Here is a 56,659-nt window from a genome sequence, read left to right on the forward strand (position 1 = left end):
TGTGTGTGTGTGTGTAATCATTATATGCACGGCAAATTTGACAACTTTTTGATGGTTTGTTAAACTTGAAGGATCATATTTTGCATTTTTAGAAAATAAAGTCATATGTAATTGCTTCATAAAATTTTTTCTTTAATGGGTTTTTGAATTTTCAAGCCTCAGGTAAATGAGCTCTTCTAACATGATGAAAAAAGCTATATAGGTTAGATATTATATATGTATATAAAAACCATTCCCAACGGGAAAAGGAAAGTGCTGGTATGATGTCTCCTTAAGTCTAGATTTAGACTTAAGTAGAAAAAATCTGGACCCTTAATTATTTTTTTCTTTTCTTTCACTTATAGCCTTGGAGGCAACTTATAATTTTTGCACAGAAGTGTTAAGAAAGTATTTGGCGATACAAGAGAGGAAAGTGAAACCAAGTAAAAAGTTAATCACAACCTGTGGGCTGTTGCTTTCTTTCAATTATTGCAAATTGTTCTAAAACGAGACTGGGATGAGTCATCTGCAGGCTCAGGCTCATGCTCAGATTGATTAGCAAAATCCTCATGGAATATCTCTTTTCCCGTATAATTATATAACACTACAAAATGTATATGGTCAAATTTCAAAACCCGTATGTATAAAATATTATGATATGTTTGACTAGTCTCTCTCTTTTTTATGTATATATGGTCTTCAAGAAACTGTTTGGCCTGGAATATTCTGCTATAAAAGAAAAGAGAAGGGCGGTACAAGATAAAATAATTGATGGAGGGAAGGACCAAGTTGTGGAATTACAGTTTTTTATTAGTACCTTTTGCTTTCATAAATAGTTTATAGGCATATATTCATTTTCATTTTCATATATATATATATATATGCCGACAAAAAATTAATCAAGAATAACAATTATTGTGATTACTTGTTTGTAAATTGTGATAGGTGGTACGACTGGTGAGATGGGATGAAATTAATTGGTGGGTTGATAGATATTGTGCGTCGCCTATTTCTTGTGAGTTGTTCACCAACTAATCTGATAATGAGATCTCACCCCTTCTGCTTCCACAAGAAAGCTTCAAGTTTATTAACCTCTATACTCTCAAAAAATATAATATATATATATATATATATTATATACTTTATTTTTATTATTATTTAAAAAAAAAAAAAAAACGATTAGAACGAAATTAATCACTTGAAGCATTTAAAAAATTTATACTAAAAGAATTCAGCCAACACTACAATTAATCACTTTCGATAATTAATTACAATTTAATCACTTCTGTTGGTATGTGTTAAGAGAGTCCTAAGTTGGGCCAACACAACTCAACTCCAGCTGGAGCTTCCTCATAAATAATTATTTTTTTAATATATATTAATTGTGAGGTAAAAAATTCATTTTGAAATATAAATAACACTGCTCGAAATTATTTATGGTAACTAAATTGTAATGAATGAGATTAAACTTTAAATTATTTTAAAATTTATGAAATTAAAAAGAAAATCTAACTCACTATACCAACTGACTAAACTGAAACTGAACCGACTGAAGAAATTTGTTGGAGTTAGTTTCAAATGGAAAAACCAAGCAGTCAATTCACATAAACCTAAACACTTGTTGTCTTCTTCACTCTCCTCCTGAAACAGATTAAGGAAGCTTAGTGCTTAAACAAAAAATTCCTGAGAGAAAAAAGAAAAAACACAATCACTTTCTTTAGATTCCGTGAAATAAAGCAAACCTATATTTGTTTTCGTGCAGGGAATCAATCTACACACACACACATATTTATAGTTTTGGTTGTAAGAATTATCCAGAAGCAAAGAATAACCCTACAAGTGGGGAGCAGAATCTAGACACCATTGCTTCGGGACTCAGGAGAGGTAGACAAGCATGGCGATTGTAGAGTAGACAACGGAAACCACGAACCGATGGCGGATGTGCAGGGAATGAATAGACGCATGGCTTGAGACAATGAGAAGCGGAGAGTCCAAAGGGAATTCGGGAGATCGAATTGAATGATTTCAGATAGATGTTAAAAACGTAAAACCCTAAATCTTATTGTAAATTAAATTACGCAAATTGGGGAGATCTTAAATCATTTACCCAACATTTGAAAGAAAAAACAATTAAATTACGCAAGAAATTGGCTGCTTTTTTGTGCGATTGGAAATTAAAAGTTTCTCCCTAAACAAATTGGGATTTTTCTTTTGTGGGATTGCATTTTATATTATTATAAAACGAAAAAAAAAAAAAAAGGTAAGATGAACATAAAAAAGAAAATTAGTGATTTATAATGTGTACAAAATTAGTGACATCACGTGCGCAACTTGATGCAAAGCGCAACGTTTGGATCTACAAAATTAGAGTCAACATTTCAGAGACTTTGACTACACCGGCACGAACGGCCGAATCAGCGGCACCGGCTCGTAGCAGAACGGCGCCGCCGGGTGCTGCCACTTCTTGAATACCGGCTTCTCATGCTGCTGCTCCTGCCTCGACTCCTCCCTAGGCTTCGCTTCCGTCTTCCGACAAATCCGGTCCTCCGACGACGGGGAGGAGGCGAGAGGCGATAGAAGGGGAATCGCGACGTTCCATGCGGCGGCAGGGCTGATTTTCAGAGATGCAGGAGCACGCCGTTGGAGACGGCTGGGCTGGCGTTGTGTCGTGGTGGCAGAGGTATTTGTGGAGTTGAATGACATGGATGCAGATGAAGATTGAAGAATTGAAGAAGAAGAAGAAGAAGGGTTAGGAAAAGGGGAGGTTATTTAGTGGGGGATATATACAAAAAGTGAGAAGGGGCACATGGTGGAGACGCTTAGATGGAGTCAAAGGAGGATTAGCTGTCCCACATGTGGCTCGGCTGAATTAGCCTCTCATTTTGGCTTCCTTTTTGACTCTCTTTTATTTTATTCTTTTAATTTTTAATATTTAATTTTTTTTTTTTTTAAAAAAAAAGAAGAAAACTTATTGATTACAATACAATTCCTTTCCCTAACCAAACCACAAACATAAAAGCCAACGTGATGTCTGTGTAATTTTAATTTTTAATTCTTATTAGACCAGTCTATCTAACAATCAACATTCGTCATTAGTTTGTAATAGTAAAAATTTTAATGCTCAAATGTAATATTTTATATATGATATTTCTAAATTTTTAAGTATTATTTTATTTTGTATTTTTATAATTAATTTGAACTTCATATTAGGTATTATTAGAGTAAGACCATCATCCAATTTCTATAATTACTTTTTCCACCTTCTTGTATGAAATAGATATTTGAATGGTTAATGAGCATAAAATAGTATAGAATAGTTTTGAGGTTTTTTTTTTTTTTTTTTTTTTTAAATAAAAAAAATAATATTAAGAATGAACTTAAATAAGTTCAATATTTTGGAAACCCTAATTTATCGAATTTTTTTTAAAATATAAAATAAATTAATTATATAAATAAATTATACCAATATTAACATTATCAAACTGCTAAAATCAATGAAATACCAGCACAAAGTACATCTATTTTTATTGATTTACAACAAACATTAGTATTAGATACCATTATTTTCTAGAGCCAAACTGTAACACCCCAACCCTTTTCTTTTTATTATTATTTTATTTTAATTTTTTGTAATTATTATATGAATGTAATGATTTATTATGTAATAATATATAGTTTTAATTTAATTTAATTTATTTAAATAGAAATAATAATAAAAAGGATAAAATTATTTAGAGATTTAATTGAAAATATTTTTTTTTAAAATGAGTGAAAATTTAGGTTATGGGGATATTTTTGAAAAAAAAAATTAAAAACTGGGGGGTCAAAACATAATTTAAAAATATTGCGCCACGTTAGCAGCTCCGGCCAACTAGGACACGCAGCGTGGCAGAGACGCTGACGCGAGAGGCCACACAGAATGGAGCCACGTGGGCGATCTGTGTGCGCGCGATCGAACGGCTGAGATCTGTTCCCGCGCGCACAGACGACCTAGATTGAATCGCGCACGGATGGCTCAGATTGCATCGCGATGAACGGCACAGATTCATTTTCTATTTAATCGCGATTGGACGGTACAGATTGAATCGCGATGAACGGCTCAGATTAAAAGTGGATGGTTATAAATAATTTCATCTGCACCCAAACCCTAACCCTAGCTGCCAGAGCCTCTCGTTGGAGAAGACAGCTTAGCTGTCGGGGAGCCGACTGCCACCACCCGTTGCCGCACTGGAGTAATTTTCGGCTGCCAAACGAGGTAAAAATTCTCCCATTGGCTCAGAATTCGATGCTGAACCTACCTATGGCCAAATCAGAGCAAAAATACCGGCCAATTGGCCGAAAAATGCCGCCGAAGTCCAGCGGCGCCGCAGCAGGTTTTCTCGATTTTTGCCTTCAATGAAACCTTTCTCGATTCCCATTTGATGTAATATTTCCACCATTGTGACCACCGTTCCCTCCTCTACAGGTTGACTGGAGCAAAACACCAAATCGCAACTCGAGTCGGAGGAGCTGCCGCACTAAAGAGTCCCGCTGCCAGTAAGTTTCGGTTTTCGGTATTTTTTGGGCTCACCGAGGGCCATAAGGGTGTTTTCTCATAGGAACCAATGCAAGTTTGGCTGAATTCGGCCGAAAACAGCCGGAAGCAGCCAACCCGAGGCAAATCGCCGCCAGCCATCGCTAAAGCATGGCGGAGCCGCTGTGCCGGAATTTTGAAATTGGCCGAATAGGTATTGAGTCTGATTTTTGAGTTATTTGAGACATGTATAGGTACCGTAAGTGTGTTTCAGTTCCCGAAAAAAAATTTAGGGAATGCAGGGACTGCCCGTAAGCACAGTGAAAATGCAGTTTTCGACGTCGAATTAGGTAAGGACCCCTCACCCTATTCTTATCACGGGATTAAAGCCTAATAAATAATAAAACTGTATTTGTATAAATTAAATATATAAGCATAATTTATTACGATTGCTAATGGAGCCCGAACCGGACATATTTCTTTATTAATTTCTGTTTGATTTATTTTACAGTCTAAATACAGTATGGTATCTGGTTTATTTATTCTATGATTTTGAATGCATGAATCAATGCTTACTTCATTTCGGGCTGATTTTGTGAATCTAATGATATATTTGCCTTGTTGGATGCTCATTAATTGCTTTAGTATTTATATTTATGTGGGAAACAGAAAACTAAATAATAATAGGAAAGGGGTGTGAATTGATAAATGGATAAGTTGACAGCCTCACTAAATATCTTGGGAGATGGTGGACAGACTGAGTCTATAGGAAACCCTATCGGGAATGTTGTCTCATACCGGATAGAGTATGAAGACTTTAAATATTTTGGCACTCATACCGGACGAGGTATGGGGACGACCCGTTTCACCCTCATACCGGACGGGGTATTGAGGTTTATTATTTGACACCCATACCGGACAGGGTATGGGGACGACCCCGGAAATTAAGTTTGTTAAGGGAATAGTTCAAGTATAGCGAGCACCCCTATGGATCCCCATGGATACTCGTAGGCTGATAAAAAGGAGGTAACTGTTGTTTGATGATTGAAATATAAAAGTATGACATGTGCTATGCTACAGATTATATATGAATTCATGATATCTATGATGTTGTTATTTCCATGGGTTATTTTTATAAATCCCACTGAGGTAAGTGGACGGTAAATGATTTGATTATTAATAAATGAATTTATTCAAAATTTTGCTCCATTGGTTATTTTTTGTTCTCTATCAACCTTTACTTCTGTGACAGTGATATAGTGTGATGTCTTTATTAGGTTAGTGTAGCTCATTCCTTACTTAATCATTTCAGATCAGGAGGATTTGGTTCCCGAACCCGATCTACAAGAAGACGGCGAGTAGATGCCTAGATGTTTATTAGTTTCCTTATAGTTTTTCATTTCTAGTATTTCCTTTAGATGACTTATTTTCTGATATTGTTAGTACGTTTAAGTTATTGTGTAAGGGATATTAATCAGAATCTTTTATTTCGTTTCCGCACTCATATTCTTTATATATACTTCTTTTTAAATTTTTGGGACCGTTACTCAAACACATAGTTTAGAGAGTGTGCAACAATATGTTACCTATAAAGGTTGGATTAATTAAAAAATTAGTGACTCTTGACACTACTTATTTAATATATAGTGAGAAGAATGAAATAATTGAACACTTGTTTAAAGAGTATGTATATACCGAGACCATCTAAGGAGGATTTCACTTTACCTTTATAATTATGTGAGTATCTCTTTTTACTCATTGCTACATAATAGACTTACAGTTGACACGTTCGTATGAAACTTAGTTTATATTTATCCTTTGAGGTATCTAATAGAGAATAAATATATGAATTCATGATCATAAGTAGATAAATTCACTTTTTTTACTGTCTCATAGTCATTATTATTTTTATAAAATTAAAGGTTTCATCCTAAAAGAATGACATTGATGATGATGTTGTACATGTTGAGGCTCACTCTTCTTTTGATGTCGTGGGGTGGTCTCCTCCACGAGTGGGAATTTATGAATTAAATAAAGATACATCACTTGCAGTTAATGAACAAATTGGTTTAGAGACAATTTGTTGTGATTGAAATGAGAACATGATATTTACAACCTAAAAAAGAGTTCTATGGGATATAACTATTGACATGGTTAAGATTATGACACTTTTATTTGGTTTGGAATTGCAAAAAAAAAAAAGAGTATTGTACATATCATAGTAGAAGAGGATTCTCAATCAGTTATCTCTTTATTGTTTGCTCGAGACCCAAATATCATAAAGTTTGGTTTATTGATAAGTGACGTTATTACTTAATTTTTTTTTTTTGTAAATTTTGTTCCTATTTAGTTTCCTGAAAATTATAATTAGGTTAAATATGTTTTAGTTAAGGAGTCAAACTCTCGCTTTGATATCGTCTTGTTTTTCAAAGAATAGACATCTTTGTTAGCTCTTTTTTCTTGAGCTTGATGTTTCTCATTATGCTTAATTTTAATGTTATTATTTTTCTAAAAAGAAAAAGCATTATTATATTAAATGTTGCACTAAATTAAAATTGTCATTGTTGGTTTATAACAATAAAAATAACTTGTAACATGGGTAAGAGCAAAAAACAAAAAAAATTAAAATCAAAACAAGAAGCAAATGGTGGAAATTCAATCGACTTACCAACAATATGATGTCTATAAATAATTTTCTCACATTACTTGAGATTTAATTTCACATTAGAATTATTGATTTTGGAATTATATTAAATGTTGGCACTTATGGTAAGTTTCACATAGAGAGAGAGAGAGAGAGAGAATGAAAACTTTAAGTGGTCAATGATTCTCGAGACTATTTATTAATGGAATAAAATGAAAATGGGAGTGAATAAATTGTAACATTCTCTCCTCAAATGTCCAAAAAGTTTTAAAATTTTCAAAAAAAGAAAGAACAATGAAATATAATTTGGTTAATGGATTATAATACTCGTCAGTTTTTAGTATTGTCTTTTACACATTAATCATTACTCTCTTTTCTACCTCCTCTAATCATTTCATTCCATTACCATCTTATCTAAATAAGGTAATCTGTTTCAGTCAATTAACTATTGATTTCTTCCAAAATAATGTCTTAGTTATTTTAATATTTTATGCAAATTATGTTGCATTTAATTTTATATAAATATATTCATAAAATTGGTGGGGGAAAAGCGATTAAGTGTATATAAACAAATATTTATTATAAATTTCTGTTAGATGCAAAAGGAATAGAAGATTGAATCGTGACAAGGTAATTGGAAATGAAATTAAAATTTTTCAAGGGGGGCGGAGCCGACTTTTTTGTTCGAGTGAGAGCTGATGGTCAAATACAAAGACTGGAGTTGGATTATTATTTTAGTTAATTTTACTTTTCATCCGACCCCACTTCACACGGATTTTGACCCAACAACATCTAAACAAGCAACACAAATCCAACGGCTCTCCCTCCGCTTACGTGGCTTATTCTAGACCTTGACCTGGAACGTCTGATCTCCGACACGTGTTTGGTTCCCATTCATTTTTATCCAAATCGTCGTCTTATATATAATATATATATATTTGATGAGCTGAAATTGTCGTTTTATATTATTGAACCCCAACGCCAACGCCAACACCAAGTTTTGGCACAGTCACGGAATCTCTACACTTTTCAATTGAATTTTTTAGTCAAAAAAGATAAGAGTGAGTTTGATGAAGATTGTTAATAGGGACAAGAGAAGAAGAAGCTTCCATTGGGTCATTGCCTAAATGCCAGATTTACAAACTTAGGCTTCATAACAACTCTACATGAAGCAATTAGCAGGCCACCTGCTGGCCTCTCTATCCTATATAACAATATATATTCATATATATAATTTACCCATTTGTGTAAAATACAAAAAACTATTATCCTTGAATGAGAAATTATCTAAACAGCATCTTCAGTTCTTCAATTCTTGCTGATCGGACCTCTTCGTCGGTCAGAGCACCCGCAATCATCCGCTGCTTCCTTGCCTGAACTTGTTGCATCCTTTCCTCGATAGTCCCCTGCATCACACCCACAGTTCATCATGAACACTAAACTTCAACCACAAGCTACAAAAACAAAATCAACCCACCTGAACAATGAATCTCCTCACACAAACTTTTCACTTTTGCCCTATTTGGTGAATTCGCATGATTGCTTGCTCTTCAACTGCTGGGTTCCACCATGGATCCTAATTACCAAACAACATTTTCTTTAAAAAACGCTCCTTCTTTCTAATCTAACCTTCAAATCAGAAATACTCAACATTACCATTAGATACACGATGGACGCTGCGGTTAAATTCAGACCTACTCCACCAGCCTTTAGGGACATCAACAATACCTGAAATATGTCATATGAAATCACCCATTATCGCAACTAATGTTTCATCTTACAATTGAAAAGTTAGAAAGCTCTTGTAAATGCTTACTGTCTTCTCTTTGGTCTCATTGAACTCCTTCAAAATATTCTCCCTCTGTTTCTGCACCACGCTTCCATCAAACCTTAAGGACCCAATTCTTCTCCTCTTTAATGGGATCTCTAAAAGATCAAAAAATGAGGTCCACTGACTGAAAACAATGCTCTTTTCCCCACTTCCTGACCCGTGAATCCTTTCCAAGCACTCCCACAATTTTGAGAACTTTGAGGATTCCTTCCAGTTCTTCTCAACATCAACCCTGAATTTGTTTTCGGTTGGGCATATAATAAGTTCTGTTTTCTTTAATACTGTCCGACAAATGGGGCATAACCCAGCCGTTGGCGTCCGCCAACTGGACAGCAGACATTCCCTGCACATCCTATGAGCACAGGGAGTCAGCACTGGATCATCTGCAGACTCCAGGCATATAGGGCACTCTGCGTTTCCACCCTTCCGTATGTCCTCAACAACCTCTTCAACATATGTTCGGGATGCTGCTTTGAGATTTTGATGGTCAGGATCAGTTTCATTTTCAAGAAACCTCCTTGCCAACTTATCCAAGTCTGCATACTGTTGTGAATCAGCACGACTGCATGTTTCAAACAAATTACAAACAGCCGCTGGCAATACCATGAAACTGTTAATAAAAGTTTTAAATGACATTAATTATCAACTCCATCCCCACCTCATAACATAACAAGAAAAGGGTGGTTGCAACACTGCCTCAGTCGAAGGAGAAGCTCAAGGATGTTAGCATAGTTGTGAAGAACCTTGCCTTGAGCCACAAACTCGTCAAACTTGACCTGTTTTATTGTGAAGGACACGTGAGTTTCACAGCAGATACAGAAGTCCTACTCTATATCAACTGGACAACAGCATAGCCCGAGCCATTAGTGGCTCAGTAGCTTAACAGCTACTTGACCAAGTTGCTCTACGCTACTTCCAACCCTCTAGGCCCAACAAACCAGAAAAAAGGAGAAAAAAACTATACAAAAGCATATCGAAAGCAAGCATCATCAATAGTATTTGGATTTTCGAACTTATTTAGAAGACAAAGCAACTTACTTTGGATTTCTTGAAAAGAGCTTCATAAAAATCATATTCTGCTTCTGATTGTTCACATTCAACGATTTGAACATCAGTTGGAGGAAGAACGAGAATGGGTCTAAAACCGCATGCACCAAACATCAAGAACATTTTATGGTTTGTTTGCTTAGGCAAAAGGAGAAAAGCAAAAACCAAAGGAACTGAAATAATCATCTTCATTCTTTGTCTTTCGTGTCTTTTGTTCTTCTCAACATCAATGGCCGTAAGATAGATTTTATCAGTTTCAGCCCTCTCGGATCACCATTCTCGTATGGCTTATGGACTAACTTGTTCCACCTATATAAATGTGAAATTACATCACGGAAAGTTGAAGACTAGCCACGACTGACATGAGCAACTAACAATTGATAAATACCAGGTGTTTGTATGAGGCGATTAGATGAGCAAAATCATCATTATGAACGTGACGAGAGTTCTAAAGGTGCTGACTTACCATGACCAGTTGCACCATGGCTCGACACGCAAGAAGCATAATAGGCTGTAAAGGTCTTCCAAATTATTCCGCAGCATGTAATGATAAACTGATCTTAAAGTACATTAAAAATACTATAAAGCTCAAAAAGCATAGTATAGAGTAGGACATGATTGCTTAATTTATACTTCAAGGATTTTCTTCTCTTTGGTGGATGGAAGACTCTGACAAAGAAAATTAATAATGCACAAAGCACACCTGGATAGGGGTTCCTGTGAGGCACCATCTGCAGTGTGAGGACAACTTAAAGGCCGCTTGAGCAACTAAAGTCTTCCAGGACTTAATGGTATGAGCTTCATCTAACACCACTCTGTACCAATTGACCCTATGGTAAATGCTACTCTCTGAATCCTGTATCAGAATCCACAATGTCTTTCAAGTAAGCAAGCACACAAAGACTTCCACAAGTGCATATGGGGTCAAACTGATTCCACCGTTAAACAAATGACAGCAATCAGTTACCAAAAATAACAACTTACACTCTTATAAGCTGCAGTTAAGACCCCATACGTTGTCAAGACCATGTCATATCCTGCAATCACCCTGGGCTCATTTGTTCTGTCTCCTCCATAGTGAACAAAAATGGAAATACTTCCTGGACTAGAATGGGTTTCAAGCTCATCCTGAAGGTTTCAGTGGAACTTATAAGATATTAATCTTCCACACTATCATTTACTTATCAGAATATTACAAGCATTAACTCTTCATTTCTCCCATAAGCAGTATAATATATTGAAACATTCACTACATGGTGGTTCTGAAAATAAGGACAGAGTCATGGACCTCCATTGCCATTGAATATGGGAGAGAAAAATTCACCTTCCATTGGCTCAACAAAGCCATGGGACAAATGATAAGAGTGCTGCCCTTTGGTTTGAAAAAGAGTCTTTCTTCGCACATATGTCTCCAGTATCATGTGCTGTTTTGCTGACATTTTTTTTGGCTATCAGGGCAACCTTGCCTGGTTCTTGCAAGTACTAATGCAATTGTCATCACAGTTTTTCCAAGACCCATTGCATCTGCTAGAATCTGTAAATATAATTCTTAACTTCAGAAGATATTTAGATCCACTACTTCATTCCCCTTGGGAAGAAGATGAAGATATAAAATTCCAATAAAAATGCAAATAAATATTAAATTGGAATCAATTGGATAAGAAACTCACTCTCCCTCTTGCCATCTGTGTTGCTGTCGGAAATTGTGTGGTTGCTTCCCCAGAGAAGATGTTAACATAGATTGAAGAAGCCCTCCTGCAGATAATACATCAGGTTCCATGTTATGTTATCTCACATCTAGTGCTTTAATAAGATAATATGCAACGTTGAAGCCATACTTTGTTGCGCTTTTTTCTATTTCCAAAGACATACTCATCACATATTCGATATGCTGCCCAGCAAGGATGAAGAGTTACTGTAGATTTCTCAACATCAATTTCCTTCTCTGATTCTGACATACAGTAGAGAGCTTGCTTCTGGTATGGCCTTAAGTCGCACATGAGTTTACTTGGGGGTTTCATCTCCTAAAATGATCATACGACAGAAATTTGATGAGTTCCAAGCCTGTAACTTCCCCTAAGTCAGCAAAAAATGAGAAGCCTGTGAGGCATTCTACCTCCAAGTTGTATGTATCTGCAGCACCAACAATCTTATTCAAGGATAACTCTGAAAGAACTTGTTCATCTTTGTTTTGTTCGGGGCACTGTTGGCAACCCTTTTTTCTTTTCACTATGGGCAACATTCCTGCAGCTTCATCTCCATCATTCTGTTTTGATAAACAGGTAAGTATTTTTCATAGGACGTGTATCCAAATCAGGTGTACATGTAAAAGTACTTGTGCATAACAACTCAGCGTCACTATTAATTGTGTAAAAATGCAAACAGGCCAGCAAAATAGCTTGAATATATTCAGACAAAATCTGAGAATGTTAGCGCCGAAATCTCATTATTCATTGCATTTAAAAGTACAAATCCATCTTGATGGCACAATTTTTTTTTTTGCAAGCCACCTAATCTGTGAAGATGATCATTTTAAGGACAAGGCATTCTATTAATGCATAATTTTCTAGATGACTGTTTTCTCCATGATGATTTTATCTTAACACAATGAGTTAATGACAGGAGAACGTACAAGGAAAATGCAAGTAATATGATATCAATAGAGGAACCATATGATTAATGTGGTAGAGCATCGAAAAAGCTTCACTTAATAATGGAAAGGAAAAAAAGGAATATTTCCTACTACATATGATTACGAAGGTGCATGTCTTTCCTACTTGAATAGTTAACGTCATGAAAATCATGTGAAAGAAAGTTAACAAGCCAACCACTATACATACTTCTAGATCCAGTTAAATTTTCCTTAAATTTAGATCTTCTGGGGTGAATTCTGCATGCATGGAAAAAAACACTAGATGAATCTCAATTACAAACTGGCCATTCTAATGTAGCTCAGAGATCGTGACAAGCTCTGATAAACTAAAGTTGTTTATAGCATTGAGAAACATATGCAGAATGTACCTTCTGATAAGGTTTGATTCTCAGATATTTAAAGAGTGAAAGGAGAGGGAGAACTGTAGAATAAATATATGAAGAATATAGCCTCCAAGAAGATTTATCACCTTCCGTGAAAATAGAACTGTTAATATAAAAATTGCCAACCAGATAACCATTAATATTACGTAATATGAATGCAAAAGAATCAAGTTTTCCATGGAACATATACGTAACCAGGAAGACCTTACCTTACATACAACATCATTTCTTGCATCATATGAAGGTTTTCTGGTGCAACTACACATCTACCCTTAACTTGAACTTTAGTAGAATTGACAAGAGGAATAATACATTTTCCCCACTCCATGGGAAGCCGACCAATCTAAGTTTAAATCATGAAGAAAGCAAATCAATCTTAATTCTTAAAATGAAATGAAACATGCGAGGAAGAAAATATAGAACTTTCCAATTGGACCCTATTAATAATGATTGAAATGAAATGAAGCGTGCAAGGAAGCTGACCTCTCCGTATCTTTTGGTAGAGAAGCGAACAAAATCCACTGAAGCGACCTTGATTTCGAAGAAGGAAAAGTGAAATGGACAATCTCATTATCCACCAATTTCCTCCCTTTAGTAGTGGACAGCCCCTGGACCACAGCTCCCCCAACCAAATACCAATCGCATTCCTCGGGGAAGTCCCCATCCTCCAGCATTATACTACTCAATCTTCGGTCTTCTGCTACCCCTCCTTTCTTCACAATAGCTGTTGTTGTCTCTTTCACAAAATCAGGATGAAACGGGACACTGAGCTTCGCCCGTTCAGCACCCGAACGAGGCGCTTGCGTCCCTTTCATCTCAGTTTCCTCGTGCTTATCTTCTTTCACCTGGCCTTCCTCTTTCGGTGTCGATTGCTTAACGTATTCAATGTCCATTTCTTGTTTGACACGAGCACCGTCTTCCACTGCCATGTGCTCCACAATAGGTTCTTCTTTGACTAGAAACTTACTCCCAGTCCCAGAATACGACTTGGACCTCTGAGTTTAAGCCGTGAAAGGAAGTGGGATCTTTAGGCTCTTGCTTGATGGGTGTTGAAATCCGGACACCGGGGGCGGTGCGCTTCACGGCTGCCGGTGTGGCTGAAAATCCAGGACTACCGACTCCAAGGGATCGGACCTTTTGGTCCTGCTCCGCCTCTTCGAGGGACATGGACTCCATATCTTGGAGCACGAGGAGTGGAAAGAGACGACGAAGAGGGAAAATAAATCTTGGGTTAATGAGAAAAAGAAAGATTCAGTTTGGAGGGGATAAAGGAGATATAGAAAGGGCGGGAAAATTTAAAACCGCGGTAAGTTTTTGTCACTTTTGACGCGAATAAAATGGGAAAAGCTACTGCAGTCTTGCTTCGGAAAAAACGCAGTTGAAAAAGGAAAGCGAATTTATTTACTGCTGTTGCCTATTGGCTGGGCAAAACTTTGTATTTTTTTTTTTGTGCCCAGGAATATTTTTGCGTCATATTTAAAAACAATTAAAATGAACTAATATTTTAAAATAGAAAATATAGTTTATAAACATATACATAATTCAAGTTGAGAGAGATTCATCTAAAAAAAAAAAAAAAAAAAAGAAAAATTACCAAATTAGAAAATGAGTTGACTCAACATAAAAATCCATTTTTAGGATTAACACCAATTTTAATAATTGATAAAAACTTTTCTTTCTTTTTTCTGGAAACCAAATTATAACATTTCGATATTCCGGGTCTTGTCAAAGACAAAACACACATACCAAGGACTCTCAACTGCTTCCTCTGTATAATCCTGCCCCACCATGTGCACTTTAGATAAGCGCTGTAACCTCTTTATTCTAACCCTTACCGGTGACGACGAACACCGGCTGAACCCCGATTTGATCAGCTTGATCCTTTCAACTCTCGACGGAGCCAAGTCCCAGGCCACCCGTGGCTCCGTTCTTATCACCACAGCCCAAGGTAAATTCTTCTCCAATGGCTTCGACCTCACATGGGCTCAGGCTGCCGGATCCGTCTCCGGGGCCCGAGACCGCCTGCACCACATGGTTGAATCTTTCAAACCGGTTGTAGCGGCGTTCCTTTCCCTTCCCATGCCGACAGTCGCAGCCATTCCGGGCCACGCCGCCGCCGCAGGATTCTTGCTGGCCCTCTGCCACGATTACGTGCTCATGAGGCGCGACAGAGGCGTGCTCTACATGTCCGAGGTGGACATCGGGCTGTCAATGCCAGAGTATTTTGCGGCGATGTTCAGGGCAAAGGTCAGCTCGGCTTCGGCTCGGCGGGAAATCCTGCTACGCGGGGCGAAGATAAAGGGGGCGGAGGCGTTGAACATGGGGATCGTGGATACGGTGCACGATAGCGCAGATGAAGTGGTGGAGGAGGCGGAGCGCCTGGGCGAGCAGTTGTCGGCGAGAAAGTGGAACGGCGAGGTGTACGCGGAGATCAGGAAGAGTCTGTACCCGGAACTCTGTGGCTTATTAGGATTGAGTCCCAAAGTTTTTGGAACTCCGAAGCTTTGATCCACAAAAACACACAAAGAGAATTCGAAAGAAAAAGAGAATCCATACTCCAATACCCAAAGGTTTGAAATTCCGGAGATATCGGGGATAATCAAATCGGAGGTAAGCTGGGTAATCTAGTACATGTTGGATTTGATTATTGAATGATTGTAAGGGAGGAATTTCCTTTTAAATCAGAAACTAAGAATAAAAAGAAAAAGGTGTAGTTTTTGTTTAAGTTAATTACATATACTGTTGATTGCTAAGTTATGATATAACAAAGACTATATTGATGGAATCTGGATTTGGTTTTATTAAAGCCACTAAATTGAGGGTTTTAGAGGAGTATGTTATGGTTTTTGGATTTCGTTATATGTTATTTTTTATTTAACACTTGAGCTCTAAGTAATCTCGCATCAGGGAATTAATTTGATGAATTATAGTTGATTGTTATGTTATTTGGATTCAAGTGTTGAATTAACTTGAGTTCCAAGTGAGTTTGTTGGAGATCAAAATGGCATATATTGAATTTCCTATTTTATATGTGGCTGCTGCTTTCAGTCTTTGGAGTAGGCCAAGAAACGAAGAGTGATTTCATTCCATATATATCTAGCCTCTCTCTCTCTCTCTCTCTAACTCTCTCTCTCTCTTCCATTTTATACTATGACTATTATTCTCCCCAAAAATTCTTTGTGAGGGGTTAGGTGTGTAAATTATCTTGTCCTGATTGGAAAACCAATTCAGAACTGAATCGGTATATCGCGCTGAACCAAATTATATATGATCCGGTCCAAACTATTTGGTTTTTATCAGTCCAGGTTTAGTTTGGCTCTAGTTTGGACTAAAATAATTTTTAAAAATAATATATATATATATATATATAAATTGTAAAACAGAAGAAGAAAAACCCCAAAAAGATGTTGACCTTCTACCTCCTTTTCACTTGAGACGCGCACGGGGCAGCGACACTGGGTCTGCCTTCCTTCACTGGCCACCGTATCGGGCGTTGCTTCAGCCTTCACTGCTCAGTCTCATGTTGTCACGTGCCGAGCCAGTCTCCAGGGTCCAGACACATGGTGATGCATGCAGCAACTTTTCTAGATATCACGTTTCAAAAAGTTTTACACGCGGTATTTTGAGTTAACAATGTTAGATGTTAATAACTGGAAGAGACTAGTTTAAATGTTGTTTGAAATACATAAATTAAAATTATATTTTAACAAAAAAAATTATAATTTAAGCTTTAATCTTGGTAGAACCATTATTGGATGATTGAATCTTAAAAACAATAAAAACATTTAAGAGATCAACGATGTTAGAGTGTATATAGGGTGGTGAAAAATACAACGTAAATATGTGAAAGAAGAATGCGATATATCTTGATTTTATGATTTGGGAATTTTAGTTATATTTTTCCTAGTATCTTTAAGATCCAATGAAGAAATTGTGATTCTTGGTGTGTGGTGTGGTTTGAAGTTGGGACTCAGAAAAGTCTGTAGTTTGTATAAGGAAAACTCTTTTCTAACAAGAGAGTTTCTCTCTTTCTTATATAGCCACAATGGAGTATGCATTCTTACCGTTCAAAGTAAATAGATTTGTAAAGAAACTCCATATTAGAGCAACAGTACCACTTAATTTTACTTGAATAACTCCAATAAATAGAACCTTCAAATTAACATGTGAAAATGGATCAGAGCAGTATCTCTTACACTCTTCAACTATGAATTCATGTAACACATTGCTTGTGCTTGCAGGAAATAAGAATCCTTGTATTTTCTGCCACTTCCAACATGGATGCCATTTCGTATCCAATCCTCTCGGTGAATCCAAGCATCTCGACCGAAATCAAGAATTCCAAGTATCTGAGATTGAACATGACAGCCATACGAAGAAAGCAGTAGTAAGTAAAACTACCACATCTAGATAAAGCAGTTGAAGCTTTCAATAAAGTACGGACTATGAAGCTAAGAGAACAATAGAGCAGTCTGGCCATTGACAATCTGAAAGATTTTAACATGTAGTAGCCAAGAGGTATAGCTAAGTTGACTCAAACAAAACACTTCCTACCTATATATAACTTTCAAAAGCCAATGACAGCATTCAGGGCAATGACCAGAAAATGACTAGCCACAGATCCATAATATTCATTCTTGATTAGGCGTGAGTGTGCTCATGTTGAAAAATAAACCAGATAACAAATTATGTGCAGCACAATACTTAGACAACAAAAACAAAATGTTAAGATTAAATATCCAGTGCCTTCTCTACTTTCCATACCAGAAGGAAAAATTTCTCTGTTGTCCTCACAGTCTAGACTGTTTATTGATGTTAGTTTGCCACGGGAATTTGAACTAATTAAAAATGACATTGGGACAAGGATTTGAGATTGGGATCACATTTCCCATCCCTGATTAGGAGACTGCTTTTTTGAATTTGTCCTATTTCTCCAGCCTGGATTAACCCAGTTCCCATCACCACCATCGGGGTGTAAGCCGATAATGTTTTTTTTTTCCTTAATTTCTTATACTTAAAATTTTGACATTATCAAATATTAAAATATCTTTGAAATAAAATGTTAAATTAATGCTACTGTGTAAATATTCAAAAACTTCGAATTGATTACTCAAATAACAATTACTCAATTTTAATTCTTCAGAAAGAATAATTATCCAAACATTTCAAATTCATGTAACAAAGTATTAGATACATAAGCCTAATTAGGTAAATTGGCAAAGTACGTAACATAAAAAATATAAAATTCAATCAAGGATGCGGTGGACATCATCATCCACATCCATTGCTATTTACATTGAGGCAGAAAATTCTCCATCCCAGTTTAAAAAGTTTCTCGGTGGGTTTTAAAACCTACGTTTAACAGATAAAATCCAGCGAGACAAGTTCAAATTTCTATCCCTATGATAAATTATTAACCTAGAACGCATGCATAAATCATCCCACATGGAGCTTAAGAACTAATTTACTGGAAAAAGAGGTTCATGAATTCTATTGAACTACATGGCTCACAATGTTGCATTTTATACTCTGAAAATAAGCAAAAATAGTGAACGATTTCCTAAAGAAGTTGAAACCTTAAAGGTGAGAAGATGCAGATTTGCCATCAACATCAAAATAACATTATGCTAAAAAATCAACTTGTCCTCACTATAATCTTTTAGTTCATTTTCAACCCCAGGAATCATAATGAACTAAGAATTACCTATTTGGGAAGAAAGAAAAAAGAACTAAGAATTACCTAGTACGCAAACAACTTGTAAAATTCATAAAAAATTTTCACTCCTCGTTTTTAGTAGAGCATGGTATAGTCGAACATACTTTCTACATACTTATTCTCTAGTATACTTCTTTTCACAGTTTTCCTTTTGTTGGCATAGGAATCCTTTTAAATACCTATTTATGTTCTTTTGCTAATATATAATAAAATTTACAAGATTTTATACATGGTATGTGATCCAGGATAGTGTTAGGAAAAAGAAAAAAAAGCTGTTCAGTGCCAAACACTAGGACAAAAAAACAAGTTAGCATCTGTACAGCCTTTTTTCAGCGTATCCACCCCCAAGTTTAGTGATGTCATCCTCTGGCAACCTCCTGCTAGCGGTCCAATCACCGTCTTTGTTTTTGCCACTGGTGATTCACGTGCCACTTGATCTTCTCACTGGAGATTGATTCCACCATTATTTTGATAGGCATAAGGTTTAGGACTTCTTCAGTCTACATAATCCGTTACCCACCTTCTGCTTGTTTGCCTTCCCAGTTCTCTGTCTAATCTTATGTTTGTTAGTCTGTTACTGATTTATTGCCTTCATATTTCTTGCCAATTTTGTTGTTATTCAGTATTTAAAGACATTAGCAGGAGGTTGGCTAAGGACATGGATCTGAGGGCTGGCATTATCTTGATTCTTCTTCTCCAATACCATGTTCTATAGTAGTCACTCTTCTAGATTACAGTTGTTTGGTTTGTGCCTCTCTAGAGAAATTAGAGAAGTTAGTTCCTAATTTGGGACATGCATCTAATCTTTAGTGTGAATCTTGTCAGATATGGAAACATCACCATGTTCCTTTTTTATTCTTGTTTCAATAGAAGAGTTAAGCGACCTTTAATGGCAGTTCATTCAGATGCTTAGGGTCCTAGTCGTGTTTTGTATAGTTTGGTTCCAATTTTATTATTCTTCTTGATGACTTTCAAGAATAACATGGCTTTATTTAATGAAAAACCTTTAAGATTAATCTTTAGATTTGTGCTCTCTGCTCAAAATCCAAATTCACTGATATAAATGTGCATTTTTCTAAGTGACAATCCAAAAGAACATTTTTTAATAGCCTTTACAACATTCATGAATCAATCTGAGATAATCCATCAATCCTCTTCTGTATACAACCCACAAGAGAATGGTGTTGTTGAGCAGACAATCCAACACTTAACTGAAATAAGACATACACTATTGATTTATGAGTATTCCTAAACTATTTTCAGTTGATGCTCTTGCTATTTGCTATCTTACTAATCACATGCCTTTCTTCCATTCTTCAAGGTGAGGTTTCCCACATTGTTCTTCTTCCTACTACGGGTTTGTTTCCATTGCCTCTGATTTTTTGTGATTATGTTTGTTTTGCTCACCAATTACAACTTAGTGTTGGTAAGTTAGATATGAAAGCTCCTGAATGTCTTTTTTCTTGGGTATTCTCGTTTTCAAAAAGGCTATTGGCATCACAGTCCTAATTAAATCAACAGTTTACATGTGCTAATATCTTTTTTAAAGTCTATTCCCTTCTTTGCTAAGTCACTTTCAATGACTGATCTTCATCATTGTCTTCCTCTATTGTGTTTTTTTCTAATGAGGGAGTCTCCACTATCACACAACTTTCTAATCTTAATCCTGCTAGTCGTTTGATCATCTCAATTTGCAGGTTTTTAGTTAGACACCTTCAACTGATGGTAGACAATCACAAACATTCAGTACTTTATTAACCAAGCCACCATCTCCTATTCCTTCAACAGCTAACTCTGATTTACCCATTGCCCTTTAAAAAAGGTGGTATGTTCTTGTACTTCTAACCTGACATAATTTTATTTCTTAAGATCGGTTATACTCATCCTAATTGTGCATTTGTCACCTCTGTTTTCACTGTTTCTGTTCCTGTCTGTGAGTGAAGCTCTTTCGGATCTTGAATGGAGATAGACAATACAAAAAGGGATGTCTGTATTGAAGGTGAATGGTATTTGGGGTTTGGTCAGTAGATTTTCATTGTTAAAGTTAATCCAAAAGTTTCTGTTAATTGTCTCAATGCCTGATAGGTGCTCGAAGGCTATATTTTAAATATATGAAGTAGACTATTCTAACCTCTTCCCTTGCTGCCAAAATCACTTTAGTTTGATTTATTTTTCCGGTGGCTAACCCTAATTGGCTCTCGTGCTAACTAAATTCAAAAAATGCATTTCTACATGGTGATTTAGATAAAAACCATTTATGTGGAGCAATTCCAAAGGTTGTTTGCTCACAGGGAGTCCACAATGTTTTGTACAGAATCTCAATAATATTTTATCAAAAATAATTTTCTAAAATATGGTTGCTTTTGATGAGAACAGATCTTTAGCAATAGCAACTAAAAGCAATTTCTTCTCCAAAGAAGCTTTTTCCTCAACACTACCGAACGGAGCCTTGGACTACTTACATGAAGTTAGCTAACTAACTTATGTGCTCATAAAATCCTGAATCCTGCTTGTGTGGACTTCATTTGTAACAAGCTTGGTACATATTATATATATGTTCCAACTTTAGAGGGAATGCTATGATATTGAAAATATTTCCTAATTAGTCACATTCCTAGTATAAGTCTTTCTTATATAGTTAATTTTATATTCATATTTTTTTTTTGGTTAGCAAATAATGCTAACATCAAAAATATGAAGCACTTACTTCATTCTCTTAATTCCATGCAAGTAATTCCTTTTTCCCATAAAACCATGACATTCACTTGCATGTAGTAAAATTCATAAATACAAATGATTTCTAGCATTCTGATAACTATGTGAGTGAGCTGTAAACATGCTATATTTTATGATATAACACATGAAACATCAAATATCATTTCAAAATGGAAGTGAAATAAGTAATTAAAGATTCTTCAGGTCAAGTTCACATTGAAATTGCAGTAAAATTGCAGATTTTTCTAGGAGCAACTTGACAGACACAATCTCAAGCAAACAGAGGAATGCAACATAATGTCAACGGATAATGGCTTACCGCTCCTCCTTTCCAAGACACAAAATTTGGATCTGTCCTTGACTGCAAAACCTGTTTCACACATAGGAAGGTAATTAAAATCAAAATTTGACATCTATAACCGACATTATCTGGAAAACAATTAGTATAAATCACACGAATAGTTTTTGAAAGAAAACATTCATTGAAAGATACAAAGATGGTATCACCCAAATACAAAAAATTTACATATTATTTAGAGACAAAGTATAGCAGATTTATAATATCTATGCCCTCTGGAATGGATCTTCCTTTCATCAACCAATTTGTAGAATCCTCCGGCAGTTATATCTAATTTCAGGATAGCATGGGATGGATTTTTGGAAGGTTTCCTATTCTTCTTCTTCCAAATAACCCAAATATAGACAAAGGAATAATCATCAAAAGAGACAAAGGAATAACTGTAGAATAGGAGTCATTTTACTGATTGACCTTAAAGAACTCATTGCATTTATATCGAAATAAAAAACAAAGCAACACAGTTATAGAGAGAATCAGAAAGGTGGATTGCATGCAGAAAAATCAACTTGGATCCTACCCTTCAGGATTGGTCCTATTGATTTTATCTTGAGCCATATCTTCAAAAAAGATACAGCAATCCAGTATAAAGAAAGCACATAAATAAAGTCATTAATCTTACTAAAGATTTTACTAAAACAAGCCTTTTCATGAATCTACTGATCTATCTCGATCATCGTGCTTTTCTTTAAGTAAATAAAAGAAATGTCAGAAAGTCAATAGTGAACCTGATAAGTCAGGCATCACAAAGTTACATGCATAATATGATCAAATTTACAAAATCAGAATTGGGTTTCATATGATAATTTGACAGTAATTTGTCAATACCATACAAATGTTACAAAGCAAAAAAAAGCAAAACCTGCTCTGATTTGGCAGAATCAAAATCGAGAAGAAAGAAAAGGTAAACTGACCTCAACTGTATCGATTGCTTCATTTGAAGGAATTGCATGTAAAACTCTGGAAAAAGGATAAATCATGAAAACAAATTATTGAGGCACCAGAATCACCTTTTTGGAATACATATTACAGGATACTACAAATCTATAAAGAAAGAAGTATGACAGTTCATTCACAAATGAAGAAGATATGGCTGGGTGAAATATATTTCTGTGAAGCTAGTAATAAGCAAACCAAGATAAAGCTTAAGCAGACAGAAAGTGATTAAAGTTTGCCTTGCAATAAATATTATAAGACACTGTCTACAAGAATGTTGAATGTTTACGATCTCAGAATCAAAGTTCTGGAGAAGTAATTGATCTATGACCTATTACATGACTGAAGATCCAACAAATGAAGTAAACTGTCCAGACTGATTTAATAAGAATCTATGCTATATGGACAGGATGTATATCCAAGCCTTTGTGCTTGCCACATGAAATGTTCTAGAGCAAATGAAAGCGTTACACCATATTTTAATTCTTAACCCCCACTAATTTGTAACAATAAAAACCATAATCATAAGCAAATATAAAATCCAAGTAAATTCCTGATGCAAATAACACGAGCGAAACCAACCTTTCCTCAACGGCAGGAATTAGACCCCCCGTCAAAGCTACTCCTCCAATCTGAAGAGATATGAAAACATGATTCTGCCAGTGCACAGATAATATTGACAAAACAAATGCAATCTAACAGATTTTTGCCAGAACTTACCAATTGAATGCTACAGAACAATTTTCTCTGAAGGTCTATGCGACCTGAAAATAGACCATAATTACTACAAATTATATCATGCTAAAGCTTGTTATAACCCAACAGAAGGAATATGCAAACCTACCAGTTGAAAGAATGCTGTTAGTTATAGCTTCTGCAAGGCCAACCTTCTCTTCTTTCTTTGGTTTAGTTGGGAAAACTGGATAGCTCTCCCACATTGGTAAGCCAACATTAACACCAGCGAACAAGTTATCTGACATATCAGATCTTCTAGGAAAGTCCACATGCCATGTATCTTCTAACATATCCTCATGATCATGAAACCTGATGAAGTACAATCTTACACCAGAAATAGAAACAATAGCTAAGCACTTGTTGCCTCATAAGCACTACTAACCAAAAGCGTGGTGGTGGAGGATATACATCAGGAACCAAAAGCGTTGGGTAAAACAAACCCATAGGCGGAACCTATTTGAAGAAATCCATAGTTATATATTTTTTCATATGAATAGCCTACATAAAAAGAAGATAAAAAACAAGAAAATTTCATTTTAGAAGGCAGTACATTAAGAGCAGTTAGCCTTGTCTTGTGAGATCCAGGTGGCATGCTATCCTCATGAGAGTGAACTATGGTAACAATATCAAGCTCCCCTTCCTGTATAAAGTACGTAAAAAGGAAATAATCTTGAGTATGACTGACGTATAAACTACATTGCATTCATGACTAACAAATGTTCCAAACGGGCAATCATGCCACTGTAATATTGCAAGAAAAAAAGACCACAAGCTCCAAAACAAAATCATTGTATGTAACTCTTTGAAAAAGTGCCTCTTTGATCCTGCGCATGACAATCAACTTCCTGCCATTAACAAATGAAGCAGAAGTGAAATCAAGAAAATGTAAGACAATTACGATTAATAAAAACTCACTTTAATCTCACAGTACGATTCTTTTAGTCTGTTAAGCATCAGCAAATCTATAGGTTTTGACAAAGGATCAATACGAATATGGGGCCACGTCTGATGATGTCTCTGAATCCACAGAAGGCATCTTGATATATCCTGAAAAATAAAGTCATGAACTGCTGCAAGTGAACATCTAGTAATAAAATTATGAAGCCAGTAATGCAGAAAGAAGAATATTACGTGTTTGTAAAGCAGAGAACTAGACAGAACTGTTTCAGCTACATCTAATAAGTAGGACAAATGACAAGTGCCAAATTCCTGGCTTTAGCATATCCAAGAAGATGAGAGGAAAAGAAAACATTTGAGAATCATTACCTTCAGAATCTCCAGAAGAAGCGAAGCAAAAAGGAAAGAAAATGACAATTTTCCAATATGGATTGCATATCTTCAGTAGCAAAATGTGTAAAATGAAAAAATTCCGTTAACTCTACCAGCCCTCATTATACCATTTCCTAACCATTTTTTTTATTGGAAGGTCAAGGTGCCAAGTGGGAAAGAAACAGGTTGTTGTCAAAGTTCAGATTCCTACACTTCCAAAGCCTAAAAAGAAGGATGGATGATGTACATACAACTCCAATTCATAAAGATAATTATTTTTTAAGGAAAAAAAAGTTACATAGTATGGGTATAATTAGTTCAATGAGGTCCCTTGTATAAAAGTAAAGTAAATATAAGAAAACAAATAGTATTATTAAACTGTAAAATGACATTAACCCCTTCTGAAAGTAAGATGCTTAAAAAGCATTTAACACATGATCAGTGACAAGATGAGGCAACTATAAGAAAAAATCAGGTAGTCCAGATTTGGATCTAGTTATGGATTAAGCTGCAAGATAATCTAGGAAGGATTAGAGGATTCAGGGGCTTTTTAGATTCTTGGTTCAATTCCTCGAGTATTTTGTTTATAGGGAATCCTATAATTTATGATGAGGATTAAGGGGAACTTATTGACATGTTGTCTTGTATCTTTCTAAGATGTACACGACGCAGCACACTCTTGGCGCCTCTTAATAGCATTTCTTCTTTTTCTTATTTAAAAAGAAAATAGCATTTCTTCTTTTTCTCTTAAAAAAGGGGTTCCTGTATTCCTTCCTTATTGCAACAAAATTGAAGGTGCATAAAAGAAAGCCCACCAATCTCAGAGTTTAAGAAAAGGCACTCTAACTTCGAAACTGACATAGAACAAGCAGGGTTTTGGTGTATGAACTTTTAGCTCTAATACCAAACTGATGTAGGACAAGTAGAGTTGATTTGTCCACTTAAAAATTTGGAAAAATATCTTGGTATCACATAAGGTTCTTAGGCATCACATGATCAAATATTGAGAAACTCTCAAGATATGTTCTTGAATAATTAAATGATAATCTCAATGAGGTTATAAAGGTATTTATAAGATGTTAAATAAGTCTTTCCCAAATAGATTAAAAGAAATACTAAAACTAGTTTGATAAGATTATACGCTAGGATTATGAATACTACTTAATACAATAGGGAACTAATACTATAAGATCATAAATACTACTAATAAAATAGAAAATAGCAATACTAATAAGAAAACAAAATCTAAAATAAACTGGAAAACTAACCTAAATATATTACTACTATGTCTATACACTCTTAGAAAAACACAGTTATTTTATTTATAATTTAAATTCTTTAAGTACTTAGTTTTCTATTAGGATTCTTCAATTATAGGAAGATTAGAATTTTATGTTTAAGCATTATAAATAACTTTTTTTGGTTTTACTTTTGAGATCAAGTTTTAGTGAATAAAACGTCGTGAGTTTTTTCAATACCTTGGTTACATGATCCAATCATCAGTTAAATGTCATGCTTGAGAACCATCTAAGATGTGACGCATGAGGTGTTCTAAGTGTGTTGTTTTTCCACTTAATTCCACTTGAAACTAAAATGTGTTGTTTTTTGTTTTTCCACTTCTTAGTTGTAATATCTAAGAATCCATAATTTTAATCTTACCCAAAACTAGCCCTAGTTTGTCCTATATCAACCTGAAATGTTGAAACATGTCAAAAACCAAAAAAGTGCATAGCTGGTATATGTGAAGTAAGAATCAGTCGAAAGACAAGAAATTCTTGTAAGAACAAAATTTCCATGCACCTCTAAGACATTAATAAGCCATTTAGTGGAGAACTACATAGCTGAGAAATGAAGTTCATGCTGAAAGTGAATGAACAGGTAAAGCAACTAATGATAGCAAATACTCTTAATAATAAGTCTTAATATCCGCACCTCTCCTCCAAAAGGCAATGTTTTTTCTGTATTAGGCAGAGCAACTCCATCCTAAACACCAAAAAAGACATCATTGATTTTCATTCATTGATTTTCATTTGCATATATATAGTGTCACACCCCAATTTTTTCTAGTTAAAAACAAATCATAATAGTGATGATAATAAAAACTAAATGAGTGATAAAAAGTTGAACATGAAAATAGTTAACTTTCTTATCATTATTATTATCATCATCATTCTTTCAATTATTAATTTTTAATTTTATTAAGAGAAAAAGAGAGAAAAAGGTTGAGAAAGAGGAAAAAGTGAGAAGTGAAAAATGAGAGATAAAAAAAAAAGGAAAAAGAGAAACAGTTTAAGAAAAAGGAGGAAAGAATAAATACAAAAATGAAAAGAAAGAGGGGAAAACAAATTAATTGAAAGGGAATGGGAAAAAAGAGAATAAGGATGAAAAAGGGAGCAAGGCCTGGCCCGTTTTGGTCCAGACTTTAATTCTATTCCTTCTTTTCTTCTTTTAAGCCCAAAGGAGGACTCATCCAAAGATAAGCTCAAATTAGACAAAGCCTGAATCAGCCCCAAGCCCAGATCTAGTCTCAGCACAAACTTAACATCTACAGCTGTGTGGCATGCACTTAACATCCAGATAACAATAAATGCTAATGGCAATAAGGAGAAGTGATGTCAATGGAAGAAAAAATGCTGCTCAAGTTAACATCTCAGCTGTGTAGCATGTGGTTGAAGCTGTGTGGCATGTGGTCATGGCAGTACTACTGCAGTAAATGCTTAGCAGGGATACCTTGATCCACTGAATTGTCAAAAAATTGCTTCTTAAAGCTTCTAATATAAAAGCTGAATGCTCATTTGAATACTAAAGAAGAAAAAAGCTAAAGATGTTTTATAAAAATACCTCAATGCAAATGACTGATGTTACATGAGCACCCATGTTTACAACACATGCTGTTGATAATCCATTCCCAAAAACTGCAGCTAGACCTTCCTGGGTCATAATAAGACTAATCAGCAGGATGCACCTCAAAGATTGATCGGTAATATATAACATATTTTCACTATTGAATAGGGCACGAACATTTCAACTTACACTATCGACGTTAATAATAAAATAAGTAGTAGTGCATGGTACACATACTTCCATCATTCCCAGAGATTTGAAATCCATCTGAGAAGGTGGAACTTCGATAGTGAAAAATGTTTCAAATAAAAATTCTGTGTTTGGTAGTAGAGAATTATTTTCGATTTTTTATTTCTTTTACTATCTTCTACTTCATTCCTTAAAAAGAAAAGATTTTTACTTACTCATTTTGAAAATTAATGTTTTCGAAACAAAAAATTAGAAAATGCATTTAGTTCCAAAGCTAATACTTTGTTTGATTCTCTTCTTAGAATATTTTCCAAGTGTCCACTTGTTCTTCACCAGAAAGAAAAAAAAAGTTTGAAGGAATTTGAGCTACACCATCTTAATTCCACTTGAAACTATCTAGGAGCTCAAATTTTTAAATTTTTGAGGTATCTCCCACCTCATGGTTAAATTAGTGTCAATCTCCATATAAGTTCCATAAACAAAATTTATTTATTTCAAGCATTGCTAAGTAACCATTTGGTTCAATTTAATTCTCATTCTTTTACCAGTCATATGCAATTTCATATACAGTCCACTAATTGAGTGGTAAAAGGATGAGATTGACTTAACCAAAACAATAATACATTAACAAAAAATAGTAGATTGAGACTCTATTAACTAAAACTTTTGAGATAACTAATAACAACTCTATTCACAAGGTATCATAATAAAAAATGCAGAGTTCAAATTATGACTATCATCTCATTTTTGTTAAAAATTAATTTATAATACATGATATAGGTTTACGTTTGATCCACTCTTTTAGCTTAATGGACTTGCACGTGAAAGAACATATGAAAACATGAATAGCAGATTCTGTTATTTATTATTTCATAGAGCATGCCATTAAAATTAACCTTAATATAATTCACATAAGTAGATTTTTTTAAGTGTAATTCACATTAATAGATGTACATGAGCTGATTATAGTTCAGAATCATTCAAATAAAAACAAAACAAATTGTTTTTAGAAAAATATGTAGTAATTTGTCAATATTGATGACACTTTAGTTTAATCAACCCAAACTAAAGTTTATATATCTCATCTACTTCTTTAATTGAAATTCATAATCATGAAATAATCACCAAAAGTACAAACCTAATATAATCTTGGAAGAATTAATCAAAATAATTAAAATATAAAATGATTAATAAATTAATTATCACTATTATTAATAAGTTAGATACTTTTCTTACCAACATTATAAAATTCATAAACTCTTTATTTAAGAAATTTAACTCTAAACAAAACACTACCTGTTGAATGGTCCATCTAAGATTTTTAATTTGTTTGATCAAATATGTTTAACTATGTCTAAAATAATTGACAAGATAGCTTCTAACAAGTGTGAAACAGTATATTGGTTACACTGAAACTCGCATGTTACTCTTTAACTTTACCATCTTACCTGGTGTACCACTGCTGAGCTAAAACGCAAGTCTCGCAACACAATAGATAACATCTCCCTTATCTCTGTTTGTAACAAGACATGAACAGGAAGTCAAAATAAGCTCACAGTATTCTACCTGAAGTTGTGAACTTTAAGTTAAGGACTAAGATAGGAAAAACCAGATAAAGAAACCAAAAGGCATGATTATGTTCATCAAACCCTTTAAAAAAATGTCTAGCATATAAAGCCATTAAATTCGTCATATACGAAAAAAGAATCAAGCACTGTCAATTGCACAAAAAAATAGACACTGTTGTTTGTCCATTATAAATATGTTCATGGACATGCCCAGGCACACACAAGAAATAAAAAGCTTGATCTAGGACTATTAAGATTAATTTGCCTACTGCTGAATTTGAAGATAAAAACCTAAACATCACACCTAGAATTTCTTAGTTATCACATCTAATAAGAGTTAAACATCACATTTAAGAGTTTGATTACATCACACAACCAGAAAATTGAAAAACTCTCGAAATATTTTATTTAACAACTCAATTATCTCTCAAGAAGTGAAATTACAAAAGTATGTACAATACTTTCCAAGTAATCTTTATGAAATAGAATTAAGCCAAAAAATGTTAAAACTAATAAGATTGGAAATACTTCTAATGAGATAGGAAACTAATGTTAAAAAGATTAGGAATGCTACTAGAGAGAGAATTCTAGAGAGAACAAACGGGGGTGAGCGATTGGTCGATTGAGAAAGGGGGAAGGGATGGAGGAGGGTAGGAAGTGAGAAGCAGAAAAGAAGAAGAGGCGGAAGAGTAGAAGCGGAAAGAAGTGGTTGGCCAGGTGAGAAGGAAAGGATGACAATGTAGGGCAGGAAATTTCTGATGTAACAGAAAGACTTCAGATGTGGTTTGCGAAGAGAGAAACATGGAAGGGATGAGAATACGTGAAAATGGGTGGAGATTTAGAATCTCTATCTTCCTGGAGGAAGGGGATGTGGGATGGTTATTGGACGCATTAGAAGACTTTTATTGTAGAAAGGGAGGGAAGATGTGGGGGAAGAACAGGGCAGGGAGGAATCATAAGCTTTAGTGGCATTAGGAAGAAACCGGACTGGAAGGTACCTAATATTGACTGGGTAGAAAGGTGAGACGATAAAGTGCATTTTCATTCCGGAAGGGGTAGAAGCAGGGGGGTGGTGGAAATGATGAACCACATGTTTGTTCTGGCGGATTGGCCATTGGTAAATCTGGATTAAAATCAAAGGGAGCTGGCGATTAGGGCCAGAGATGAGAAGGAAGCAGAGAAGGAGAAATCTAGAGAAAGGAAATCTTTATTGACATTGCCGAACAGTCATTCATATTATGGTGGAGGAGGCCAGTGGAAAAATGTATGCAGCGGCGATCCAACTCAGAGGAGCTGAGGCGTATCCGCAGGGCAGACGGTGACCCTGAGAAGGAGATGGATCAGGTCAAATTTAAATTTCAAAAAGAGAAAAATGGGAGCCAAGGGAGGTTATTCCAAAACGCAAAAAGTTAGGGTCTTTTTAGAAGAAGAGAAGGTGATGGACCAGAAATTAACACACTTCGGTGACGTGGGAAAGTTGAGACGAGCAAGGGCAGAAAATTTACCTGAGAGGAAAAAGGAAAATGGGTGAAGAGAACCGAGCTGAGTAAGGAGATGAGAAGAAGAAGAAGCCCAAAAGTTAAATGGGTCCGGAGGCACGTGATTAGAAACCCCAACCTAGACAGATGTTTCAAGAGCAAAGGAGAAGAAAAGAGAAGGCGGGTTTTGCGCAGAGGAGAGGGAGGGGAGGAAAGAAGATGTAGAAGGTGCAATCGGGGCAGGGAAGGAAGAGTAAAGGAACAAATCACAATGAAAATGGGAGAGACAACGGAGGATAGGAGGAAATAAGAGAATAAGAGGGTTCAACGAGTGTTGATGCCTCGGAAAAGGAGAGTGAACCTGAGAAAGGGAGAGGGATAGCAATTGTGGTTGTTGATGGGGAGGAGAATGCGCGATAATCCTGAGGAAACCGGAAAAAGAAGAACAGGGAAGAGTCGAACATGGGGAGATCTAAGAGAAGGAGGCGAAAATTACTACTCCGTTTGAGTGATGAGAAACATTCAGAGGATTAGTAAAATGTTGGGAGTAACTTTTAACAACATTGAAAATCAGGTGCAGGAGTTATTTGTGGAGATAAGGAGGAGACAGGAGAAGAAGAAGGGAGAGGAGTCACTGACTAGAGGAAAGAGGAAATAAGGGGAGGAAGGTCCGCAGGAGCTGAAGCGATTGCAATCAATCATCAACTGTGGTTGCATGAAAAAGAATGACAAGAAGGTTTGGGGGAATGTTGAGGATGTGTAAATGATTTGAAAAATTGTATCATAAATGTTAAGGGGATAAACAATAGGAAGAAAATGCAGATTATTCGAGGGTGTATGAACAGATGGATGCTAGATGTAGTATGTTTGCAAGAAACTAAGATGGAAATAATTAATGAGAGAGAAATTAGAAGCTTGTGGAGAATGAAGGAAGTGGGGTGGCATGTTTTACCAGCAAAAAAGGCGGCTGGAGGCATCGTTGTTCTGTGGAGGAGGAGAAGGTTGAGTGTAAAAAGGTACTAATGGAGGAGACCACCATTTCTTACCTTTTTGTGAATTACCTGGGGAAAGGAATGGATAGTTACTAGGGTATATTGCAGGGTACAAACAATGAGAACTTAATATTGTGGAGGGAATTGGAGAATAAGAAAAAATGGGGAAGGAGATGGGCTGTTGGAGGAGACTTTAATATGGTGTTGAGGAGTAATGAACGGTCTGGAGATCAATTCTCAAGGGCTTGTGCCAAAGAGTTCAAAGAAATTCTAGATAAGCTAGACCTGATGGACCTGCCTCTAGTGGAAGGCAAATGGACTTGGATTAATCAAAAAAGCAAATCATTTTATTCAAGAATTAATCAGTGTCTGATGTCATCTAATTACCTCCTCCAATCAGGTTTGCATCAAAAGGTGCTGACAAGACCCATTTATGATCATTTTCCAATAAACTTTGTTTCAGATGGGACCCAATTGGGTTCTGTACCTTTTCGATTGGATTACAAGTGGTTTAAAATGAATAGCTTAAGATGTATGGTTAAGAAAATGTGTTAAGATACAAAAGTGAAGGGGAAAGCTAGCTTCAATGTTGTCACTAAACTGAAGAGTCTAAAAGCTGAGATAAATAAATGGACAAAGGACGAGGGATTAAAAGAAGAAGAGAAAATTAATGATCTTATACAGGAACTTGATGAGATGGATAAGAAAGATGATGAGGGGTTAACACTGGACGAAGGGGAAAAAAGAGAAATTTTGGGAATGGAAATAGCTAATAGGTTACTTATGGAGGAGGTGTCTTGAGACAAAAGGTTAGAGCAAAGATGGCTTAAAGAAGGCGACAGGAACACAAGATATTTTCACTGTTTGACCAACTATAGAGGAAGACACAATTATGCGGAAGAGTTGAAAATAGAAGATAGAAGCATAAAGGGAAATAAAAGCATGAGGGAGGAAGTAAAAGGCTTTTATCAGAAATTATATGAGGAAGAATTCAGGAGCAGGCACAGGTTTGATGATTTACAGTCCAAGGAGTTGGATGAGATAAGCAAGTCTAATCTAGAGGAGTTTTCTAAAGAAGAGATTTGAGAAGGGCCCAGGGATTACAATGACAATAAAGCACCGGAACCAAATAGGTTCAATATGAGATTCTTATAAGAGTTTTGGCATATTGTTAAAGATGATTTGATTGTTGTATTCAAGTACATGAAGCTGAGACTTTTGTGAGGACTTTGAATTCAATTCTGGTGATAATTGCCAAGGTGGAAGGGGCAAAAAGCATTAAGGATTACAGGTCAATCAGTTTGGTGGAATGCACTTTGAATTCAATTCTGGTGATAATTGCCAAGGTGGAAGGGGCAAAAAGCATTAAGGATTACAGGTCAATCAGTTTGGTGGAATGCATTTACAAGTAGATTTCGAAGGTTTTAGCTAAGAGATTATCCAAAGTGTTGGGACAAGGGATAGGAAAGAGCCAACATGCATTTGCGAATGGTAAGCAGATCATGAATGTTGTTATGATGGCGAATGAAGTGGCGAATGAATTGGTGAGTCATATGAGAGAAGGAATCATATGCAAGTTAGACATGGAAAAAGCTTATGACCATGTTAATTGGGCTTTTGTGAATTATATGTTGGGAAGGCTAGGATTCAGTTAGAAATGGAGGAAGTGGATGCATGCGTGTGTATCCATATCATATTCTGCAGTGATGGTAAAACGAGGACCCTCTCATTTCTTTAAGGTGTCAAGAGGTTTTAGACAAGAAGACCCATTATCTCCCCGGTTATTTACTATTGTCATGGAAGCACTGAAAAAATTATTGGAGAAGGCAAAGGAGTTGGAGTCATTGAGGGGAGTAACTGTGGGGAGGAATGATGATTAGGTTTAGGTATCTCACATTTTCTTCGCTGATGACACATTGACTTTTTGTCAACAAGAGGAGAGGATGATTCTTAATCTAAGATGTGTAATCCCATGCTTTCAAGCAGTTTCTGCTTTGAATATCAATTTAAACAAGTCTAAAATGGTGGAGTTTGAGGATAGAAAGGATGGCAGAAGATTAGCAGGAGTGCAGGGATGTAAATCAATAAACCTACCTATCAAATACCTTGGTATTCCGTTGGAATCCAAATATAAAGAAGTAAGAACTTGGAAACCTGTGATTGAGATGTTGGAGAGAAGACTGACAGGTTGAAAGAGTATTTTCTTGTCAAATGAAGGAAGGACAACACTTATTAAAAGTGCACTTACGAACTTTCCCATTTACTACTTGTCAGTGTTGAAAGTTCCTATGAAGGTTGCGAAAAAGCTCGAGTCTATTCAATCTCAGTTCCTACAGAGGGATGAAGAGGGGAGAAGGAGGTACCATTTAATAAAGTGGGAAGAGGTGAAGTTACCTTTAGAGCCAGGGGTCTTGGATTGAGATCCTTGGTTGAAATGAATTTGGCATTACAAAGTAAATGGATTTGGAGATATATGAAGAAAGATGACAATTTGTGAAAGAGGGTTGGTGAAGCTAGACGGGGGATTATTAGTGGGGGAGGGTCCACTAGGGATATGCTTAGACTGTATGTGGTAGCTTTATGGAAGAGCATAAGCTTGGGGAGACAAAATATTCAAGAATGTATTAAATGGAAGCTGGGAAGAGGGAATAGGGTTCTTTTCTAGCAAGATGACTGGATTAGGGGTGGAAGTTTGAAAATCAATTTTTGCATATTTTTGCTGTTGCTCAATCAAAGCACAATCTGTGGAGGAGGTTTATGGGGAAGGGGACTGTAGAAGGGAGTGGATAGTGAATGTGACCAGAAATCTCAATGACTGGAAGATTGAAGAATATGAATCTTTATTACATATATTGTCCACATTCCAGTTGAATGATAATAGCAATCGGCTAGTGTGGAAACTAAAGTAGAATGGGGTGTTCACCTTGAAATCTTTCTATAATTAATTAGTCAGAGATTCAGAGGAGCTACGGTTTTTGGCCAAGCAAATTTGGATCGTCAAGGCACCTCCATGAATTGGTTTTTTTTTTCTTGAAAGGCAGGTAGAGATTGCATTCTAACTATTAACAAGTTGATGAGAAGGGGGAGGACAACGGTGAATGGATGTTATCTTTGCAAGAATGCTGCAGACTTGTGTAATTATATTCTTCTATGGTGTTTGATAGTATATAATTTGCGGATAATGGTGTATGGTTTGCTAGGAATAAATTGGGTTATCGCGGAATCGGTGAGGGATGAGATTTGGGCATGGGAGGGAATCTGTAAAAAGAAAAAATTTGTAAATCTTATTTCTTAAGCTATTTTTTGGGTGGTATGAAAAGAGAGAAATAATAGAGATTTTGCAGGGATTGAAAGAGAGAAATTTAAAATCAATGATAGATGATTTTATTATTTTGGTTCCTTAATCTTGGGACACGATATATATAGGATGGCGGATTTTCAGAATATAGTAAATATTCTAACATACTTGTAAATATCCTGCAAATGAGTGCCTCTTTGGTGCCATTGATTTAATATACACTTTACACGTTTTATTTATATAAAAAAAAAGAATAAAAATGCTACTCTTAATAAAATAAAATAAATAAAAAAGACTACTAATACAAATAGATAAACTAAATATTAATAAGAATAAAATCCTAAAGTTACTAAAACTACAATAATAGGCTCCTAATTAAGTTTCATATTTAATAGAATTATGATTTCTAACCTATTTCGTTAATCCATAGCCACTCTGATCTGCATCCAAGCTTTTATAATGGGGAAACAGAAGGATTAGATTTCTCAATCAGACCTTGCTTAAGTACCTCGATTGTCGAATGTTCCTGGCACAACAAGGACAGCTGAATACAAGTTCCTCTCTTGAAGAGGGATATGCAATTTCTCAGTTAAAATCCACTCCCAGATTGCATGCATATCCTCAAATACCTGCCAAATATAATTGGGAGAAATCAGCTCCTTATTCATAGATAGGAAAAAATAAAAAATAAACAAACTAACAGACTGTCATTTTAAAAACTCCATGAAACACCAAGGCAAAACAACAATAATAGATAAAAAGACTTCTAATTTCTCATTGTGATGCCAACAGGATGTCAACGATGAACCTTGAAGGTCAAATAACTGATGATGTGCATGCTGTCATATCAAACATAATTGCAAGAAAGGTGTGTGACATTAACAACCATGGACGTCTTTTATTTTCTAAAAAGGAATTCCACATAAGGATGAGGAATAGATACTGTACTTGCTGCATGGAATAATGTTGTGATATATTGAAATGACCCCTGCGAATAGGACGGTGTAAACAATATTGCTCTGTTGGTGATATCCTTAGTGCCTCCTCACCGCAGATATATTGTCTGTACTTGCATTCTTCCCTAATGGGCTCTTTAGAGGCAGTACCTTTATGATGGGCCAACTCGTTAGTTATTTCTTTATTAATTAAATTTTCTGCATAAACAAGTAGCATTCATTAGAAGAAGCAAATTGGGGAACGAAAAGTAATAGATGTCATGACAGTGCAAGGTAAACGCATTTTTGTCCAGCCAATTATTTAGAAAACCAACCAGCTAAGTTACTTTACTCGATGAGAGAGAGACCATGAAAGAAATACCGTCTCGATCAGTTGGTTACAAAAGATAATTAATACTTCAGACTTTGCACAGAACTATGCTCTTAGAAGTTATATAGACAATATAACTAACACTAGCAGAAGCTTGTATTTAGCCTTCTGAGACCTCCATGAGAAATGAGAAAGCAAGAGGCTGTTACGAAAATGTGGGATTAAAGCTAATCAAGGACAAGCTAATGCAGAAAAACTAGTTTGAAAAGAAAGATGTTATAGACTGAAAAGAAAAAATTGCATATCACCTGACGCAAAAGACAGACTTGGATCCTTGTCATACACGTTTGTCAAAGTGAAGGGCGTGTCTCTCCTGGTACTCTGTGGATTATATCCATCAACCCGTCCCATCTGCTTATCAGTTCCAATATTTTTACCACCATTAGCATCTCCAAACAGAAAACAAGATGAGTTAATACTGCCTCTAGTTTTCATAACTTGGCATCATTTATACCCTTTCTTTTGCAGAAAATTTATCATTTCTAAAAGAACAAGTGAGATATTGTTCTTGTTACCATGTTGAAAAAATAATACAGATAATTAGGAATAAGACAAGAATAACTATGAAAGAATCTAGTAAGCGGTACACTGACCAATAGAAATGTTAACTACATAGGAAAAGACTACTAAAGAAAATAGCTTACTATTCCCAAATAAGTCATAGAAAAAAAACCTATTTTTGGGATTCCCTCTAAAGCTGAAGATGGTGTAAGCAGAAGCTTGTTCCAAATCAAGTAAATAAAAAACTTAAATTAAATGAAAAAAATAGCTTGCGAAATTCCCGCTCATATAGGCAATATAGGAAATATTCCTAGTTCCTAACACTTCCTCTAATGCTAAAGATAATGACAAAACCTGAAGCTTTTTTCAAATATAGTAAATAAAAAAAACTTGACAAATTCCATGAACTGCCTTACAACAAACTTGACAACTTCCAAGAACTATAAATAGCAAAGAAGCTCAACCAAGCATCAATATCTACTTGTCACCAACAACAAATTCCAAAAGAACTCAACCAACATGTATCATTTACCACTAACAATGACAAACCTTCCATGAAAACAACTACAAAATTTGCCAGCAATCTATCACAAACTTCAACAAAGAAAACGTAAAAAAAACTTCCTTTTTTCCTTTTAAGGCAGGTGAAAAGCCTTCATTCCCATTGAGCAACAAGTTCATCTATGGCTTAAGGTCTACAGGGGGGTGATGTCTGGGTATGTAAAAGAGGAGTTTTGGGCTTGAAGAGGCATCCATGGGGATAACCACCACAACAAGACCTTATCCTTCATTTCATTGGCTCTCTTTTGGATTATTTGGAAACAGAAAAACGTCAGCTTTTCAGAGCATGGAGTCTGCTTTTAACATATTTAAAAAATTTATAGTTCCAGGCCCTAGGCTTTTTAATCAAGGATCATCCTCTTTATATAGACAAGGATTTTGGATCTTTGATATTTTGATAAACTACTAAATATTTTTGTATATTAGCTGCATGCCTCATTGGTACCCTATTAATGCTAACTGCTTTTCAACTCTCAGAAAAGAAAAGCTCCAATAACTTATGACTTTTATGCAATAACTAATTCTAACTACCCCAAGAAAACCTCTAAGGTTCCAAGAACTTCTCTTTTCTGGGACAACAGCCCTCACCCCCAAGCAAAAGCTCTGGGTTCTAATTTATTAATTTATTGGGGGGGAGGGGTGTGGGATGGGGTGGGGCATAACTAGTCCTCTCCGTTGCTAGCAAAAGCTTTAGGGTTCACAACAAAGTTTTGTGTGACGACTAATCCTCATTTTCCTTGAATAAAACTTCAAGGTTCAATAACAAACAAGCCACAATCAGATACAGTTTGGAATAAGAGCTTGAAGAGTTTTCCTCAAACTGTCGATCACAGTTCCAACCTTTATTTCAGCCACAACCAAGTCACTAACCACCCAACTAAAGTTTAAAAGTTGGGACGGAATCCACAGCCATCTAGGTTCAGGACAACAAAGAAGTAAGGCCAAGAGAACAACTCATAACAAGGACGCGACCTCTCTTCACCAAGTTGTCAAGGATGAGGCTCCTAACCCGCAAGGCGTCCAATAAAAAATGATTCAACTACATTTGTTCTGTGCATTGAAATATAGGGCTCTGAAACAATTAATTTTCTTAGCCAATTTTATTATAAAAATTTCTCACACAACATGCATTTGTCAGGATCATATTCATCAAGAAAAAATAAGGAATCATATTGGAAATTTTTCTCTATGCAATGAAATCTGACAATGACAAAAAGGATCTTGTAAACGGGCCTATTAGAAATCATAATACCTTAATTAACAATTAAAATTGGCGTAAACATTGTAACCATACTTATACCTTGCGTGGTACAGAACTGTTGCCAACCTCTTCATCCAGGAAAGGTATTTTTAACAAGGAAGCAATCTTCAAAAGGGGAACCACAAATATTGATACAAAATACACAAAAATATTTAAAAAAAAAAAAAACAGAAGGAGAAATGCAAATTGAACTTACGACATCATAAGCCTTCTCGCGCTCGACGTGTTGAGACGTAGTTACCTGAGAATTAAGCATCTAAAACGAATAGTTCAAGTAAAAATCTCGCTCCAGAAAACTGAAAACAAGAATTAATAAAAATTGTAAAAGTTTAAACTAAAAAGCTGTGGCTTATAATAGAAAAACCTGATCCAGAACATTATTTTTAGGAACTTGGTTGGTATAGCGAGCAATACAATGAGGGATGTTAAAGGGAGTGTCCTGTTGAGCGAGGCCCACTCTGATATTTGCAGAACCTGAGATTTTAAAATGACCTTAATGTAAAACTATCGAAAAAATATTAAATCAATTACATAGCAATGCTATCAGAATTCAACATTGAGGGGAAAGAAAATGAAATACCAGGATTGATGACAACAAGATTGGAGCCTCGTTCGGAAACTAGTTGAGAAGGGACCACCGTTTTCAAGTAATCCTGCGATTATATGTTAAAACGAAGTTAAAGAACTGGATTAACTTCGTGTTCAGAGAAAGTATGCGTATACCATGGCAGTGACAGAAGTTGCTAGGCCTGCAGTTAGCAGAAGAGAAAATTTGTTTGAATGATGTTCGCGTCGCAGGTTTTTATTTTCATCTCCCAACTTTCAATCTAGTCCCGCCGAAGGCTGTATTAAACGGCGTCGCAGCAACTTACCAATTGCAAATATTTATTTTCAATTATCAGTTTATCAGAATTTATTGCCCAAATTTTCAAGAAAAAAAAAAAAAAACACTTTGGGTTCGTGCCAGTTGTTTTTGGAACTTGTAGTGAAAGTGACAAAAAACACTGTAAAAATAATTTCTCAAATAAAAATATTTTTAATACAAAATTAAACGTTAATTTAAAAAAAATTATTTTTTATTTTTTAAAATAAAAATTACTGTATTTAATAAAATAGCTGTAGATATTAAAAAATATAAAGATGATTCACTTTTAATAAATAAATATTAACTAGACATTTATTTTACTGAAAAAATATAGTTTGTAAATATAAAATAGTATATAAATATTAAAATTTTGTTCAAATTAAAAATTAAATTATTAAATATTCATAAGATTTTAATATTTAATAAAATTAAAATTACTAAATATTAATAAAATTTTAATCTTTTAAAAATTAAATATATTTTTAATAAATTTATTTGAGGATAATTTTAAAAAACTGTGGATATATTTTTTAAAAGTGAAAGCAATTTTTGAAAAGTACACGGAGTTTTTGTTTATATATTTTAGAAACAGATTTTAGGTTTAATTTTGCTAAAAATAATTTCAATTTCGCTAATTTGTTTACATGGTGTTTTGACACAGCAAAAAGTAATTTAAAAGCATATTTTATTTGGAAATAATATTTTGCATCTAAATTTGTGCAATTGGACTCATTGAACTCAATCTAACAATTTTTTTTTTTTATTTTATTAAAGTACATATATGAATCAAGTAAGATTCGACTTTAGCACTCAAAAACTCACATGCACTTTATTGACTGAGTATGTACATATATTTTTTTAATTATTTTTATTATTAATATATTATAATATTAATAATATATATATTTATATTGATAAATATAATTAATATATACTATTATATATTAATAAATATATTTTTAATTTTTTTTAAAAAAGGATAATCTATAAATTTGTACAGTACAAATTTTTTTTAAAAAGTTTGTACAAATTTAAGTTTAATCTTTACAAAGGCGAATCATGTGTGGGTCTGAATTCTATTGTCATCCCAATTTTGTGTTATTAAAATTTTGTTTTTAGAATAATTTTTGATAAAATTTATTTTTAACAAAAGTACAGTATTATTGTTTAATTAATTAAATTAAAATATTTAAAATAAAGATTAACAAAAAATTAATTTATTAATTATTTAAATAATATTAAGTTTTTCTAAGAAATTATTATAATAATTTAATATACTTATTGAATTTAGTATAAATATTAGTTTTAATTATTATTAATACTTAATTAGAAATAACAAGTATTTATATAATTTTATAATAACTATAGAAAGTTAACATATATTTCCAATTATTAAGAACATCATTTCTTTTCATAGATAAGTATTAATTTTCACATTATTAAGAACTAAGAACAAACTTGTTTTGCTTCCTGAAAAAGAAATCCTTTATATCCCATTCAGAGAAAATATCTGCTTCCAGAGACAGACGTGTGGACTCGCACATCCACACTCTGATCCGTTAATTTATATTTTTTTTATTTTAATTTTGATTCACGACGAGTGACGGCGAGTTGTTTTCATCTCAGAAATGACGTAACCTAGACTATGGAATGATTACTTTTCTCTTCTCTTGCATTAAGAAAAAAAATTTCTCTCTCCCTCGCTGCTGTATTATTATTTGATTAAATCTTGCAGAGACAGATGACAGAGACAGAGAAATCTCCTCTGCTCATTCCAAGTTCTACAACGGTGATCCTCGGGTGTAGTCGAGATAAGCCTGCAAGTCATGAATCCAATTATGATCGTAAAAGAGAATTAAAAGCTTTTGATGATTCAAAGGCTGGTGTGAAGGGATTAGTAGATTCTGGACTCAACAAAATCCCATTTATTTTCATTGATAACAAAGCCAACCTCAACTGCCACCACCCCACTAAATCACTTGATTCTTCGCAGTTGAGTATTCCAATCATAGACCTCAAACCCGTCGATCAACCTACACAGAGTATTGTTAACCAAATTCAAAGTGCTTGTGAGAAATGGGGTTTCTTTCAGATAGTCAATCATGGAATTCCGGAGAGTGTTTTGGATGGTATGATTGATGGGATACGCAGGTTTCACGAAGCAGACAGTGAGATCAAGAAACAGTATTACTCCCGCGATATGAGCAGAAAGGTGAGGTATTTCAGCAACTTTGATTTGTATGCAAAACAAGTAGCTAATTGGAGGGACACTCTTAGATGTCGCATGGCACCTTCCCCTCCTGAACCCCAAGAGATACCTCAACTCTGCAGGTACGTATAGATTACCCCTCATTTATCTAATCCCGTGTCAATTGGGTTTTAATTTTCTGATTTCTGATCTGGGTTCATCGGGACTTTCTGACCATTCGTAGAGAAACAATCATGGATTACTCAAAGCAAATAATGGAGTTAGGCTTTGGCATGTTTGAGTTGCTATCAATGGCCCTTGGACTTAACCCCAGCCAGTTGAAAAATAAGGGTTTTGCAGAGGGTCTCCTCCTCCTAGCTCACTACTATCCGCCCTGCCCCGAACCAGAATTAACCATGGGCACTAGCAGCCACTCTGACAGTAGCATCTTCACCATACTTTTGCAGGATCAAGTAGGTGGTTTACAAGTTCTTCATGAGAATAAATGGGTTGATGTTCCTCCTATACCTGGGGCTCTTGTGGTAAATCTCGGTGATCTTATGCAGGTAACTCTGTTAATTACTTATATATATATCATATCTAATCAATCATCAATTCCGATTCTCATCATTTTCTTTGTGTCTTTGCAGCTTGTTTCAAATGACAGATTCAAAAGTGTTAATCACAGAGTAATAGCTAAAAACAAAGGCCCAAGAATCTCTGTGGCGTCTTTTTTCGTGATGGAAGAGGATGGCTCAAGAGTTTTTGGGCCAATCAAGGAATTGCTGTCGGAAGACAACCCGCCAGTCTACAGAGAAGTCCCTCTTCAAGATTATTTGACACACTACAACTCCAAAGGGTTGGACGGGACATCTTCGCTCTCCGGGTTCAAGATATAATTACGCCTTTCACTGTGTATGTGGTGAATAGTTGGATTCCTATTACCTGGCAATCAAGCAAGAGAGACGTCATATGTATCTATGATGTTCAAACTCAGGCTGTGCTTGGAATAATTTCAGAAAAGTTATGAAATGTAGTTTGTATCTACCACTCGTCGGTTAATCCCCCATAATCAGGGTGCTAAAGGTGTTGTTCAATAAGCATGCGATTTCATTCTGGAAGAATAATAAACTAGTCGATTGGTTTATGAATCTTAAACTATTATATTACAAGTTTCACTCTGTTTAGAATCCTGAAAGAAAAATGAATAAAATGGAACTCCACAGTGGCCTTTTGGCTAAAAGACTTCCAACTAAAAGGATAAAAAGGGTAGTTATGAGGATTCCTGTTGGAGTTTTAGGCATTGCCTTTACGTCCCAAACAGGTTCCTGATTCTAGCCTTATTAGGAAAAGATTAGGACGTCTTATAGGTTCTTGGTGGAGTATTACAATGAGGAGCTAATTCTATAATACATATAATATATATATATATATATTTCAGCGAACATAATATATATAAACTAAATGTACATAATATATATATATACCTATGTTTACGCTATTTATACTTATACTATCAGATATATGCATATATATATATGTTAAAGCTTGAATATACAACATATGTTTATATTAGTTATAGTGGTTTCCATTAAATCCATATATATATATGGACATGTATATAATATGTATATATGTAACAGATGTGATATATCGAAGCTTGAGAATGTAATATAAATATATATATACAGACATATATACATTACAGGGTATGCAAAACTGAACTGGATTGAAAATGTGAGTTCAAGCTAAGCCATTTAGGGGAATTCCCTTCAATTAAATCGATTATCATACTAAAATGGGTTAAGTCGGTTTGCTTAGGAAAAAAAAAACCGGTTCACTTTTGATTCGTCAATCTAACCGATTAAAAATAAATATTTTTAACATCTATATTATAATTAATGTAATATATAATATATTCAAGCTAAATCCTTAATTCCCAAGCCTAATTTCTCCGGTCATCTACTCACCCTCTTAGCCTCTCCTTCCCGACGCACACACACACGCTCCTCCCTCACTCAGTCTTCTCCGGCGGCGACACCCACCCTCTCGAGTCTTGGCTCTTGCCTCACAGTCGAACGGGGCACCCTTCCTCACCCGTGTTCTTGGCTTTCGCCTTACTCAATCCTCCCTCACTCAGTCTTCACAGGCGCAAGTGGCACGACGGCATGGAGGACTCTAGCCACTTCCCTCTTGGCTTTAAAGCTCTCAACTCTCAGTCGAGCTAGAGTCCAGAAACTCTCTCGGCTCTCCACCTATCTACCACTTGAACCAGTCACCACTCACCAGAAGCTCGCATCTTGCGGGACCAGAGGCACTCCACCACCACTTGTAATTCAATGGATGGTCAAAATGGAAAATAAATAATTTTATCGACTGATATAAGCTGTGTGAATGAGAGAATGTTAAACTTGTGATCCATATCTTGTTATCTCCTTGGGACAACAAAAAATTTTCTATTGTTTTTAAATTATAAAGTTGCGTAAATAAGGGATAAGAGAAGAGGAATTTGAAATGCAGTTCAGTCATTCTTTCACGTGTTCAGAAGAAAAAAGTTTAATATAGGTTCTATTGAGAACAAGATATATCATTTTCTGAATGCTACAGAAGGTCAATCTTAATATGCTCGATCATTTTAGCACATGAAAATAAGGTGGTGGGTTTCCGTGGGAAAAATTTTGGGGAGGGCGAAAGAGAATGTATTTCTATTTGATTGAGTTTGGGCTCTAGTTTGATTATTCTTTAGTATAAAAAGTAGGATTGATTCATCAAATCTTATAACGACTGCTAAGTATGGATATGGGATGCATGTTACTAGATTTTGAATATTCACAGTTCATTTGAGAGTAAAATGATGAAAAAAGTTTTCATGTTAATGTGTATATTAAGGGAGGAAGATGCTAATAACAACTGAAAATTTCATCTTCTTTTTATGTATTTTTGGTTTTATTAGCTATAAGCAGAGGCAGTTATGTAGATATGTATGGACTTTCTTTTTTTGAACTGGTCGCTCATGGATAATTCACATGTTGTTAGAATTCTTTAGATAATACTTTGTAAGATAGGTCAGCTTTTTATTGTTGATGCTCTTACTTCTTACATCAATTTTTTATTTTTTATTTTAATTCTTTTGAACTTAGTGTATACATCTTGACTTGTCATTTTTGAACTGAGTGATAAATGACCAAAATATCACTCCAATTACTGGTAGGAGTTGTTATCACTTCTATCGTTTCGTGGTTTAATGGAACCATATTTCTTACTTGGCCATCATTGACTCTGGAACATATATATTTATTTTATTATTGCTCTAAGTTGATAATTTGCTATATGATATATGAATACTCAATTTGATATTATGTTTTCTCAATACTTGAAAAAAAAAAACTAATTGGTTCTTCTTTTAGCTATTAATGTGAATAAGCTAACAACGCGATGAAATCGATTAATACTTTTATTATTTAATATTTTTGTATACTAAACTATAACACCACATGTAAATTTTAAGTGTTAACTTATGAATTTAAATATAATTTATAGATTTAAATTTAATTAACTAATTTATATATAAATTAAATCATGTGTAAAATGAATAAAATTAAAATTTACCCCTAAAGATGCAAAAAAATAAAATTAGGAACTAAATTGAATAAAATTAAATTTATTTGGTAATTTTTGTAAATTTAAAAATTGATTTAGAGGCCAAAATATAAAAAAAAAAACCTCAAAATCTTGACCATTTTATAATTTCTAAAAAATGAGTCACCTGGGCTGGTGACATGACATCCAACCAATCAAAGAGAGCCACGTGGCGTTGACCCCACACATGTGATCATCCATGCAGACACCCATGGTAAGCAAATCGGACGGTCCTGACCATTTTGTGCAAATACAATGGTGAGATCGCGGTATTTAGATCCAACAGTGTGCAAACATGCAGAGGAAATGATGACGATCCAATGATCCACGTGTGAGATGCCAATTGGACGATCTGCATATATTTTAAGGTGATCCAACGGTCGTGTGATTGAACGATTCAGATCTAATAGTGAATTGCGATCTAACGATTGAGGAAATAGAATGACAAAATTACAATTTTACCATTAATAAATACCCATCTAACGGATCGCATGTGGTCACATGTGCAAGGCTTGTGTGGTCTAGATTTTTTGAGTGGTGGGTTTAAAAACTCATCCAAGCCACTCAACCCAGCCCAATCTAGAGAAGAAGAAAAAAAGAGAACAAAAGAAGAAAAAAAAAAGAAAGGAAGAAGAAGAGAAGAGAGGCCAAAGTACACCATTCTCGCCGGAAGAAAGGAGAAAAAAATGGGGAAAGGCGGCAGAGATTGCCGACGAAGGGACGACCGCCGAGAGAAGGGCTTTTCGCGGCCAACCAGTGCTGAAAATTGTAAAAATCCATCAGATTTTCCAATGACCCGCTACCCTAACACGTGATCAAATCGGCACTTTGGTGAGTAATTTGCTAGAGCTTTGTTTATCATTTTAATTAAATAAAATACTCTAGAGGTAACTTGCATGTAATAGAACATGCTTAAAGTTTAAATTAAATCAAAATCATGGCATGCATGCATGAAAAATCGCATACAACTTACGGGTTTATCACTGACCTGAGAAAAAAAAAATTTCTGCAGATTTTTTTCTCTAACTTTGGAAATATTTTTGGAGCTCAAATCATTTCGTAGGGACTTTTAAATTATAAGTATAATTAATAGGTAACCTGAGGCGTACATAATATAAATATTTATTAGATTTTGTTAACCGGATAAGAAGTTACAAGCTTGCAAATAGGGGTGGTGACTTGGGTTTAAAACCCATCTCAAAACCTATTCAGAGAGTTCAAATCGTCGAAAAAAGTCTCGAGAGTATCTATTTAGTTATTTTGATATTTTTATTATATTTTTAAACTCTTATTTGCTTGAATGAATTAATTGAATGCACGCATTATATTTATATAGTGTGTATATATATATATAAATTGCATGAAAGAAAATGTTTGAAGAAAAAAAATATAAAGAATGGGTTAAAAAAATAAGTGATAAAATAAAGTAGATGATGAAATAAATTAAAGACAGAGAAAAAAAAATTAGATTCAAGTTGCTAGATAAAAAAAATAGGTAATTAAGTTATAGATAAAAAAAAAATTAGAATTATGATAAGATTTTAAAATTGAAAAAAATAAAAATACTAATTAAGAATTGAAATATATATATATATATCTAAAATAAATAAATAAATAAAGATTAATAATAAATTAAATAATAATAATATAAGTAATATTAATAAAATAAAATAGTAATAATAATAATAATAATAATAATAATAATAATAAATATTAGCAAATATATATAATAATAAATCATAAAGAATTACATAAAGGAAACGAATATTAATAAATATATATATATATATATATATATAAACATAAATAATTAAATAAAAATTTCTAAAGTAGAATTTAGAGGGAATTAGTTAGAAAAAAAAGTGGAGAGTGATAAATGAAACTTCAATTGAAAATAAATAAATAAATAAAATACCAATTATAATTAGAATAGGAAGAAAAGAAAATAATACAAATATTTAGAAGAAGCCAAAATTTAGAGATAAGTCGTTTAAGATTAGTATGACTTAAATTCAGCAGTATGGTGAACCTTATCCTTGGGTGGATGGAAACCCTTAGAGATGTCATTGGGATGTGTGTTATATTATGAGTAACCTAACAACGGACTATTGTGATCAATGTATATTTTGGCTGTGTGAGTGATAGTGGGATCCTGATCTCATAATGGTACTAATTGAATAACATCCGTCCAATATCAAATCAAAAATTTAAAATTTTAATAACTTCAATTTGGTGATTATGTTGGGGCAAATCGGGAATCAGGGATACCCGCTGAGGAAGTACGAGTATCTCAATTTGACCGAAAACTTGTGAAAAATTCTATAGTGGTTTGAGGAAACAGTGAAATAAAATAGATTTAGAGAAATTTTGAAAAAAATGAGTTTAAGAGAATTTCGAGGGATAATACGTAAATTTATAAGAAAAATTTGAGAGATAGAATAGAGTTAGTGGAACAATGAGAGATGAGATAGAAAATGAAATACCTTTGCATTCCATAGTTTTCAAATAAAAACAAAAAGAAAAGTTTTACATATTTGATTGATTGTTTGATTTTATGTAGCATGCTCAGGGTGTAACTTATTTCTTATACTTACTAAGTGCATTAAAATTGCTCACCCTATTTAATTGCCATCATTCCAAATCAAGAGGATCCGGTTGTGGATCAAGAAGATCTCACCCCTGAACCGGATTAAGAAGTTGTATGAGCACCCGTGACAGAAATTATATTTTGTAACCGAACATGTATCCATTTTATTTTGACTCTATCATACGAATCTTATGTATTGTAAACAATGTTACAATGTAGTCAAAAGATAGATAATAAATATTTTGAAGTTATAAATATTATGTTAATTGTATTTCCGTTGCATGTTTAGTGTTTGACGACTGGAATCTCTTCATGGGAGAGCAGGGACATCACACAAACTTATATTATTATATATGGATATAACAAAACATTAAATTGTGATTTGACAAAATCATATACTTGTTTGCTAATGCCTGAAACTAGATCTGTAACACCGAAATTTTATTATTTTTATTTTTTAATTTATTTTAATTTATATTAGAATTTTAGTTTAATTTTTTAATATTTAATTTATAAGGTTTTAATTTAATTTAATTTAATTTAATAAAAATAATAATAATAATAATGATAAAATATTATAAAATTATTTTTGGGATTTAATTGAAATTGATTTTGGAAAAAATGAGTGAAAATTTAGATTATGGGGGTGTTTTTGAAAAGAAAATCAGAAACCGGGGGTCAAAACGTAATTTAGGAAAGTTGTGCCACATCAGCAGCTACGTCAACAGCCCAGTCAGTAGCCCCGGCCAACCAGAACACGCCGCGTTACAAGGAAGCTGACGTAGGAGGCCATGCCGGACGGAGCCACGTGGGCGATCCGCGTGCACGCGATCGAACAGTCCAGATCTCACGCGTGTGGACGGTCCAGATCTCACGCGCACGGACGGCCCAGATCTCACGCGTGCGGACGGCCCAGATTGAATCACGCACAGATGGTCCAGATTGCATTGCGATGGACGGCCCAGATTTATTCCCATTTTAATTGCGATCAGACGACCCAGATTAAATCGTGATGGACGACTGAGATTAAAAAGGGAAGGTTATAAATAACCTCACCCACACCCGACCCCAAACCCTAGCCGCCAGTACCCTCATCGGAGGAGAAGAACCAGTTACCGGAGAAGCCGGTCGCCGCCACCCGCTGCCGCACCAAAGGGTTTTTCGACCGCTAAACGTGGTAAATTTTCTCTCATTGGCTCATTTTTCGATGCTACACCTGCCTATGGCTAAATCGGAGCCAAACCACCGGCCAATCGGCCGGAAAATACCGTCGTAATCTAGCGGTGCCGCCGCGGCTTCCCTCGGTTTTTGCCTCCGATGAGGCCCTTTCCCATTCCCGTTCGATGCAATTTTTACACCACTGTGATCACCGTCCTTTTCTCTACAGGTTGACTGGAGCAAAACATCAAATTGTGACTCGCACCGGAGAAGCCGCCGCACCCGAGAGCTTCGACGCCGGTAAGTCTCGATTTTTCGTGATTTTTTGGCCCACCGAGGGCCCTAGGGTTGTTTTATCGCAGGAACCAATACAAGTTTGGCCAAATTCGGCCAAAAACGGCCAACCCGAGGCGGATCGCCGCCGCGGGCGGCGGTGCCATCGCCAGAGCACGGAGGCTCAATTCCGATATTGGTCGAAAAGGGGCCCTGGGTCTGATTTGAGGTTTTTTGGGACACGTGCAGGTACCGGTAGTGTGTTTCAGTTTCCTGGAGAAAATTCAGAGAATTTAGGGATAGCTTGTAGGCACATTGTAGAGCTGATTTCAGACCCCGAAACAAGTAAGGATTTCTCACCCTATTTTCTATCACGGTATTAAAGCTCAATAAATAATAAAACAGTATTTCATGAATTAATACATGTGTATAATTAATTAAGGTTACTAATGGAGCCCGAATCTTATGTATTTTCCGGTCAGTTCTTGTTTGATCTATTTTTCAGCTTTAAATGCAGTATGATATTTGATTTATTTATTTTATGGTTTCGTATGCATGAATCATGGTTTCTTTTATTATGGTTTGAATTATGGTGAACCCGATGTTGTGTTGTTTTGTTTGGTGTTCATTATTGGTTTACGTGTTTGTGTATGATTGGATAATTGAGACTAAGAAAAATGAAAAAAAATATTATGTGAATTGATAAATGGATAATGTGGACAGCCTGACTAGATATCCTGAGAGATGGTGGACGGACCGGATTCGTAGGGAACCCTACCGGGAACGTGGTCTCTCATATCGGACGGGGTATGGAGACCTTATGTGTTTTGGCGCCCATACCGGACGGGGTATAGGGACGGCCCGTTTCACCCTCATACCGGACGGGGTATGAGGACGACCAGTTTCACCCTCATACCGGACGAGGTATTGAAGTTCATGGTTTTGGCGCCCATACCGGACGGGGTATGGGGACGGCCATAGAATCAGATTATTAATGTTAATGGTTCACGTGTAGCAGGGACCCCCTATGGATCCCTACGGATACTAGTAGACTGATAAAAGAGAAAATTGTTGTCTGCTTATTGAAGTGTAAAAGTATAACATGTGTTATGTTACAAAGCGTATATGATTTTATGATGGTTATAACATTATTGTTTGCATATGTTATTTTCACGAATATCACCGAGGTAGGTAGACAGTAAAGCTTTTTATCATTAATAAATGAGTTTGTTATAAATTATGCTCCATTGGTCGTTTTTATTTTCTACAAACCTTTACTTCTGTGACAGTGAGATAGTGTGATGTCTTTACTAGGATAGTGTAGCTCATTTCTTACTTAACCATTTCAGATCAAGAAGATGTGGTTCCCGAGCCCGTTCTGCAGGAAGACAGCGAGTTAGATGCGTAAAGATTTTATAGTTCTATTTATAGTTTTTATTTCGAGTATTTCTTTTAATTAGCTTATTCTTTCATACGTTGAATACGTTTATGGTTATTGTGTAAGGGATGTTAATTAGAATTTTTATTTCGCTTCCGTATTTAAAATTTTTAATACATACATCTTCATTTAAATTTTTAGAACTGTTACAAGATCTATCAATCCTATTTCACAAAGTGAGCAAATGGAAGGTCAATGTCAACGGCAATTTGGATCAACATCTTGTACATCGTAACCATCTCCATCACAGTTAATAGGACAACATATTCATAATGATAGTCATTATAGTTTATAAAGGGTTTAAGAGACAACCATCAAGGACAAGGTTAATTGTTTAGGAATATTTTACTTCTTTAATGAAAATTGTGATAAAAATATTTTTTTTAATTATTTTAGTGCAGTATTTTGTGTTGATAATAAAATAAATAGAATTTTATCCCTACGAGATCACATAGATGTACGTGAAAAATATTCCAATCTAATTGTTGATAGTTTTAAACAAAAGTAGTGTCAATAGTTTAGATGGGATGGAAATATAAAATTGATCTCAATGTAGTTAGAAAAGCATTAGTTCAAATGATATAATCGAAGAAATGCCTTGTAAATTTGTTGAGGGATTAGGACTTCAGCTGCTCATGACAATTTCTGGTTGCAGGTTCATTATTATATCAAAAAGCACACACACACACACACACATATATATATATATTAAATTTGGAATGTAAATAAAGGATAAAAGAAGAGGAAAATTGTTTATACAATCCGCCTTAGTCTACCTTATTACCATCCCTAAATTTGTGCTAGTAGTTTACCGCACCATACGGAAATATCCACGCTATACTGAAAAGACACAGACGAGTGGACTCTTTTATCCACACTCTCATCCGTTAATATATTTTTTGTTCTATTAATTTTGATTCACCATGTGTGTCGGCGAGTTGTTTTCATCTCGCTGATGTTTAGTATTATTTTACATTAATTATTAAATCTTGCAGAGGCAGAGGACAGAGAAAGAGAAATCTCCTTCGCTCGTTCCAAGCTCTACAATGGTGTTACTCGGGTGTAGTGAAGACAAGCCTGCAAGTCATGAATCCGATTATGATTATAAAAGGGAGTTAAAAGCTTTTGATGATACGAAGGCTGGTGTGAAGGGATTAGTAGATGCCGGACTCAAAAACATCCCACCTATTTTCATCGATGAGAAAGCCATCCTCAACAACAACCACCCCACCAAATCACTTGATTCTTCCCAGTTGAGTATTCCAACCATAGATCTCAAAGCTGTCGATCAACCTACACAGAGTATTGTCGACCAGATTCAAAGTGCTTGTGAGAAATGGGGTTTCTTTCAGATAGTCAATCATGGAATTCCGGAGAGTGTTTTGGATGGTATGATTGATGGGATACGCAGGTTTCACGAAGCAGACAGTGAGATCAAGAAACAGTATTACTCCCGCGATATGAGCAGAAAGGTGAGGTATTTCAGCAACTTTGATTTGTATGCAAAACAAGTAGCTAATTGGAGGGACACTCTTAGATGTCGCATGGCACCTTCCCCTCCTGAACCCCAAGAGATACCTCAACTCTGCAGGTACGTATAGACTACCCCTCATTTATCTAATCCCGTGTCAATTGGGTTTTAATTTTTTGATTTCTGATCTGGGTTCATCGGGACTTTCTGACCATTTGTAGAGAAATAATCATGGATTACTCGAAGCAAATAATGGAGTTAGGCTTTGGCATGTTTGAGTTGCTATCAATGGCCCTTGGACTTAACCCCAGCCAGTTGAAAAATAAGGGTTTTGCAGAGGGTCTCCTCCTCCTAGCTCACTACTATCCGCCATGCCCTGAACCAGAATTAACCATGGGCACTAGCAGCCACTCTGACAGTAGCATCTTCACCATACTTTTGCAGGATCAAGTAGGTGGTCTACAGGTTCTTCATGAGAATAAATGGGTTGATGTTCCTCCTAGACCTGGGGCTCTTGTGGTAAATCTCGGTGATCTTATGCAGGTAACTCCGTTACTTACTTATATATATCTAATCAGTCATCAATTCCGATTCTCATCATTTTCTTTGTGTCTTTGCAGCTTGTTTCAAATGACAGATTCAAAAGTGTTAATCACAGAGTAATAGCTAAAAACAAAGGCCCAAGAATCTCTGTGGCGTGTTTTTTCGTAATGGAAGAGAATAGCTCAACAGTTTTCGGGCCAATGGAGGAGTTGTTGTCGGAAGACAACCCGCCAGTCTACAGAGAAGTCCCTCTTAAAGATTATTTGACACACTTCAACTCCAAAGGGCTTGACGGAACATCTTCGCTCTCCAGGTTCAAGGTATGATGAGGCTTCTCTCTCTGTATGTGGTGAATAGTTGGATTCCTATTACCTAGCAATCAAGCAAGAGAGAAGTTATATGTGTATCTATGATACTCAAACTTAGGTTGTGCTTGGAATAATTTCGTTAAGTTTATGAAACTTATTAGTATCTACCACTTCTTAATCCCCTAAAATCAGAGTAGAACATTCCATAAAATTGTTATCAATTGTATTTTGGTGCTCTTAAACTCTATAATTTTTAGCAGTTAGAATTTGGTTCAAAACTTCGATTCAAGTTACAAAATAAAGTATTAAAACATATAAAAATGTCGATAGGCGGACTTCTTGTGAGGATTAGAAGCATGCAATTTCATTCTTATCTTGTGCTGAGAGTAAAAGAAATGGAACTTCATCACTATGACATCACATGGATGGATATGAAAAACGTCTCAATTTTTATTGTTGAACAAAAACGAAAGTATAAGAACTTGGAAATTTGATCTCAATGTGGTTAGAAAAACATTAGTTCAAATGATTATAATAGATAAAATGCCTTTTAGATTTGTTAGGGATTAGGATTTCAGCAGTTCGTGGCAATTTCTTGTTGCAGGTTCATTATTATATATATATATATATTTATAAAAAACACACACACACACATATATATTTTAAATTTGGAATGTAAATAAATGATAGAAGAAGATGAAATTTGTTTGAGAGGTTTTCAATTTCTTGTTCCAACTTTGAATCAAGTCTCGCTGAAAGCTAATATCAAAACGAAGTCGAAGTAATTTCCTGTTTCCAATTATTATATCAAAAGCTAAACTATTATTACAGTCTTATAAATTAGAAGTTTATATTTTCAATTATCAATTCATTGCTCATGTTCTCAAATAAACAAAACTTTGGGGACGTGCGATTTGTGCTTTTAACTTGGAGTGAAAGTGATAAAAACACTGTAAGAATATATATATATATATATATAGTTTGTTTACATAGTATTTTGATATAGCAGAAATTATAAACAAATATTTTGACATAATGATGTTTGCATAACTTTTTTGCTATTATCTTTTGAGATAATTGTGTGTTTGAATACCAATTTTTGGGTGGTCTTCTCAAGGTGTTTTTTTGGCCAATCTTTGGCTCATGACAAAGAAAAAAGAACTAATCTCCAAATGGATACGCCTTAAATAACCACATACGGCTTTTATCCATAACATACTCAGTAAAGATGGTTTATTGAGTGAGAGAGATCAATCTACCGTGCCTAGTTATTGGTGATTTTTTTTTAGTGACCCAACACATTGAATTGATACCTGTTGTTTTTAAGTTCAAATGAATGATTGTTTTCTTGATATTAATTTCTCAAGTTCAAATTTTGCATGAATAAAATCTCCCAATTGGATCTTAGCAAGAGAGAGAAAACAATTGGAAGGACATCTACTAATGCTTGTTGGAGGTGTTGATTTGAGGACATCTTTTAATAACTTGTGCTTGAAAAAGATTTAAACTGTAATCTCGTATTATTAATAATAAGCTGTTTTACATACTCTAACCTAAATAATAAACTACTTTAGTTTGCAGTTACGTTTTGAATATAAAAAATTTTGAGTGAAAAACTCATAAGGAAGTGACTTTCGAATGAAAAATTCATAAATTGTTATTTAGGTTTATTGGTATTAACAAAACTCTCTACAAAAACAAAGTGACTTATCTCTACTAAGTATTTTTTTCACGTGTTTGTCTTATAGTGAAAAGATTTTGATCAAGCGCAACCATAAAAACAACATTAATAATGGTCATGTTTGATGGAGCTATTACTGCAATGTCATAATATATATATATATATATATTTTTATCATTTCAGACATTCTAATGTTTATCATCATCTTTTATTTATAAGATTTTTTAAATCATTCGAATATGTTTTTATTATTGTTTATGTTGGTTGAACACATGACCACGAAATGCTTTTTATGTTGCTACTCTTGATTTTAAACAGAGATTTAATTTTTGAATTTTCATATCTTTTTGAGATGGTTGTTCATTTTGTAATTTGGACATCGACCGAACTTTTTTTAATATCTCATTCTCTCTTTTCTTTTCTTTATTTGCTTAAGGGTGTTCATTTTCCAATCAGAACTAAAAAATCATATTGGTCAAAAAGAATTTGGTCTAGTTCTTAATCTCAACTCAGTTCCATTAGACCAAAAAGTTTTATATAACAAAGAGAAACCACACACCCTTTTTTCTCTTGATTTCATGTACATATAAATATATATATATATGTTATGACAAATATTCAAGCGAACACAATATATATAAATATATGTATGTAATATGTATATCTATGTCTCTAATATGCATACTTATATATTATACTATCATATACGTACATATATATATGTTTACATTAATTGCAGTGCTTTCCATAGAAGATGTACGTGGTGTGTGTATAGATACATTATATAACATATATGTAATATATTAAGGCTTCATAATTTAGGTACATATGTATATATTTACTTTATTAAAAATCATTTTCTGAATACAATTTAATACATAATTCTTAATTTATAAATTAAATTTCCGATTTACAACTCAGATTTTAATTTAAGAATTATGCTTATGGCAAAAAATTTGTCAGAAAACTAGTACTTGGTAAGACTTTCCGTAGATCATTAGAAATTATGTTGCTAACTACCGATGAATTATTTCTTCATCATTTTTTTTTTAAAAAAAAACTTGTAAAGATTCAAAATTTAAATGAAAATCATAAATTAAATATAAAAGCGAAATAATATAGTTAAAATTTACATTCCTTATACAATAATTTAAAATGCTCAATAGAATTACGCAAAAGTCTATTCTAAAAATATAAATGAAAATAAAAAAAATAAACAAAAAGTAAATAATTAAGCATTCTAGGATGACCTTCACTACCTTTTAAAGGGGGTCCGCGTAGTGAACTATTCACAACCTTCTTGTTGATTAGGATCTGAATCTGGATTTTAGTCATTCTGGTCTGAAATAATTAATGAAAGGGTGAGTTACACTAACTTAGTGAAAATATCACACTAATCACATATACGAAAAACTGAAGATTGGTAAAAATCAGAAAGCCATTTATTCCATATTTACGTAACATATTTTTTTTCAAAAATAACATATAAAAATCATATCCATATACTTTTTATTATTACATATAAGATAATAAGAAACGATCACTTTTCATTTTTACTTACTTACCGATATCCTTGGAAGTCTATAGGAGAATGTCCTCCTACTCGTGAACCCAATATCCAATTAAATAATTAACTGACAGTCCTCATATCCCGTCTGGTAATGGGTGCCAAACATTCTACCACCTCGATACCCCGTCCAGTATGAGGGTAAAC

The 56,659-nt window shown here is 34.6% G+C and overlaps 6 protein-coding genes and 1 long non-coding RNA gene across 9 annotated transcripts; 4 read left to right on the forward strand and 3 right to left on the reverse strand.

The window, feature by feature from the left end:
* Nucleotides 1–2,245: 2,245 nt before the first annotated feature.
* On the reverse strand, nucleotides 2,246–2,764 carry LOC110815885 (uncharacterized protein At4g14450, chloroplastic-like). The gene has a single exon (XM_022043857.2). It carries the CDS (start codon nucleotides 2,680–2,682, stop codon nucleotides 2,371–2,373), a length of 312 nt encoding a protein of 103 aa, XP_021899549.1. The 5' UTR covers nucleotides 2,683–2,764; the 3' UTR covers nucleotides 2,246–2,370.
* Nucleotides 2,765–8,213: 5,449 nt separating this feature from the next.
* On the reverse strand, nucleotides 8,214–14,740 carry LOC110815863 (Helicase protein with RING/U-box domain-containing protein). Its single transcript, XM_088215232.1, is given in 19 exon segments — nucleotides 8,214–8,542; nucleotides 8,614–8,712; nucleotides 8,793–8,864; nucleotides 8,953–9,531; nucleotides 9,633–9,743; nucleotides 10,006–10,105; nucleotides 10,189–10,323; nucleotides 10,481–10,548; nucleotides 10,718–10,870; nucleotides 10,999–11,142; nucleotides 11,339–11,548; nucleotides 11,685–11,769; nucleotides 11,887–12,038; nucleotides 12,131–12,280; nucleotides 12,855–12,935; nucleotides 13,036–13,153; nucleotides 13,260–13,393; nucleotides 13,534–13,568; nucleotides 13,571–14,740. Coding segments are annotated over 19 exon segments (2,958 nt in total). The 5' UTR covers nucleotides 13,980–14,740; the 3' UTR covers nucleotides 8,214–8,419.
* A 1-nt stretch (nucleotide 14,741) lies between these two features.
* On the forward strand, nucleotides 14,742–17,431 carry LOC110815865 (enoyl-CoA delta isomerase 2, peroxisomal-like). Of its 2 annotated transcripts, XR_015817611.1 has the most exons (2): nucleotides 14,742–15,660; nucleotides 17,292–17,431. XR_015817611.1 is itself a non-coding variant. In XM_022043837.2 (1 exon), the coding sequence occupies exon 1, from the start codon at nucleotides 14,839–14,841 to the stop codon at nucleotides 15,556–15,558; it is 720 nt and encodes a 239-aa protein (XP_021899529.2). In that variant the 5' UTR covers nucleotides 14,742–14,838; the 3' UTR covers nucleotides 15,559–15,835. The 2 variants fall into 2 exon arrangements, 1 of the variants encoding a protein (XP_021899529.2); XM_022043837.2 differs by lacking the exon at nucleotides 17,292–17,431 and having other exon boundaries at nucleotides 14,742–15,835.
* ARP9 (actin-related protein 9) lies at nucleotides 17,151–39,673 on the reverse strand. Of its 2 annotated transcripts, none has more exons than XM_088215231.1 (20): nucleotides 39,518–39,673; nucleotides 39,375–39,447; nucleotides 39,159–39,268; nucleotides 38,991–39,050; nucleotides 38,834–38,899; nucleotides 36,720–36,822; nucleotides 36,094–36,251; nucleotides 35,654–35,774; nucleotides 29,258–29,322; nucleotides 27,618–27,707; nucleotides 26,709–26,759; nucleotides 24,423–24,554; nucleotides 24,058–24,147; nucleotides 23,890–23,960; nucleotides 23,617–23,816; nucleotides 23,493–23,536; nucleotides 23,355–23,404; nucleotides 22,751–22,796; nucleotides 21,801–21,851; nucleotides 17,151–17,399 (listed from the first exon to the last, which is right to left on the reverse strand). In XM_088215231.1, exons 1-20 carry the CDS (start codon nucleotides 39,518–39,520, stop codon nucleotides 17,256–17,258), a joined length of 1,728 nt encoding a protein of 575 aa, XP_088071357.1. In that variant the 5' UTR covers nucleotides 39,521–39,673; the 3' UTR covers nucleotides 17,151–17,255. The 2 variants fall into 2 exon arrangements, with proteins under 2 accessions (XP_088071357.1, XP_088071356.1); XM_088215230.1 differs by having other exon boundaries at nucleotides 36,094–36,299.
* Nucleotides 39,674–41,251: 1,578 nt separating this feature from the next.
* On the forward strand, nucleotides 41,252–42,998 carry LOC110815805 (1-aminocyclopropane-1-carboxylate oxidase homolog 1-like). The gene is made up of 3 exons (XM_022043755.2): nucleotides 41,252–41,990; nucleotides 42,092–42,413; nucleotides 42,498–42,998. The coding sequence occupies exons 1-3, from the start codon at nucleotides 41,401–41,403 to the stop codon at nucleotides 42,744–42,746; spliced, it is 1,161 nt and encodes a 386-aa protein (XP_021899447.2). The 5' UTR covers nucleotides 41,252–41,400; the 3' UTR covers nucleotides 42,747–42,998.
* Nucleotides 42,999–46,076: 3,078 nt separating this feature from the next.
* Nucleotides 46,077–48,333, forward strand: LOC148266625 (uncharacterized). The gene is made up of 2 exons (XR_015817476.1): nucleotides 46,077–46,317; nucleotides 48,133–48,333. It is a non-coding gene; the product is annotated as an uncharacterized LOC148266625 (long non-coding RNA).
* A 3,520-nt stretch (nucleotides 48,334–51,853) lies between these two features.
* On the forward strand, nucleotides 51,854–53,434 carry LOC110815924 (1-aminocyclopropane-1-carboxylate oxidase homolog 1-like). Its single transcript, XM_022043900.2, has 3 exons — nucleotides 51,854–52,533; nucleotides 52,635–52,956; nucleotides 53,034–53,434. Exons 1-3 carry the CDS (start codon nucleotides 51,989–51,991, stop codon nucleotides 53,280–53,282), a joined length of 1,116 nt encoding a protein of 371 aa, XP_021899592.1. The 5' UTR covers nucleotides 51,854–51,988; the 3' UTR covers nucleotides 53,283–53,434.
* The last annotated feature ends 3,225 nt before the right edge of the window (nucleotides 53,435–56,659 follow it).

Source organism: Carica papaya, chromosome 3 (genome assembly GCF_054855325.1).
Source record: "Carica papaya isolate Zhongbai chromosome 3, ASM5485532v1, whole genome shotgun sequence".
Taxonomy (NCBI): Eukaryota; Viridiplantae; Streptophyta; class Magnoliopsida; order Brassicales; family Caricaceae; genus Carica; species Carica papaya.

Bases quoted from the DNA above. Each gene is read 5' to 3' on its own strand.
- LOC110815805 (XM_022043755.2), top strand. From the start codon at position 41,401: ATGACAGAGACAGAGAAATCTCCTCTGCTCATTCCAAGTTCTACAACG. The intron at 41,991-42,091 runs GTACGTATAGAT...GACCATTCGTAG, and splicing joins GAGATACCTCAACTCTGCAG to AGAAACAATCATGGATTACT. The intron at 42,414-42,497 runs GTAACTCTGTTA...GTGTCTTTGCAG, and splicing joins ATCTCGGTGATCTTATGCAG to CTTGTTTCAAATGACAGATT.
- LOC110815865 (XM_022043837.2), top strand. From the start codon at position 14,839: ATGTGCACTTTAGATAAGCGCTGTAACCTCTTTATTCTAACCCTTACC.
- LOC110815924 (XM_022043900.2), top strand. From the start codon at position 51,989: ATGGTGTTACTCGGGTGTAGTGAAGACAAGCCTGCAAGTCATGAATCC. The intron at 52,534-52,634 runs GTACGTATAGAC...GACCATTTGTAG, and splicing joins GAGATACCTCAACTCTGCAG to AGAAATAATCATGGATTACT. The intron at 52,957-53,033 runs GTAACTCCGTTA...GTGTCTTTGCAG, and splicing joins ATCTCGGTGATCTTATGCAG to CTTGTTTCAAATGACAGATT.
- LOC110815885 (XM_022043857.2), bottom strand. From the start codon at position 2,682: ATGTCATTCAACTCCACAAATACCTCTGCCACCACGACACAACGCCAG.
- ARP9 (XM_088215230.1), bottom strand. The intron at 29,323-35,653 runs GTACTTAAGCAA...TGTTACAAACAG, and splicing joins AGGAACATTCGACAATCGAG to AGATAAGGGAGATGTTATCT. The intron at 23,961-24,057 runs GTACTGCCTTCT...TTCTTCAAATAG, and splicing joins CAAGGCTAACTGCTCTTAAT to GTTCCGCCTATGGGTTTGTT.